The sequence below is a fragment of the Zosterops lateralis genome, assembly GCF_965231275.1.
Source record: "Zosterops lateralis genome assembly, chromosome: 24".
Taxonomy (NCBI): domain Eukaryota; kingdom Metazoa; phylum Chordata; class Aves; order Passeriformes; family Zosteropidae; genus Zosterops; species Zosterops lateralis.
Window position 1 is genome coordinate 5025338 of NC_139784.1, and position 64423 is coordinate 5089760.

Here is a 64423-nt window from a genome sequence, read left to right on the forward strand (position 1 = left end):
CCCTGACCTGCCCTGACCCGCCCTGACCCGCCCTGACCTGCCCTGACCCGCCCTGACCCTGCCCTGACCTGCCCCAACCACCCCCGGCCCGGTATCTGCCCTCCCTGTCCCATAGATCCTGCCCTGTCCCATTGTCCCTGCTTTGTCCCATAGATCCTGCCCTGTCCTATAGATCCCATCCTGTCCCCTTGTCCCTGTCCTGTCCCATTGTCCCTGACCTGTCCCATAGTTCCTACCCCATCCCATTGTCCCTGCCCTGTCCCATAGATCCTGCCCTGTCCTATAGATCCCATCTTGTCCCCTTGTCCCTGCCTTGTCCCATTGTCTCTGTCCTGTCCCATGCATCCTTCCCTGTCCCATAGATCTTACCCTGTCCTACTGTCCCTGACCTATCCCACTGTCCCTGACCTGTCCTATTGTCCCTGCCCTGTCCCATAGACCCCACCCTGTCCCATAAATGCCGCCCCATCCCATGGACCCCTCCCTGTCCCATTGTCCCTGACCTGTCTCACTGTCCCTGCCCTGTCCCATAGACCCCACCCTGCCCTATCCCATGGATCCCTCCCTGTCCCATGGACCCCGCCCTGTCCCGCTGTCCCTGACTCGCCCCGCTGGCTCCACCCTGAGCCCACAGGCTCTGCCCCAGGCCCAGCAGCCCCTCCCTGTCCCGTGGGCTCCGCCCTTGGTCCAGCATTGGCCCCTCTCCACTGGCCTGGGTCCCACTGACCCCTCCCTGTCCCGTTGACCCCACCCTGTCCCTTAGGCTTTGCCCCATGTCCAGCTGTCCCTCCCTGTCCCATTGTCTCCGCCCTGTCCCACAGGCTCTGCCCCATGTCCCCATGTCCAGCTGTCCCTTCCCTATCCTGTTGTCCTGGTCATGTCTGCCCCATGTCCAGGTACCCCTCCCTATCCCACTGACCCCACCCTGTCCCATTGTCCCCACCCCGTCCCACAGGCTCTGCCCCATGTCCCCATGTCCAGCTGTCCCTCCCTGTCCCGTTGTCCCCACCCTTTCCCACAGGCTCTCCCCCATGTCCCACTGACCTCTCCCATTATCCCCACCATTCCCCACCCGTCCCTGCCCTTTCCCCAGGAGATGTTTGACATCGTCCTGGACGAGAACCAGCTGGAGGAGGCCTGCGAGCACCTGGCCGAGTACCTGGAGGCGTACTGGAAGGCCACGCACCCGCCCAGCAGCAACCCCCCGAACCCGCTGCTGAACCGCACCATGGCCACGGCGGCGCTGGCCGCCAGCCCCGCGCCCGTCTCCAACCTCCAGGTACAGGTGCTCACCTCCCTGCGCAGGAACCTCAACCTCTGGGGCCGCGAGGCCACCCCCAGCCCCCCCGGACCCCTGGAGGAGCACGCGCTGTGAGGTGGCACCGGGGACAGCAGGGACACAGGGGGCACAGGGGACAGCCCACCGCCACCGGGCCTTGGGGACAGCGCGAGGAGTCACAGAGCCCCCAGGTGTGGGGTTGTCACCGGGGTCACCTGTCCTTGGATCAGGGTCACTCCATGGGATGGAACCCACCCCCAGGTGTGGGGTTGTCCCTGGGGTCACCTGTCCTGGGATCAGGGTCACCCCATGGGACTGTGCCTCCCTCAGGTGTGGGGTTGTCCATGGGGTCACCTGTCCCAGGATGAGGGTCACTCCATGGGACTGTGACTCTCCTCAGGTGTGGGACTGTCCCTGGGGTCACCTTCCCTGGGAACCTGCTCTCCTCCCTGGGATTGGGCCACCTGTGGGGTCAGGGTCATCCCAGGGGACCGTGGCCCCCCGGTGTGGGGTTGTCCCTGGGGACCCTGGGATTGGGGCAGCCCATGGGATTGGGGTCACCATGGAGAGCCACAGCCCCCCAGGAGTGGGATCATCCCTGGGATTGTTCCCTTGGGAACCTGAGCCCCCCCGCCCCCGGGGGTACTGCAGACCCCTGGTGTGGGACTGTTCTGGGACTGGGGCCACCCCAGGGACCTGCTCCCATTCCTGGATCGGGGCCATCACTGGGATCAGCCCTGGGGATTTATCCCAGCCTGGGCCTGGTGCCAACCCCACATTTGGGATCTCCGGGGAATCTGTGCCTCCTCCAAGACCTGGAGCTGCCCTGGAGATTTGGAACCCCCAGGATCTGCCCCCTTCCAGACCCACCCTGTGCCTTCCTGGGGGCTGCCAGACCCCCATTCCCACACCTCTCTGGGGGAGCCGTGCTGGGGGCCAGGGTCTGGGGGTGTCCTGGCCCAGCCCCATCCCACAGTGCTGAGCCAGGGGTCCTGCAGCCACCCCCGGGGGCTGGGGACAGAGGGGGGACACGTGTCCTGTGTTGTCTGTCGCTAAATCTTCCAGCGAGCCGCTGCTGCTGCTGCTGCTCCACGCCCCTCCCTGCAGCCCCCTCCCATTCCCTGCTGAGCCCCGCTGCCATCGTGCCACCAGGCCAGGCTGGGCAGGAGCGTGTGTGTCCCCTCCCCTTGGTGCCCGGCTGACCCCCACTAACCCTCCACTAACCCCCCAGTGACCCCCAGCTGATCCATCCCTCCATCCATCCATCCATCCCTCCATCCATCCCTCCATCCATCCATCCCTCCATCCATCCATCCATCCATCCATCATCCATCCATCCATCCATCCATCCCTCCATCCATCCATCCATCCATCCATCCATCCATCCATCATCCATCCATCCATCCATCCCTCCATCCATCCATCCCTCCATCCATCCATCCATCCATCCATCCATCCATCCATCCATCCATCCCTCCATCCATCCATCCCTCCATCCATCCATCCATCCATCCCTCCATCCATCCATCCATCCATCCCTCCATCCATCCATCCATCCATCCATCCATCCATCCATCCCTCCATCCATCCATCCATCCATCCATCCATCCATCCATCCATCCATCCATCCATCCATCCATCCATCCATCCATCCACCCATCCACCCATCCCTCCATCCATCCCTCCATCCATCCCTCCATCCATCCATCCCTCCATCCATCCATCCATCCATCCATCCATCCCTCCATCCCTCCCTCCCTCCACCCCTCCATCCCCGCATGGTGTGGTTGCCTCTCGCCCCCAGGGTCCGTACCCGGAGGGGGAGCACGGCCGCCTCCGTCAGGGCGCGGGGGACTCGGGGGGTCGCGGGCAGGGCAGGCCCCCGCCGCCGCCGCCCTCCCGGCCGGGCCCCCGCAGCCTGTCCCGCCAGGACACCTTCGACACGGAGGCGCCGGGCAGCCGGGACTCGGAGCCCGGGGATTCGTGCTGCATGGACATCGAGATGGATCCCGTGGAGGAGGAACCGCCGGGCACCCCCGGGGACGGGCCCCAGCCGCCCCCCGGCTCCTGGGAGGGCGCCGAGCCCGGGCGGGGGCAGCGGGGCCGGGGCAAGGGCCAGGAGGCGCTGGGCCAGGGCGATGCGGAGGGCTGGGCCCGGGACGTTTACACGCGTTAAGGGTGAGGGGCTGCGGGCAGGGGGCTCCCCCCCAGCGCTGCTTTTGGGGTGCGGGACAACCCCGCTGGTTGCCTTGATGCCCCCCCCAGCCCGACCCCTGGGGGGGTCCCCCTGCCCCAATCTCTACTGAGGGGGGGGGTCTCCTCCTGCTACAGCCCCCCCACAGCATCTCGCGGTGCCTCGGGCCCCCCCTGCCCGGCAGGGACAGCAAGTGACCAAAGGGGACCCGGCGTGTCCCCATCCCGCCCCCCCAAAAGGCACAGGGTGGGGGTCGTGCCCCCCTCCCCAGCCCTGCCTGCTGGGTGTCCCCCCCGCTTCTCCATGGTGCTCTCGCCCCCCCCCCCGGCTGCAGGGGGACCCCCCAGAGCTGGCCGTGGTGGTGTTGGGGTGGGGGTCCCTGCCAGCTGCCCCCCAGTGCCTGGCACTGTCCCCAAGCCCCACCCCTGGGGGTGCATGTGTGTGTGCGGGGCTTTGGGGTCCCCAGAGCCCCCCCGGGGGTGCATGTGTGTGTGCGGGGCTTTGGGGTCCCCAGAGCCCCCCCGGGGGTGCATGTGTGTGTGCGGGGCTTTGGGGGTCCCCACAGCCCCCCCGGGGGTGCATGTGTGTGTGCGGGGCTTTGGGGTCCCCAGAGCCCCCCCGGGGGTGCATGTGTGTGTGCGGGGCTTTGGGGGTCCCCACAGCCCCCCCCCGAGGGGGTGGGGGCCCTTTGCATGTGTTTGCCTTGGAGGGGCTCTGCCTGAATTGGGGTGGGGGGTGGGGGGTGACTCTGAGCCAGTTTTGGGGTCTAACCTGTGCTAACAGCTGCCCAGCCCTGGCCTGCCGGGGGGGTCCCGCTGTCCTGGGACCGCCAGGCCCCGGCCCCCCCTCCCTCCCTTCCTGTGCCACCCCCACCGTGCCTGTCCAGCCGTGTCCGTCTGTCCGTCCATTTGTGAGCCTCTGTCTGTCCCCCCTGGGCCACACCCCGGGGCACTGCCTTGTCCTGTGCCCGCCCCGGGGAGTCCCTTGTGCCCCCCTCCCCAAAAAATCTGCGGGGTGACCACACCAGGGTGGGCTGGGGACACCCCACCCCTCACCGGGGGCTTGTCCCACCTTGTCCCCCACCCCTGGGGGCACTGCTGGGGGGTCCCCGGGGTCACTGCCTTACCCAGACCACCAGCCCGGCTCGGGGGGCTTGGGGGGGCTCCCAGCTCTGTCGCTGCCAAGCCGCCACCCACCTGTGCCTCAGTTTCCCCCTTTTTTTGTTGTTGTTATCGGGGGGAGACTCAGTGTCACTGCCTTGCCAAGTGCTTTGAGCCCCCCCTGCCCCAGCGCCCGCCCCCGTGGCGGCCAAAATCCGGGTGGTGGGGACCCCTCCCCAGCCCCCCTCCCCCCCCAGTCCCGTATTTATGTCACCCCACAAAACTTTTAATTTAAAGACCCGACAAAAAATGTATTTTATTTATTTATTCTCCTTGGTGTGTGTGTGTGTGTGTGTTGGGGAGGGAGGGAAGAGGTTGGGGACTGGCCCCGCTCGCTTGGATCTTTGTAATAAACATTTCGGTGACACCTGAGCGCCTGAGCCTGCTGGGGAGGGGGGGACACAGGGGGGTGTCAGGGTCCACAAACATCTGCGGGGAACCTGATGGTTCGTTTTAGGGATCTCAGAGCGCAAAAGACACAACAGGGGACAACTCAGTTTACTTAAACAAAAAATGCGCCTTTATTTAGTGCCAACAAATGTGATAGTGGGGAGAGAAAATAGAGAATAGTGAGACAGAGAGAGAAAGAGGGGAAGGGGATTACAGCTACCAACGTGGAGAGTTGGAGTCCTCGAGGCCTGGAGATGCCCATAGACACAATCTTCTCCAGTGGGGTGATCATAAAAGTGAGCGGGGTCTCCAGAGTCTTTATAGGTTGGTCAAGGTGGGGACCAAAGCAAGGGGCACAGAGCCAAGGCAGGAAACACCTTGCGTCGAGGTTGGATGCTCAGGAACAAACTGCTAACCACACTCTCCTGGTATGGACAGACCAGTTGGGACAAGCAATCTCGGCTCAGTCCACCGTAACCAGTTCCCTTGTTCTTGCACTCCATTCTCGTGGAGGTGCCACACCACTCCTCCAAGACTCGGCAAATGTTCCACCTCAGCCAGGCCAGGGGCTCCTTCAGAGTCCGGGGTCCCAGTCCCCAACCACTGGAGGCAGTTGTGAGGCCCATCACATCCTTGGACAGACTGACAGAGGGGCTGCGACCACCGCGCTGAGACCTGCGGTGACCCCGGCCCAGCCCCGGCTCGGAGGGGTGAGGACAGAGCTGGGACCCGCCCGGCTCCGGGGAAAGGGAGAGAAAACCGAACGCGAGAGGATCGGGGAGGCTCCAGCCCCCCCCGGGGACCGCCGGGCTCAGCGCGGGGCTGGGCCGGGTTTATCGCCGCTGGGCCGGCTCCGGACACGCTATTTACAGACAATAAATACAAACATGGGGGTTCTCAGGGCTGCCGGCACCGCCACTCGCTCTTCTCCGGCCGGTAGTCGAATTCTCTCCTGTGGACAGTGCAAGGTGACATCAGTGACACCCTGTCCCACCCAGGGCTGACCACAGTGTCCCCATCAATCACCCCTGTCCCATCACCCCTGTCCCCCCCAGGGCTGCACTGCAGTGTCCCCATCACCCCTGTCCCCCCCAGGGCTGCACTGCAGTGTCCCCATCAATCACCCCTCTCCCACCCAGGGCTGCACCCCGGTGTCCCCGTCACCCCTGTCCCACCCAGGGCTGCCCTGCAGTGTCCCCATCAATCACCCCTGTCCCATCACCCCTGTCCCACCCAGGGCTGCACCCCACTGTCCCCATCACCCCTGTCCCACCCAGGGCTGCCCCACAGTGTCCCCATCACCCCTGTCCCACCCAGGGCTGCCCTGCAGTGTCCCCATCAATCACCCCTGTCCCACCTGGGGCTGACCCGCAGCATCCCCCACTCCCCACAAACACCCCGTACTCACTCTCTGGAGGGCGCAGAGGGCCGGCAGACCAGGCCCAGCTGGCAGGGGCACACCTGGTTGATGCTGAAGGCGAGACCCCCGGGGGGGACGTGGCAGCTCTGGGCCAGCTCCAGGCGCCGCTGGCAGACGCGCTCCCCGTGCTGCCGAGCGCAGCAGCCGCCGGGCCCGCACTCCTCGTCCCGCTGGCACCGCGCTCCTGGAGACACAGAAATGACCTTTAGGGACGGGGACCCGCTGTCAGAGCCTGTCTGCGGATGTGTTATGCCCCACAACTGTCTCTGATGGTCGGGAACCGGGACCCCGAAGGGAGCCCCTGGCCTGGCTGAGGTGGAACGTTTGTCGAGTCTTGGGAAGACTGAGAACAACAGAGCTCGTTACAGTGGACTGAGCTGACTATAGTGACCATTCCAGGAGTGAGGTACGGCTTGAGCTTGTTCCTGAGCACCCAACTTTGACACAGGTGCCTGCCTTGGCCCTGTGCCCTCTTTGGTGCCACTCGCCTTGGTCTTCCCAACCAACCTATAAAGACCCTGTAGATCCCACACACCCTTTGTGATCACCCCACTGGAGAAGATCCCATCCATGGGCATCTCTACGCCTTGAGGACTCTGACTCTCCACGTTGGTAGCTATAACCCCCTTCCCCTCTTTCTCTTTCTCACTATTCTCTATTTTCTTTCCCTACTATCACATTGTGGGCACTAAATAAAAGTGCATTTTTTTGTTTAAGCAAACTGAGTTGTGTCTTTTGCGCTTTGAGATCTCCAAAACGAACCATCAGGTTCCCCGCAGATGTTTGCAGACCCTGACACCCCCCTGTGTTCCCCCCGCTCACAGAACTTGTCCCCCCGACCCCAGCCCCCCACTCACCTTCCTGCCCGGGGGGCACGGGCTGCTGGCACTTGCCGAAGATGCAGACGAGGCCGTGGGCGCAGTGGGGGTCGTGGCGGCAGTACTGCCCCTCGGGCCGCACGGGCAGGCACAGCCCGAAGTGCTCGTCACAGAAGTGCCCGGGGGCGCAGGGGGTGGCCGGGCTGCAGGGGGTCACCTGTGCAGGAGGGGACATTGTTAGGGGGGGACACACCTCATCATCCCCCATCCCATCCCTGGCCCCCAGACAGGCGCAAAACCCCCATCGAGGTTGGATGTGGGAGTGTTGGGGAGATTTTGGCCAGGGTGGGGAGCTCCATCCGCAGCCCGCAGTGGTTTCAGGATTTTTTTTTTTTCCTCGGGAAAAGAAAACCGGGCAGCGGGATTAGGGGCGGGTGGGGGAGCAATACAGGGAGGGCACCGCGAACCCCTACAAAAGTCCTGCTCCAGGTGAGGCTCGAACTCACAACCTCGGCATCGCTCGTGTACCGCCCTATAAGTACCGCGCGCTGACCGATTGCGCCACTGGAGCGCCCGGCGCCGCCCGCAGCCACCGCGCCCCCTGGCGGCCCCGCCGCCGCCGCACCGGCCCCGGCCCGGGACCCTGAGACCACCCCGGGATGGAGATGGACACCCCGTGTGCACCCCCAGACCCGGCCCGGGACCCCGAGACCACCCCGGGATGGAGATGGATATCCCGTGTGCACCCCCAGACCCGGCCCGGGACCCCGAGACCACCCCGGGATGGAGATGGACACCCCGTGTGCAGCCCCAGACCCGGCCCGGGACCCCGAGACCACCCCCAGACCCGGCCCGGGACCCTGAGACTACCCCCGGCTGGAGATGGACACTCCTATGTCCACTCCTGAATGGAGATGGACACCCCTATGTCCACTCCTGGATGGAGATGGAAACCCCTATGTCCACTCCTGGATGGAGATGGACACCCCTATGTCCACTCCTGGATGCAAAGGGACCCCCGTGTCCACTCCTGGCTGAGATGGACACCCCTATCTTCACCTCCGGTTACAAAAGGACACGCTGTGTCCACCCCCGGCCCGACACCCCGTGTCCACCCCTGGCCGCAAAGGGACATCCCATGTCCACCCCCGGCTGGTGATGGACACTCCTGTGACCCCCCCTGGTTGCACACGGCCCCCCGTGTCCCCCTCCCCGGCAGGACACTGTAGAGTCACCGCGGGTGACATCGCCCCAGCTGAGAATGTCGGGTCTAAGCTCCCCTTCCATCCCTGTGCCCATCCCCGGCTGCAACTCCTGTCCCCGCGCCCCCTCTGTGCCCAAATTCCTGCTGCAAATTCTGAGCCCGTCCTGGCTCTAAACCATCCTTCTCCCACCCCTGTGCCCACCCTGCTCCCACCCGAGCTGCAAACCCAGCTCTGTGCCCACCCTGAGCCCATCCTGAGCCCACCCTGGCTGAAATCCTGGTCCACCCACCCCTGTGCCTACTCTGCTCTCACTCAAACTGCAAACCGCGCTCTGTGCCCACCCTGAGCTCACCCCGACTGGAAATCTTGCCCCCACCCGCCCCTGTGCCCACCCTACTCCCACCCAAGCCACAAACTCTGCTCTGTGCCCACCCTGGGCCCACCCAGGCTGGAAATCCTGGCCCATGCACCCCTGTGCCTACCCTGAGCCCACTCAAACTGCAGACCCCGCTCTGTACCCACCCTGTGCCCACCCCTGAGCCCACCCCAGCTGGAAATCCTGACCCACTCACCCCTCTGCCCATCCTGCTCCCACCCAGGCTGCAAACCCAGCTCTGTGCCCACCCTGGCTGGAAATTCTGCCCCCACACACCCCTGTGCCCATCCTGCTCCTACTGAAACTGCAAACCCCGCTCTGTGCCCACCCTGAGCCCACCCTGGCTGAAAATCCTGGCCCACACACCCCTGTTCCCACCCTGCTCTCACCCAAGCCACAAACTCCACTCTGTACCCACCCTGTGCCCACTCTGAGCCCACCCTGGCTGCAAACCCTGCTCTGTGCCCACCCTGAGCCCACCCCAGCTGGAAATCCTGACCCACTCACCCCTGTGCCCATCCTGCTCCCACCCAGGCTGCAAACCCAGCTCTGTGCCCACCCTGAGCCCACCCTGGCTGAAAATCCTGGCCCATGCACCCCTGTGCCTACCCTGAGCCCACTCAAACTGCAGACCCCGCTCTGTACCCACCCTGTGCCCACCCCTGAGCCCACCCTGGCTGCAAACCCTGCTCTGTGCCCACCCTGAGCCCACCCTGCCCATCTCCCCCCCTCTCCACCTCCCACCCCTCTGTCCCCCAGGCCCCCCCCTCCCTCCTCACCTCCTCCAGGTCGGCCCCGGGTCTCCTGCCCAGCGCGGCGGCGTCGGGCGAGTGCTGTGGCATGGAGAACATCCAGGCCCAGAGGTGGCCGGCGGCGGGCGGCAGGAGCCAGGCGACAAGGCACAGGACAGCCGGGGATGTCACCATGGTGCTGGCGGTGCTGGCTGCTCGCTGGGCCCGCGGGGTTTATGTAGCCCCCGGGGCAATCTCGGCCCCCCGCCGCTAAAACTGTTTGCCCACCTAATGGGGTGGGAGGAGGCAATCAGGGGTTAAGGGATTTCCATAATTGCCAGCCTTCCCCTGGCGGGGGGGCAGCGCCCCACTGCAAACAGCCCCCCCCGGGGCGGTCTGGCTCCGGCGCCAGCCCTGGGACAGCCCGGGGTGTCCCCCCGGAGCTCGGAGTGCTGATTTGGGGTGTCCTGTGTGCTCCCAGAACTCCAAGTGGTGATTTGGGGTGCGGTTTGGGGTGTCCTGTGTGCCCCCATAGCTCAAGGTGGTGATGGATGCAGTTCTGGATGAGGTTTGGGGTGTCCTGTGTCCCCCCAGAGCTCAGGGGGTGGTGGGTGCAGTTTGGGGTGTCCTGTGTGCCCCCATAACTCGGAATGGTGATTCGGGGTGCAGTTTGGGGTGTCCCCCCAGACCTCAGGGGGTGCTGAGTGCAGTTTGGGGTGTCCTGTGTGCCCCCAGAACTCCAAGTGGTGATTTGGGGTGCGGTTTGGGGTGTCCTGTGTCCCCCCATAGCTCAAGGTGGTGATGGATGCAGTTCTGGGTGTGATTTGGGGTGTCCTGTGTGCCCCCATAGCTCAGGGGGGCAGTGAGTGTAGTTTGGGGTGTCCTGTGTCCCCTCATAGCTCAGGGTGGTCATGGATGCAGTTTTGAGTGCGGTTTGGGGTTCCCTGTATCCCCCCATAGCTCAGAGTGGTGATTTGGGGTATGTTTTGGGGTTCCCAGTGTCCCCCCACAGTTCAGGCAGGCCAATGGATGCAGTTTGGGGTGCCCCATGTCCCTCCACAGCTCGGAGTGATTTTGGGTGCAGTTTGGGGTTCCCCACATCACCCCACAGCTCCGGGGGGCGGTGGGTGCAGTTTGGGGTTCCCCACATCACCCCACAGCTCCGGTGGGAGGTGGGTGCAGTTTGGGGTGCCCGTGTCCCCTCCAGCCCCTCAGGTCACCCACCGCATCCCTTGGGACCCCCCAGGTCCCCCCACTGGTGCACTTTCGGGCACCCTGTGCCCCCCAACCCCACTATTCCCTGATTTCCTCCCCTTTTCCCGGAGCAGGGAGAGGGAAAAGCGGGGGGCAGAGGCTGAGCCCCCCAGGACCGGCAGCGGTGGCACAGGGCTGGCACCTGGCCCGTGTCTGTGTGTCCCCTGTGTCCCCTCCCCGGGCCGGGGTGACGGGATTGTCACCTCCCCTAATGTCCCCGCTAATGGGGTGTCAGCCCGGCCCGCCCTTATCGCCCGGCCCTTATCGCGGCCGGGGCCACCCCCGGAGAGGATCCCCCAGGCGGTGTCACCTCCATGTCCCCAAACACGCGGGGGGTGTCCCCGAGCCCCCCCAGACCTCTCCAATACACTTCGGGTCCCTCCAGGCCGGGGTCGTGCCCGGTTCTCGGGAACTGGGGGGATTGGGGGGACTGGGGGGCTGTGGGGTCACTCCGGGGGTTCTGTCCCCAAGGGCAGCGAGGAGGGGACAGGAATGGGGGGATCCCCCTCCCCTAAATCTTCACCCCTGGAAAGGATTCCCCCCATCCCCGCTGCCTCCGTGCCTCAGTTTCCCCAGCTGTGAAACGCCGGGGGTGACACTGGGGTGACACTGGGGTGACACACACAGGGACACTGGGGTGACACTGGGGTGACACAGGGACTCTGGGGTGACACAGGGGTGACACAGAGACACTGGGGTGGCACACACAGGGACACTGGGGTGACACTGGGGTGACACAGGGACTCTGGGGTGACACAGGGGTGACACAGAGACACTGGGGTGGCACACACAGGGACACTGGGGTGACACTGGGGTGACACACATAAGGACACTGCGGTGACACGGGAGTGGCACAGAGACACAGGGGTGACACAGGGACACTGGGGTGACACTGGGGTGACACAGGGACACTGGAGTGTCACAGGGACACTGGGGTGACACTGGGGTGACACAGGGGTGACACAGGAACACTGGGGTGACACACACAGGGACACTGGGGTGACACAGGGGTGACACAGGGGTGACACAGGGACATTGGGGTGACACACACAGGGACACTGGGGTGACACACAGGGACACTGGGGTGACACTGGGGTGACACAGGGACACTGGGGTGACACTGGGGTGACACAGGGTTACTCCGGGGTGACACAGGGACACTGGGGTGGCACAGGGACACTGGGGTGACCCCAAACTTTTCTCTGGCTGTTCCAGGACTGGTCAGCGCCCTGGACTCGCCGCCAGGATCCCTCCCCGCCCCTCCTCTCGTGTTTACCCGCCGGCTTTGGGAGCAAATATTGACCCCGCTCGGGGACACCGGCACGGCCACTGTCCCCATCCGCCCCCCGCTGGGCACCTCCGGGTAATCCCCCCCCACAGCCCCACGGGGGTCCCGGACGGCGGCTCTGCCCCCCCAAACACCCGGTCTGGCAGTTTGGGGGGGGCTCAGGGACCCCCAAAGAGGGGCAGGGGGAGGCACAGCCCGGGTGGACATTGGGGGGCTGCCCCAGGTCCATCTCAGGGGTTTGGGGGGCTGTGTCCCCCCAGGGTTGGAGGGTGAGGGGGGGCTCTGCCCTCCCCTGGGGAGAGTGGGGACATTGGGGGTGTGAGTTTGGGGGTGGCCCTGGGTGGGGGGTGTCTGTGTTTATGGGGTGTCCTTTTGTGTGTATGGGGTGTCTGTGAATGGGGGTGTCCATGTTTGTGGGGTGTCCGTGTTTGTGGGGTGTCCGTGTCTGTGATTTTGGGGTTTTCAGTGTTTGTGGGGTGTTTGTGTGTGCGATTGGGGTTTTCAGTGTTTGTGGGGTGTCCGTGTCTGTGATTTTGGGGTGTCCGTGTTTGTGGGGTGTTTGTGTGTGTGATTGGGGTTTTCAGTGTTTGTGGGGTGGCCGGGGGGGAAGGAGGGGAGTTGTCAGTGTTTGTGGGGTGTTCGTGTCTGTGATTTTTGGGGTGTCTGTGATTTTGGGGTGCCAGTATTTGTGGGGTGCCAGTGTTTGTGGGGTGTCTGGGATGGGAGAGGGGTTGTCAGTGTTTGTGGGGTGTCTGTGTTTGTGGGATGCCAATGTTTGTGGGGTGTTTGTGTGTGTGATTGGGGTTGTCAGTATTTGTGGGATGCTAATGTGAGGTGTCCGTGTGTGTTAGGGGTGTCTGTGATTGGGGTTGTCAGTGTTTGTGGGGTGTCCATGTCTGTGATTTTGGGGTGTCCGTGTTTGTGGGATGCCAGTGCTTGTGAGGTGTCCGTGTTTATGATTGGGCTTGTCAGTGTTTGTGGGGTGTTTGGGATTGGGGTTGTCCGTGTTTGTAGGGTGTCCGTGTTTGGGGGTGTCCCTAGCTGGGGCTGTCCGTGTTTGGGGGTGTCCATAGGTGGGGGTGTCCGTGTTTGGGGGTGTCCATAGGTGGGGGTGTCCGTGTTTGGGGGGTGTCTGTGGGTGTGGGGTGTCCATGGTTGAGGGTCACTTGGATTGAGGGTGTCCGTGTTTGGGGGTGTCAGTGACCGAGGGGTGCCGCTTTTTAGTGGGGTGTCCCTGGGTGTGGGGTGCCCGTGGCTCGGGGGTGTCCGTGGGTGTGTTTGTGTGTCCGTGTGGGGTGTCAGGGGACAGGAGGTGTCCCCGTCCCCAGGTGTCCCCGCAGTGACAGTGCTATTAGCCTCGGCAGGGCTGGTTCCGCAGCGGGGGTATAGCTCAGTGGTAGAGCATTTGACTGCAGATCAAGAGGTCCCCGGTTCAAATCCGGGTGCCCCCTTGTTTTCTTTTTCTCCCTCACCTTTTTTTGGAGTGTCCCCATTCTGTTTTTCTCACCCTTTCCATCCTTCCCTCGACCTCCCCGGCAGCGAGGGGAGGCCACACCACGCCCCCCACGCCCCCCCCACCCTCGGGTGCGGGCGCTGGGGCCGCCGCTTTGTTTTAGATTAGGATGGACCCAAAAATACTCTCGGGGATCTCCAAAAACGTCTCTTTCCCCTTTTCCCTTCCTTATCTCGGAGCAGCCTCGGGGCCGCAGCACCCCCACATTGTCCCCGAGCCCCCCGGCTCTGCCCGTGGGGTGAGGGGCAGGGATTGGGAGGGGGGGGGGTCTGCCGGAGCCCCCCCAAAACTCTGCCCAAATTCTGGGGTGGCCAGAAATCTGTTTGGCTGAGCTGGAGGGTCGGGCTCTGCAGTGCCTGTGGGACCCCCACTCTGTGTCCCCCACCCTGTGCCCCCCACCCTGTGCCCCCCACCCTGTGCTGTGCCCCCCATCCTGTGTCCCCACTCTGTGTCCCCCACTCTGTGTCCCCACCCTGTGCTACCCATTCTGTGCCCCCCACTCTGTGCCCCCCACCCTGTACCCCCCATCCTGAGCCCCCCCAGACCCCAATATCCGCCTCCCCAGAGGGAAAACCAGGGGTGCTGGGAAGGGCACGAACCCTCCGCCTGCAGAGACGCGTCCCCTGCGGGTCTGTGGGTGGGGGTGAAGGGGGGCCGACCCCCCCAAAATAAGGGGGCTGCGGTGGTCCTGTGGTTTGGGGGCGGTGAGCTCAGCCCAGACCCCCCTGGAGCCCAGAGTGGGGACACCCCGGGAGACCCCAAATCTTGCTGCTTTCTCAAACCGACCCCCAAAAACCCTGGAGAGGAGTGAACAGCCGGAGATGTCGCTCCGGGGTGGGGATGGGGGGACATTCCCGAGCCCCCCTGAGCGCACGGGGGTCCTGCTGCCGGCTCCGACTCCGGCTCCATCCCATCCCTTCCCCATCCCCATCCCCATCCCATCCCATCCCATCCCATCCCCATCCCCATCCCCATCCCATCCCATCCCATCCCATCCCATCCCATCCCATCCCATCCCATCCCAGCCCTTCCCAAATCCATCCCCACCCCCGTCCCCGCCCCCGGCCCCGCCCGGCTCCAGCCCCGGCTTCGGTTCGGGCTCGGGCTCCGCTCGGTGCGCGGCTCCCGGGGGTCCCGGCCCATGGCGGGGCGCTGAGCCCCCCGACCCCCACCATGCTCCGGGGGGGTCTCCTCCTGCTCTGCCTGCTCCGAGGGGCGCTGGCCGCAGGTAGGGGGGGCTCTGTGGGGGGAGATCCGGGGGGGATGGAGAGATTTGGGGTGCGGGGGGTCCCTGCCCTGCCTGGCCCTGCCCTGGGGGTCTGTCCGGGGGTGTTTGGGGGGTCTGTGTGTCTCCTCTTTGCTGTGATTTGGGGGTGTCTCGGTGCCCGCAGGTGCGTGTCCCTCTGCTCCCCATCCCCGCCCTGTCCCAGGGGTTCCAGGACCCCCCCCAATGTTCTGGGCAGCGCTGGGACCCCCCGTGTGTCCCCCCCCCCCAGGATTCCCCCACCCCCAGCACCCCCATGGCGCTGTCCTGGCCGGGGCTGCAGCCACACCGGGAGATTTTGGGGAGCGTTTTTTGGGGGGTCTTTACTCTCCAGGCCACCCCAGCCCTGCCCGCAGGGAGGAGGGCTGAGCCCCCCAGCCCTGAGCCCCTCTCTGAGCTCCCCCTGCCTCAGTTTCCCCTGGCGGAGATAGCCCGGGATAACCCGGCAGCTCATTAGGCACCAATTAGCAATTAACTGCAATTAATCCCCGGCGGCCCCCCAGTCCCCGGGGCGGGGGAGCAGCGCGGTGTCCCCGTTTGGGGACACACGTCCCGCCTGTGTCGCCGCCCGTGGGCGAGCGCGTCTTGTCCCCACCGCCCCCGCCCGACTCTCCGCCAGTCGCTCCCAAATGGGTTTTTATCCTCCCCAGCCGCGTTTCCGCCGCCTCCTCGGGGCTGGGGGGGAGGGATGGGGGGGTTTGGGGTCATTGGGACCGGCCCCGACACCCGGACCCATCCCAGCCTGGTGGGGGACCTGCTTGGGGACATGGAGGACACCGGGGTGGCTTCCCCCGGCTGGGGGGGCGCTGGGGGGGCGGGGGCTGGATGTGGGGGGGGCTGGATTTGGGGGGGTTGTTCCCAGCTGTCCCCTCCCTGGCCGGGGCCACTGTCACCAGTGTCACCAGTGTCACCAGTGTCGCCACTGTCACCACTGTCACCTGTCCCTATTGTTCCCAACTGTCCCCCCCTTAGCCGGGACCACTGTCCCCACTGTCCCCACTGTCCCCACTGTCCCGTCACCTGTCCCTGCACCTGCAGCCCCCCCACCTCTCCATCCCCGCGGTGATGAGGCTGAGCCCCCCCAAACTCCTGTCACAGAGCCCTGGGGGGGACAGGAGTGACCCCAGGGGTGCCCCACGCCACTGACCCCTCCCTGTGTGTCCCCCCTGTCCCAGGACGCCCCCCCGGGAGTGACACGTCCGAGGGGACCCGGATCAGCCAGGACCTGGTGGGCGGCAGCCTGGCCATCGACACCCTGCCGGCCAACGGGACCCGTATTGTGGTGAGCTGGGACCTCTCTGTGTCCCGTCTGTGTCCCCTCCGTGTCCCCTCGGTGTCCCCTCTGTGTCCCCTCGGTGTCCCCTCTGTGTCCCCTCTGTGTCCCGTCTGTGTCTCGTCTGTGTCCCGTCTGTGTCTGCTCCGTGTCCCTTCTGTGTCCCCTCCGTGTCCTCTCCGTGTCCCCTCGGTGTCCCCTCTGTGTCCCCTCGGTGTCCCCTCTGTGTCCCCTCTGTGTCCCCTCTGTGTCCCTTCTGTGTCCCCTCCGTGTCCTCTCCGTGTCCCCTCGGTGTCCCCTCTGTGTCCCCTCTGTGTCCCCTCCATGTCCCTTCTGTGTCCCCTCCGTGTCCCCTCCGTGTCTGCTCCGTGTCCCCTCCGCGTCCCCTCCATGTCCCTTCTGTGTCCCCTCCGTGTCCTCTCCGCGTCCCCTCCGTGTCCCCTCCGTGTCCGCTCCGTGTCCCGTCTGTGTCCCGTCTGTGTCCCCTCGGTGTCCCCTCCGTGTCCCCTCCGTGTCCCTTCTGTGTCCCCTCCGTGTCCCCTTTGTGTCCCCTCGGTGTCCCCTCTGTGTCCCCTGAGCTATTCCCAGCCTGGTTCCCTGTGTGGGGCTGGATCCCACATCCCATAAAATCACCACAATCACAGCCCTGGGATCGCTCCTGGACCATCCCAAAACCTCCATCCCAATCCCAAACCTCAAATTTGGGATGTTTTGCTCTCTGGGGTGACTCTACTGCTGGGATCCCATAGTGACAGCCTTGGGATTGCTCCTGGACCGTCCCAAAAGCTCCACCCCAAATCCCAAATTCGGGGTGTTTTGCTCTCTGGGTGACTCTACTGCTGGGATCCCACATCCCACAATCACAGCCCTGGCATTGCTCCTGGACCGTCCCAAAAGCTCCACCCCAAATCCCAAATTTGGGGTGTTTTGCTCTCTGGGTGACTCTGCTGCTGGGATCCCACATCCCACAATCACAGCCCTGGCATTGCTCCTGGACCGTCCCAAAAGCTCCATCCCAAATCCCAAATTCAGGGTGTTTTCCTCTCTGGGGTGACTCTGCTGTCCCCCGGTGTCCTGTGGCAATGGGGGGTGTCCTCCCCTTCACGTGTCACCGCCACGGGCCGCGCTGTCACCTCTTGGGGACAGACACCTCCCTTGGCTGTCCCAGCCCTGCCTGGCCCTAATTAACCGCCCTCAATTAGCTGGTGGTTATTTGTGGCGGGTCCCTGGGCGGCCAGGGGAGTTCCCTGGTTTTTTTGGGTTTTGGGGACTTGTCCCTGGTGTTTTTATTGGTGGCACCCAAGGGGACAAAGTGGCTGCTCCCAACTCATCCTTCGGGGGTGGAGAAGAGCCACGAACCAAAATGTGGAAATGTTTAAAAATAACCCCAAAACCAGCCCCAAAACCACTGGTGTGACCCTTTGGGGAACCGCAGGGAGGGTGTGATGGTGCTTGTGGTTCTCTGCAGGGATAAAACAGCGATTTCCTGGGGGGTTTTGGGATCTGCCCAAATTGTTTGGGGTCACAGGTGGATCTCACCCCATCCCACCTCGGCGGGTACTAGTGCTGGGCCTGGAGGGTTTTTTGGTTGTTTATCCCTCTCTCCTTTAAAAATATCCCAAATTTGGGTTGCAAAGAGGCAGCTCCGACCCCAAAGGTGAAACTCTGCTCCTTTCCGGGCTCTGCCCCGTTTATTCCCCGAGCTCTGCCCCCTGGGCAGCCGGGGGAGTTCCCTGTGCTCTCAGTGTGGGTTTTTTTTGGATTTTGGGGACTTGTCCCTGGTGTTTTTATTGGTGGCCCCCAAGGGGACAAAGTGGCTGCTCCCAGCTCATCCTTCGGGGGTGGAGAAGAGCCACGAACCAAAATGTGGAAATGTTTAAAAATAACCCAAAAGCCAACCCCAAAACTGTCGGTGTGGCTGTTTGGGGAACCACAGGGAGGGTGTGATGGTGCTCGTGGTTCCCTGCAGGGAAAAAAGCAGCAATTTCCTGGGAGTTTTGGGATCTGCCCAAATTGTTTGGGGTCACAGGTGCATCTCACCCCATCCCACCTTGGGGGTGCCAGTGCTGGGCCTGGAGGGTTTTTTTTGGGGTTTTTTTTTTTCCTCTCTCCTCTCAAAATATCCCAAATTTGGGGTGTGAAGAAGCAGCTCCGACCTCAAAAGGTGAAACTCTGCTCTTTCCCCGAGCTCTGCCCCGTTTATTCCCCGAGCTCTGCCCCCTGGGCAGCCGGGGGAGTTCCCTGTGCTCTCAGTGTGGGGTTTTTTTTTGGGTTTTGGGGACTTGTCCCTGGTGTTTTTATTGGTGGCCCCCAAGGGGACAAAGTGGCTGCTCCCAGCTCATCCTTCGGGGGTGGAGAAGAGCCACGAACCAAAATGTGGAAATGTTTAAAAATAACCCAAAAGCCAGCCCCAAAACCACTGGTGTGACCCTTTGGGGAACCGCAGGGAGGGTGTGATGGTGCTTGTGGTTCCCTGCAGGGAAAAAAGCAGCAATTTCCTGGGGGGTTTTGGGATCTGCCCAAATTGTTTGGGGTCACGGACAAGGTCACAGGTGGATCTCACCCCATCCCACCTTGGAGGTGCCAGCCCAGGGCCTGGAGGGTTTTTTTGGTTTTTTTTTTCCCTCTCTCCTCTCAGAATATCCCAAATTTGGGGTATGGAGAGGCAGCTCTGACCCCAGAGGGTGAAACTCTTTTTGTGATGGTGCTCGTGGTTCCCTGCAGGGAAAAAACCAGCAATTTCCTGGGGGGTTTTGGGATCTGCCCAAATTGTTTGGGGTCACAGGTGGATCTCACCCCATCCCACCTCGGCAGGTGCCAGTGCAGGGCCTGGAGGTTTTTGTTTGTTTGTGGTGGTTTTTTTTTTTTTTTTTTTTTTTTTTTTTTTTTTTTTTGGTTTTTTGTTTGTTTGTTTGTTTGTTTTTTCCCCTCTCTCCTTTAAAAATACCCCAAATTTGGGGTGTGGCTCAGGGATCCTTCCCCCCCTGGATTATCTGGGAAAGCACCTGGAGGACCAGAGGACGCGGGAGGTTTTGTCATTTGTCACCCCAGTGTGACACCTTTGTGTGCACAGGCCTGCCCCGTGCCTCAGTTTCCCCATCCTGGTGGGATTTGGGATGCATCAGCCCCTGAGAGCAAAAAAAGGGCCTTTTTTTGGGAATTCCCACAGGGAATCCCAGCTGGGAGAGGCTGAGGAGGGGCGGTGACTCTCCCTGAGCTTTGCTGGAGCAGGGGAATCCTCAAGGCACAGGAATTTTTTTCTGATAGAGTTTTGTTCCAGCCCTTTCCAGGCGCTGGAGTTTGTGTGCTGGGAGGGAGTGGGGCTGGGGCACGGGGGCAGAGAGGGGTTTGGGGGGGCCAGAGAGAAATTTTGGGCGGTCAGAGAGAAATTTTGGGGAGGTCAAAGAGAAATTTGGGGGGTCACAGAGAAATTTAGGGGGTCAGATAGGGGTTTTGGGAGTCAAAGAGGGTTTGGCGAGGTCAGAGGGTGTTCTGGGGGTCAGAGAGAAATTTTGGGGGTCCAAGAGGGGGTTTTGGGTGGTCAGAGAGAAATTTTGGGGGGTCAGAGAGGGGTTTTTGGGGGGTCAGAGGGGGTGTTCTGGGGGTGAGAGAGAGATTTTGGGGGTCAGAGAGGGGTTTTGAGGGGGTCAGAGAGAAATTTTGGGGGTGAGAGAGGGGTTTTGGAGGATCAGAGGGAGTTTTGGGGGATCAGAGGGAGTTTTGGTGGTCAGATAAGGGTTCTGGGGAGAGAAATTTTGGGGGGGTCAGAGAGGGGGTTCTGGGGGTCAGTGAGAAATTTTGTGGGGTCAGAGAGAGGCTTTGGGGGATCAGAGGGAGTTCTGGGGATCAGATAAAGATTCTTGGGGTCAGAGAGGGTTCTGGGAGTCAGAGAAATTTTGGTGGGTCAGAGAGGAGATTTTGGGGGGTCAGAAAGGGAGCACTAGGAGTCAGAGAGAGATTTGAGGGGTCAGAAGAGGGGTTTTGAGGGGTCAGATAAGGGTTCAGGGGGGGGTCAGGGAGGGTTCTGGGGATCAGAGGAGGGTTCTGGGGGGTCAGATAACGGTTCTGGGGGTCAGAGAGGGTTTGGGGCTCAGGAAGGGTTCTGGGGGCTCAGGGAGGGTTCTGGGGGATCAGATAAGAGTTCTGGGCGGGTCAGGGAGGGTTCTGGGGGCTCAGGGAGGGTTCTGGGAGCTCAGGGAGGGTTCTGGGGGCTCAGGGAGGGTTCTGGGGGATCAGATAAGAGTTCTGGGGGGGTCAGGGAGGGTTCTGGGGGATCAGATAAGAGTTCTGGGGGGGTCAGGGAGGGTTCTGGGGGATCAGAGGAGGGTTCTGGGGGCCAGAGGAGGGTTCTGGGGGGTCAGGAAAGGTTCTGGGGGGGTCAGAGGAGGGTTCTGGGAGGCTCAGGGAGGGTTCTGGGGCTCAGAGAGGGTTCTGGGGGGTCAGGAAGGGTTCTGGGTGCTCAGATAAGAGTTCTGGGGCTCAGAGAAGGGTCCCAGGGCCGGAGCAGACAGGGACAAGCCGGAGCCTGGCCCTGTGCCCGGCGCTGGCTCTGAGCTCCCCGGCCGCGCTTTCCCGAGGAAAATTAAAACTCTTCCCATCCCAGCCCCCCCGCCGGGGTGTGAAACAGCCCCCCCTGACAGGAGATGGCTCCCAGCTGTCCGTCCGTCCGTCTGTCCGTCCATCCGGACAGCACAGAGCCCTGGGCAGGTCCTGGGACAGGGGGCTCGGGGGGTCTGGGAGTGCTCAGGGGGGACACTTGGGGTCCCTGTCTGGGTGACAACAAGGGGTGGCTGCTCCCTCCCAGAGCCCCGTCCCACGGCCCGGGGGTGTCACCCTGGAGCACATCCCGATCCCTCAGTCCTCACCCCGCCCGCCCCGAGCTGCTCCTTCCAGGGGTCAGTGATTCCTCCGGCCTTGTTTGCCTGGCCTGGAGTGGTCAGTGCAGCCGGGCCTGCCGGCCCCCGGCTCTGGGGGGGATTGGTCCTTTCCTGGAATGGAGATTGTTCCTTTCCCTGGGGTGGGATTGTTCCTTCTCTGGAGTGGGATTGTTCTATCCCTGGAATTGGGATTGTTCCTTTCCTGGAATTGGAATTGTTCCTTCTCTGGAATTGGGATTGTTTCATCTCTGGAGGGATTGTTCTTTCTCTGGAGTGAGATTGTCCCTTTCCTGGAATTGGGATTGTTCTTTCTCTGGAGGGTTTGTTCCTTGCCCTGGGATTGGGATTGTTGTTTCCCTGGAACTGGGATTGTTCCTTCTCTGGAGTGGGATTGTTCCATCCCTGGAGGAATTGTTCCTTCCCTGAAGAGACTGTTCCTTTCCCTGCAGGGATTGTTCCTTCCCTGGAGGGATTGTTCTTTCCCTGGAATTAGGATTGTTCCTTTCCTGGAGTTGGGATTGTTCCTTCTCTGGAATTGGGATTGTTCCTTTCCCTGGGGTGGGATTGTTCCATCCCTGGAGCAGGATTGTTTCTTTTCCCTGGAGGGATTGTTCCTTCCCTTGGAGTGGGATTGTTCCTTTCTCTGGAGTGGGATTGTTCTTTCCCTGGAATTGAGATTGTTCCTTTCCTTGGAATTAGGATTGTTCCTTCCCTGGGGTGGAATTTTTCCATCCTGGGAGGGATTGTTCCTTCCCTGGAGCAATTATTCCTTCCCTTGGAGTGGGATTGTTCCTTCCCTGGAGCAGGATTGTTTCCTGGGCTGGGATTGTTTCCCAGGAACGCTGCCCGTGCTGTGCCGGGGTCTCTCGTGATTCCCGGGCTCTGCTCAGCCCGGCCCCTGTGCCCTCAGCACCCCCCAGGATTCCCTGCACCTTCCCAGATGCTCAGCATCGCCCCACTGGATTTATCCCAGGTTTATCCCATATTTATCCCAGGTTTATCCCAGATTTATCCCAGATTTATCTCAGGTTTATCCTGGGTTTATCCCTGCTGTGTGCTGGGAACACATCCCAGCTCCCCATCCCTGTCACAATAGGACACGAAATAAAGATGTTTGACTCCAGTCAAGAGGCAGGAGAAATCAGAAAGTTTATTTACAATTCATTCAGCCCTTTTATAACATTCTCTGCTAAAAAAATCACATTATTTTCCATAGGGCTGACACCTCTCCCATTGGCTGAGGAACAGGAACAGCAAACAACTCCTGTTGTCATGGGAAAGGAATAATTGCTCACACGAGGTTGTTTTGGGAAAAAGAAAAAACTGTTGAAAAGTTTCCTTTGGGAAGAGCTCAGCAATTGTCAGGCTCAGAAAAGTCTACACATCCCCACGTGGGTCATGCCCATTCTGATTCCCTGTCCCTGTGTCCCCTCCTGTAGTGGTTTTGAAAGCAAAACCAGTGACAGACTCCAAGTCAGAAATACAATTTAATAGGAAAAAAAAAAAAAAAAAAAAAAAAAAAAAAAGAAGTAAAATAAAATAAATGCAATAATACAAAAGACCACTGACAGAGTCAGAATACAACCTGACAGCCTGCTGGTCAGGGTGTTGGAAACAGTCCAAAAATAAACCCTCCTGGAGTGGCAGAGGTGTCCTGTTGGAAGTGGAGATGATCCTGTGGAGAAAAGGGTCCAGAGATGGGTCAGTGTCCCTTTGGGAATCCCATGGGAACACTGGATGTCTGGGGACACTTGTGGCTCCTTTTGATCTGGGTGGAAACGGTTTGGCTCCTCCTCCCTGGGTGGAGCATCTCACAGTGGGATGATGTAATGTGAGATGTCATTGGTGAGCTTTAATGGCCCATTACCAGGAGATAACAAACACTGGGATGATGTCATGTGTGATGTCACTGGTGAGCCTTGATGGCCCATTAACAGGAGATATTTCCACGGGGGTAGTGGAGGAGTGAACAGAGATAAGGAACACTGCTCCATCTGGTTTTCACAGCTGGTTTGTTATCAGAAAGGCAGTTGCCCCCTCCCTCCTGGAGATACAACAGATAAAGAAAAAACACCTCCCCAACCACATTTCAACAGGTGGAATAGAATAAACATGTTTTTGGTTGCATAACCCAAGACACCTCCCTGTGGCTGCAGGAGGACAACCACAGCTGTCCCTGTCCCTGTGTCCCCTCCCTGTGGCTGCAGGAGGACAATCACAGCTGTCACTGTCCCCGTGTCCCCTCTCTGTGGCTGCAGGAGGACAATCACAGCTGTCACTGTCCCCGTGTCCCCTCCCTGTGGCTGCAGGAGGACAACCACAGCTGTCCCTGTGTCCCCTCCCTGTGGCTGCAGGAGGACAATCACAGCTATCACTGTCCCCATGTCCCCTCCCTGTGGCTGCAGGAGGACAATCAACCACAGCTATCCCTGTCCCCGTGTCCCCTCCCTGTGGCTGCAGGAGGACAACCACAGCTATTACGTGTCGCGGGTGTTCGGCCCGGGGGAGGCGCGGCGCCGCGGGCTCTGGGTGGACCTGGCAGCGGCCAACAGGAGCCAAGTGAAGATCCACGGGATCCTCTCCAACACTCACAGGCAGGCCTCGGTGAGCCCCGGATGGCCCCGTGTCCCCACGCCCAGTGGGGGTGGCCCTGCACGGTCCCTGTGAAAGGATTGGGAGGGTTCAAGGTTTGAGAAGAGTTGGGGGCCACCCTGCCCATTGCAGGGGTGAAGGAAGACGTAGGATCCTTGTGAGATCCCAGTGCCGTCCCCTGTGCCATCCCTCTCCCATCCCCATCCCATCCCTCTCCCTTCCCTTTCCCATCCCATCCCCTTTCCCATCCCATCCCATCCCATCCCATCCCATCCCATCCCATGGATCCCACCCCTCCCCACGTTCCCAGCTGGTTTTTCCCGAGGGCTGAGCTCTGTTCTCACCCCTCTCTGTCCCTCAGAGGATCGTCCTGTCCTTCGACTTCCCCTTCTACGGGCACCCCCTGCGGCAGGTCACCATCGCCACTGGCGGTGAGCGGGATGGGACACGGGACACGGGACATGGGACACGGGACATGGGGCATGGGATGGGATGGGTTGGGATGGGACTGTGTGGGATGGGATAGGATGGGATGGGATGGGATGGACAGATGGAACAGACAGGACTGGGTGGGATGGGATTGGAATGGGTGAAGTGGGATGGGATGGGATGGATGAGATGGATGGGATGGACAGGATGGGATGGGATCCATGAGATGGACAGGATGGGATGGACAGAACTGGATGGAATGGGATGGGTGGGATGGGATGGACGGGATGGGACGGATGCAATGGATGGGATGGGATGGACAGGATGGGATGAGATCCATGGGATGGGTTGGGATGAACAGGACTGGATGGGATCCATGAGATGGATGGGACGGGATGGGATGGGATGGGATGGGATGGGATGGGATGGGATGAGATGAACAGGACTGAATGGGATGGGATCCATGAGATGGACAGGATGGGATGGGACAGGACTGGATGGAATGGGAGGGGTGGGATGGGATGGGATGGGATGGGATGGGATGGGATGGGATGAGATGGATGGGATGGCCCAGACAGGACTGGATGGAATGGGATGGACAGGATGGGATGTCCACAGTGGGGTGCTGGACATGGCTCTGGTGCTCCCTCTAACCTCACCCCACATCCCTGAGTCCCAGCAGGCTCAGAGAAAGGGGTACAGCCCTTCCAACTCCTCCCTGCACCCCAAATCCCCTCGGGGAGTCTGGGGTCTCCTGCAGAGACTGGGGGGACACAGGGGGGTCAGGGAAGCTCAGGGGAAATCCAGAGGTGAAAAAACCAGGATGGGTGAGGCAGGACAGGGTGGTGTGAGGCCGGGAGGGTGCTGGGGTGGGGAGGAGGAGTGTGAACTCCTTCACCCTCTGCCCTGTCAGGATTTGTCTTCGTGGGGGACGTCATCCACCGCATGCTGACGGCCACGCAGTACATCGCCCCCCTCATGGCCAACTTCAACCCCAGCTACTCCCCAAACTCCACCGTGCAGTACCTGGACAATGGTGAGCACAGCTCTGCTCGCCTCCCTCTGCTCCTTCCTCATGTGAAAAATGAGTTCTGCTCTCTTAGAAAATTTTATAAGTTTAATTTTAAAAAAAAAAAAAAAAAAATAGACAATTTAGGAGATAGGAAAGCCTTGGCTGAGGGTGCCTCACCAGAAAAGCACAGTCACTCCTCCAAAATCCTTGTTTTTAAGGATTAACCTTTTACATGTGCATCTTTTTAAACATTTCTTTGAGTCCAGATTGGTCCTTTTGGGTTTTGCCCCCACTTCCTTTGAAAGTTGCCCCATTGTACCAAATTAGCGTTTTATTAGATAAAAAGTCCTTGTTGGCACCTGGTAGTTTTTGTGATACCAGGGGGAGAGGGGAGGACTCAGAGCGGCTCTGGTCACCCCCAGGGACGGTGTTTGTGGTGCAGTGGGACCAGGTTTACCTGCAGGGCAAGGAGGACATGGGCAGCTTCACCTTCCAGGCCGCCCTGCACAGCAGCGGGAGGATCGTCTTCGGGTACAAGGAGGTGAGAGGTGGGGCGGGGTCCCTGTGCCACCCCTGTGACACCCTCTGTGCCACCCTCTGTCCCTTGTGTCACTCCTGTGCCATCTCCTGTGCCACCCCCTGTGCCACCCCCTGTACCACCCTCTGTCCCCTGTGCCACCCCTGTGCCACCCTCTGTCCCTTGTGCCATTCTCTGTCCCCTGTGTCACCCTCTGTCCCCTGTGCCATTCCTGTGCCAACCTCTGTGCCACCCTCTGTCTCCTGTGCCATTCCTGTTCCCTCCAGGAATGTTCAGTCTCCCTCAGAGGTCCCTGTGGGGTCCTGGGAGGGGGGTTGGACATTCCCAGAGAAGCAGAGCCGGGCTCTGTCCCATCCCCTGTCCTCAGAGTCGGGATCTGTCCCAGGCTCTGTCCCACCCCTGTCCCCAGTGCCAGGATCTGTCCTGGACTCTGTCCTGGCTCTGTCCCACCCCTGTCCCACCCCTGTCCCGGTTGCAGATCCCGGTGCCGGTGCTGCAGATCAGCGCCAGCCAACACCCCGTCAAGGCCGGGCTGTCCGACGCCTTCATGGTCCTCAACCCTGCCCCCGACGTGCCCGGTGAGTCCCGGGGGGCTGATCCCACAGGGGATCCCACAGGAGAGGGGCTGATCCCACAGGGGATCCCACAGGAGAGGGGCTGATCCCACAGGAGAGGGGTGGGATCCTCATCTTTGGGATTTTTCAGGATATGAGGATGTCCTGCTTGAATTCCCAGAGAGTTTGAGGTGTGTGGGGTTTGTCTGCCCCTCATGTTCCCTGTGCACCCTTTTTGGGATCCCGTTTTTGGGATGTGTTTTTGGGATCCTTTTTTAGGATCCCTTTTTTGGGGTGCCTTATTGGGACCCCTTTTTTGGGATCTCTTTTGGGGACCCATTTCTGGGACCCCTTTCTGGGGATCCCTTTTTCTACTCCTTTCTGGGATCCCTTTTTTGGGATCCTTTTTTTGACATCCCTTTCTGGGACCCCTTTTTTGGGATCCCTTTTTGGGATCCTTTTCTTGGGATCCCTTTTTTTAGGATCCCTTTTTTTGAGATTCTTTTTGGGATGCATCTCCCCACAGCCAAGACCATCCCTCCATCCCTCTGGCTGGAGCTTTTCCCAGCCCAGACCCTCCATGAGCAGCCGAGCTCCTCCCTGACTCCCACCTGATGAGGACAAGGAGGGAAATCCAGTTTTCCTTTAATTCCAAAGGAAGCTACAGTCAACCAGGAGGCTTGGGGGGTTCAGGGTGCCCCATTCCCACAGAGCAGGGAGGTTTTAGGGTCTCAGTAGGAACAGTCACATCCATGTCCATATTTATCCCCCGTGTGCCCTGAGCTGCAGGACCCCTCCCAAAAAAATCCCTTCCATCCTCTCGAGTCACTCTGATCCCAATCCAGCTCCTCCCTGCTGGATTTTCCCAGTTATTCCCAGAGCCATCTGGCCCCGGTTTATTGCCAGTGGTTTGTGTGGGAGCCCGGCCGGGCTGGGCTGTTCCTCCTCTCCATCCCCGAGGGATTCCTGAGGGCTGGGAAGGGCTGGGAGGGAGGAGGAGATACAGGATTGGGAAAGGGGAAGGCGAGAATCGGGGCTGGGAGGGATGGATGGATGGATGGATGGAGGGATGGATGGATGGATGGATGGATGGATGGATGGATGGAGGGATGGATGGATGGAGAGGGGCAGAGGAGATGTGGGAATGGGAAGGGGGAGAAGCCGAGAATTGGGGCTGGGAAGGATGGATGGAAAAGGGAGGAGGAGATGTGGGAATTGGAAAAGGGGAAGCTGAGAATCGAGAATCGGGGCTGGGATGGATGGAAAAGGATGGAGGAGATGCGGGAACGGGAAGGGGGAAGCTGAAAATCAGGACTGGGATGGATGGATGGATGGATGGATGGATGGATGGATGGATGGATGGATGGAGGGAGGGATGGATGGAGGGAGGGATGGAGGGAGGGATGGATGGAAAGGGGCAGAGGAGATGCAGGAATGGGAAAAGGGAAGCTGAGAATCGGGGCTTGGAGGGAGGGATGGAGAGGGATGGAGGAGATGTGGGAATGGGAAAGGGGGGAAGCTGAGAATCAGGACTGGGAGGGAGGGATGGATGGATGGAGAGGGGAGGAGGAGATGTGGGAACGGGAAGGGGGAGAAGCCGAGAATCGGGGCTGGGAAGGATGGATGGAAAAGGGAGGAGGAGATGCGGGAATGGGAAAGGGGAAGCCGAGAATCGAGAATCGGGACTAGGAGGGATGGAGAGGGGAAGAGGAGATGTGGGAATGGGAAAGGGGGAAAGCCGAGAATCGGGGCTGGGAGGGATGGATGGAGAGGAACAGAGGATGCTCGCCCTCCTCATCCTCACACGAGGGAAGGAGGGCTCGGATTTCCCCGAGATCTGGGCAGTGTCACCGTCCTGAGCAGGGACTCAGCCTGGGGTGGAGGGACACGGCCAGAGGCAGGAGGTTTTTTTGGGGAAGCAGCTGCAGGAGCCCCGGGGAGCTCCGGGGAGGCTCCAGCCCATGAGTCAGAGCCGGGTGATGTTTGTTTGGAGCTTGTTTGGGAGCGGAGCGGCCCCTCCCCGGCTCCTCTGGCCGGACAGAGGGGCAGGGCGAGCTCCAGACTCCTCCGGGCACAGCAGGAGAGCGAATAGTCAAATACAGTATTGAAGTACAGTAAAAGTGAATTTGGGAAGTGGCATCATGGAATGGTTTGGGTTGGAAGGGACCTCAGAGCCCCTCCAGTGCCATCCCTGTCATGGGCAGGGCCACCTCTCACTGTCCCAGGCAGTGTCACCTCCCACTGTCCCCTGGGCAGGGTCACCTCTCACTGTCCTGGACAGGGTCACCTCTGTCCCTGGGCAGGGTCACCCCTCACTGTCCCTGGGCAGAGTCACCTCTCACTGTTCTGGGCAGGGTCACCCCTCACTGTCCCTGGGTCACTGTCCTGGGCAGGGTCACCTCTCACTGTTCTGGGCAGGGTCACCTCCCACTGTCCCTGGGTCACTGTCCCTGGGCAGGGTCACCTCTCACTGTTCTGGGCAGGGTCACCTCCCACTGTCCCTGGGTCACTGTCCCTGGGCAGGGTCACCTCTCACTGTTCTGGGCAGGGTCACCTCCCACTGTCCCCTGGGTCACTGTCCCCTGGGCAGGGTCACCTCTCACTGTCCCCAGGCAGGGTCACCCCTCACTGTCCCTGGGTCACTGTCCATGGGCAGAGTCACCTCCCACTGTCCCTGGGTCACTGTCCCCTGGGCAGGGTCACCTCTCACTGTCCCTTAACAGGGTCACCTCCCTCTGTCCCTGGGCAGGGTCACCTCTCACTGTCCCTGGGTTGCTGTCCCCTGGGCAGTGTCACCTCCCACTGTCCCTGGGCAGGGTCACTTTCCACTGTCCCTGGGCAGGGTCACTTCCCACTGTCCCTGGGCAGGGTCACCTTCCACTATCCTGAGCAGGGTCACCTCTCACTGTCCCTGGGCAGGGTCACCTTCCACTATCCTGAGCAGGGTCACCTCTCACTGTCCCTTAACAGGGTCACCTCCCACTGTCCCCAGGCAGAGTCACCTCCCTCCATCCCTGGGCAGGGTCACCTCTCATTGTCCCCTGAACAGTGCCACCTCTCATTGTCCCCTGAGCAGTGTTACCTCTCACTGTCCCTGGGCAGGGTCACCCCTCACTGTCCCTGGGTCACTGTCCCTGGTCAGGGTCACCTCCCCCTGTCCCCACCTGACCTGGGGCACTTCCAGGTGTCCCTGGCACCCCCCAGCCCCCCAGAGCCCACACCTGGGGCCACTTTTCCCTCCAGAGGCGGGTGTTTCCAGCCCTGCCCAGGGCAGGGTTTAGCCCTCTCTAAAGCCCAGGCTCGGTTGCAGAGTCCCGGCGCAGGACGATCTACGAGTACCACCGTGTGGAGCTGGACACCAGCAGGATCAGCAGCCTGTCGGCCGTGGAGTTCACCCCTCTGCCCAGTGAGTCCCCCAGTGCTTTTCTCACCCAAAATTTTCCCCAAAAACCACAGCAGACCCCGGGTTCCAGCCCAAGGGGCAGCCAAAGGTGGGAGGGTGATGCTGCTCATCTCCTGGGGGTGCCTTGGGAAGGCTGAGCTGGAACAGAGACTGGACAGAGCTGGGAATAAATCAGATTTTGATTGAAAGGCCTTTAAGATATGCCTTGGGCAGGGCAAGAGGCTGGCCAGGGCTACACGCAGGATGGACCAAAATGGACACAAAATGGTCACAGAATGGTCACAAAATGGACCTGAAACGGTCAAAAAATGAACCAAAAATGGTCACAAAATGGTCACAAAATGGACCCAAAATAACACAAAATTAACCCAAAACAGTAAAAAAATGGACCCAAAATGGACCCCAAATGGTCACAAAATTAACCCAAAACAGTAAAAAAATGGACCCAAAATGGTCACAAAATGGTCACAAAATGGACCCAAAATGGGCCTAAAATGGACCCAAAATGTCACAAAATGGACCCCAAATGGTCACAAAATAGACCCAAAATGGGCCCCAAATGGTCACAAAATGGACCCAAAATGGACCTAAAATGGTCACAAAATGGGCCCAAAATAGACCCCAAATGGTCACTAAATGGTCACTAAATGGCTGACCGGTCACCAGGTCTCACACTTTTATCAGTTTTGGTCCATTTGCATATCGGGGTTAATTGTCCAATTCCAGCTCCAGGCTGTGAGGTCCCAACCTTCTTGTCCCTCCCTCCAGCCCACCCTTGTTTGTGCTTTTGGGCCTGAGAGTTGTCCTTGGTGTGCAGCAGGAAAAGGGTTTGTTTTGTGTCCCTGCTGTGTGCAGAGCTGAGTGACACTGACTGTGAGCTCAGAGCTGCACCCCTGGCCACCACAGACACATCAAATACATAAAAATTAAAACTTGAGGCATCACTGGGGTTTGGGGTCTGTGGAGTTGGGGAGGGAGGGGGTGATGTCAGCAGGGAGCAGCTCAGCCCCACCCTGGGGTCCCCAAGGAGCAGCTCAGCCCCACCCTGGGGTCCCCAAGGAGCAGCTCAGCCCATTCTGGGGTCCCCAAGGAGCAGTTCAGTCTGTCCTGGGGTCCCCAGCTGTCCCTGAACCTCTCCCACCTCCAGCCCTGCCTGGATGGATCCGGGATGATCTCAGCATCACCCTGAGCCAGCAGAAATCCCAAACCCCAGTGTTTGCTCAGCCTGAGCCAGCAGAAATCCCAAACCCCCGTGTTTGGTGAGGTCTGAGCCAGCAGAAATCCCAAACCCCCGTGTTTGGTGAGGTCTGAGCCAGCAGAAATCCCAAACCCCAGTGTTTGGTGAGGCCTGAGCCAGCAGAAATCCCAAACCCCAATGTTTGCCAGCCCAGCTCGGGATGAAGCCCAGGAAAGGATCTGCAGGAAATTCCCTCTGCTCAGAGGTGCCCAGAAAGGGACAAGGACGGTGGTGGCAGCCACAATGTGACCCTGGGGGACACACGCAGTCCTTGGCTCCGTCCCTCCCTCCCTCCCTGCACTCACAGCTCCAACCCCAAATCCCTTCTCCTCCATCTCTCCAGCTGATGTTGCTGGACACCGCCTCACTCCAGGCTCTCCAAGACATTTCCAACTCCTCCACACCCATTTGGGATTTCTGGGAGGTGCCTCCAGTGGGTTTTTGGCAGCTCCATCCAAGGACAGGCGGGCACAGCCGCCTCAAATCTGGGGTGAGAGCGAATCTGCTGCAGAGACAACCGGGGGCTGCAGCAAACGCCCTCCCCGGGGTGTCCTGGTGACAATTTTAGCAGCAGGCAGAACATAAATAACCATTTCTCAAGAACTCTCTGGTTTTTGTTTTTTTTTTTACTGTTGGAGGTTGGTTTGGGTTTTTTTTTCTGTTTTTTTCCTCCAGCAGCTCAGGGAGGTGGAGGACACACAGAGAACCAGCCTCTGATGGTCCTTTTAGGGGGTTCAATTTTTAGCCTTATTTTTTTTGGGTGGGTCAGAAGAGAGGGATTTAAGCTCTGCCTGGCCTCTGCCATTCAGGGCCTGGTTAAAATTCCTCCTTTCCTCAAATTTTTTTGGCATCTAAGCCCTTCCTGGCCACCTTTTCCAGACCCAATGTTGGTGCTGTTTGAGCAGCAGAGTCCCTGCACAGCCCTGGGGGGGTTCAGCTCCTTCCCCCTGAGATAAAAACAAGAAATGGCAAAAATTCCTGGCTGTGCTTTTGTTGCTATAGGACACGAAAATGAACAACACTGAGATAGTTTATTTTTGACCTTGATTTATATAAATTTTGGATAGTGACCACAGATTGGACACCTCTCCAACCACACTGCCCAAACTAGAAGTCTGTCAATTGTCCCTCCATCACTTTGTTTGCTTGAAAATCTGTGAGAAACTCCACGACAAAAACACAAACATCAGGAGGCTGAAAAAGATCAGGATGACACATTTTAATTCCCAGTGAAACGAAACAGGAAGAGTTGGGAGCCCGAAGAGTTGGGAGCCCAAATTGTTGGGAAGGAGCTGCTCCCTTTGTTTCCCATTCAGGTTGGGTTGGACACTCAGGGCTTGGTGCTGCCTGTGGGAGTCCAGGGGATCCCTCTGGGCACCCTGGATGGTCACAGACCTCAGCAGAGGGGTCTGGGACACAAGAAAAAGGGTCTGGGGTCTGTCCTGGGGGGTTTGAGACCCTGGCACAGAGCCCAGGAGGACACAGGCTTTGACTTCAGTCTGTGGAAAAAAGGCTTCTCACATTGAGAGAAGAATTACAAGTCACAAAGGTGTGCAAACAGCAGTTTAGCACAGCACAGAGTGGAAAATTCTTGTAGTTTTGGGGATTCTTGGAATGGAGGTGAATGGGGAACAAGGTGGAGGATTTAGGGTGATGCCCTGGGTTCTTCTTGTTCTCCTTTGTCCATCTCCTGCAGTGACAGGAGTACAAAGTAGTTTAAGGCGATTGAGTCAGAGTAGAAATGACCCCTTTAGTGTAGGTAATAAGCATTGGTATGAAATTGTAAATAATAAACACGTAATTATCTGTATAAGAGGTACAACCTCCCATCACAGGGGGAGTCACATCGTGTCCGAGCTGCTGTGACCATCTCAGCTGGACACAAAGAAAATTGTAAGATAAGAATTAAAAAACACACGAGAAACCCAAAAAAACCCCAAGAGCTTGAAGACTCAGAGCCCTCAGAGGGCAAAAAAGACTCTCTCGAAGCACCAACCTGAATCTTGGGTGAAAAGAGAAACCAAACCCGGGACTGCCCAAAGCTCCAGCTCCCTGCAGCTGCTCCCTGTGCCCTGCAAATGCTGGCAGATGTTGGCAGAGGTTGGCAGACATTGGCAGATGCTGACAGATGTTGGCAGACGTTGGCAGATGTTGGCAGATGCTGGCAGACGTTGGCAGATGCTGGCAGATGCTGACAGATGTTGGCAGATGCTGACAGATGTTGGCAGACGCTGGCAGATGTTGGCAGATGCTGGCAGACGTTGGCAGATGTTGGCAGATGCTGGCAGACATTGGCAGATGCTGACAAATGCTGACAGATGTTGGCAGACGCTGGCAGATGTTGGCAGATGCTGACAGATGTTGGCAGACGCTGGCAGATGTTGGCAGATGCTGACAGATGTTGGCAGACATTGGCAGACATTGGCAGATGCTGACAGATGCTGACAGATGCTGACAGATGTTTGCAGATGTTGGCAGATGCTGACAGATGTTGACACCTGCCCCGAGCTGTCTCCTCTCTGTTTTGCAGCCTGCCTGCAGCACCAGAGCTGTGAAATGTGTGTGAGCTCCGAGCTGACCTTCAACTGCAGCTGGTGCCACGTCCTGCAGAGGTACCGGCCCTGGGGCTGGGGTGGTGTTTCTATCATTGTTCCTGGTTTATTTTTATTATTTGTTATAAATGTTTTAATTGTTTTTATGTAAAAATAGAATATCTTTTATTATTTTGAATGGTTAATATTAAAGAAAAATATTTAATAATACAAATATGACAATATATACTATGTATTGTTATATTTAATGTGTATAAGATATATTTATATATAATATATATTATATATTTTTATATATTATATTTATATATAATATATATAAATATATAATATTAAAATATTTGTATATTATATAAAAGAATTTTTATATAATATATATAATATATATTTATATATAACATAAAAATATTTGGATATAATATATATGAGTATTTTTATATAATGTATGAAATATATATTATATATAAGTATATGTAATATGCATGACAAATATATAATAATGTATTTTTATATAATACATATTATGTTTTAATATACAATTTAATATTTATTTTTATATGTAATATATTTTTAAATATATATTATATACATTATATAGATAATATTAGATAATATAATATATCTATATATAGAGATATATAATATTTATCTATATTATATATATAATATATATCTTTATTATATATAGATATATCATATATCTATATAATAATATAGATATCTCTATATAATATAGATAATATAATATATATAGATATCTCTATATAATATAGATGATATAATATATATAGGTATATATTATATTACATTATATAGATAATAGATAATATATAATTCAAAAAATAATTATATATTTAAATATTTAATATTTGTATTTTACTATTAATATTTTAAAATTATAAGCATCTTAATATTTTATTATTATATTACATACTTTTATTTTTATAAAAATACATTTAATTATTTTATTTTAAAATTTTATATTATTTATTTTTATTATTTCTCCCATTTTTGCTGCTTATTTTGGGGTTGCTGTGGTGCTGCCCTTGGCCCCACAGTCACAGCGAAACCACGAGCTGCTCTCCAGTTCCAAGCCACTCCAAGGCTGCATTTCCTGGGGTTGTTTTACCCTGGAACAAGCTGGGACCTGAGGCAGGACTCAGATTTTTATCAATGAGCTTCAAACAGGGGAAAACTCATCCTGGGCTCAGTGGGGGTGCAGGGCTGGGAGGGCTCCAGGGAGGTGACAACGTTGGGGACACTCCTCTGTGTGGGGAGTGAAAATTCCTGATTTTTTTTAGAGGATTTGGAGCTGTCCCTGCTCTCCTCCAGCTCGGGCAGGGCTTTATCAGGAGGTTTTTAATGAGATTGAGCTGGAGGGTTTATTGAGAGCTGGTGGCAGGGGAGGGGACCCAGTGACACAAAAACTGTGCCGTGGAAACCCCGCCCGGCTGGGGACACCTCCCTGTCCCCTGGGCCACCCCAGGGTGACACCGCGTCCCTGGGACGCCCCTGAGGCAGGGAGGGGACAATTGGAGGTGCCCTGAGCCACCCCAAAGTGACACCCAGTCCCTGGGACACCCCTGAGGCAGGGAGGGGACATTTGGAGGTGACATTTGGAGGTGACAGTGGCTCTGTGGGGAGGTGACAGAGTCATTCTGGTGAGCCCAGGAGTGGCTTTGGGGACAAAAGTCCAGCCTGGGGACAGCAGGTTTGTCTGGATCTGTTTTGGGCTGAGCCCCGTTCAGACTATTCCCTGTCCCATAAGGTGACAGGGAGGTGACATTTGGAGGTGACATTTGGAGGTGACATTTGGAGGTGACAGTGGCCAGGTGGGAAGGTGACATTGTCATTCTGGTGAGCCCAGGAGTGCCTTTGGGAACAAAACTCCAGCCTGGGCTGGGTTTGTCTGGGTCTGGTTTAGGCTGAGCCCCATTCAGACCCTTCCCTGTCCCATAAGGTGACAGGGAGGTGACATTTGGAGGTGACATTTGGAGGTGACATTTGGAGGTGACAGTGTCATTCTGGTGAGCCCAGGAGTGGCTTTGAGGACAAAACTCCAGCCTGGGTTGGGTTTTTCTGGGCTTGGTTTGGGCTGAGCCCCGTTCAGACCCTTCCCTGCCTCATAAAATGGGATTTTATCAGAGTGTGGGAATGGTTGGGGTTGGAAACGGACCTTAAATCCCCTCCAGTGCCAGCCCTGCCATGGCAGGGACCCCTCCCACTGCCCCAGGGACCCCTCCCACTGCCCCAGGGACCCCTCCCACTGCCCCAGGGACCCCGCCCACTGCCCCTGGGACCCCTCCCACTGTCCCTGGGTGCTCCAAACTGTCCTGGGACACTTCCAGAGATCCAGGGGCAGCCACAGCTCCTCTGGACACCCCTTTATTCCCTTAAGTATCTCCTTATATCCCTTTAGCTCACCCTTTGAATATCCCTTTATTCCCTTGGGATAACCCTTTATTTCCTTGGGATATCCCCTTATTACCTTTAGCTATCCCTTTAGGTAACCCTTTATTTATTATAAACCCATTATTTATTATAAACCCTTTATTATTATTTAGATATCCCTTTGGATATCCTTTATTCCTTTTTTTTCCCTTTAACTATCCCTTTAGGTGATCCTTTATTATTTATAAACCCTTTATTTATTATAAATGCATTATTTATTATAAACCCATTATTTATTATTTAGATATCCCTTTGGATATCCCTTTATTTCCTTGGAATATCCCTTGAGATATTCCTTTATTTCCTTTGGCTATCCCTTTATTCCCTTTAGGTAACCCTTTATTCCTTTCTGATATCCCTTTATTCCCTTTGGACACCCTTTCCCCTCTCCCTTTATTCCCATTTTTCCCTTTCCCCAGGGAGGAATTCCTTCCCCAAATCCCAATCCCAACCCTCTTGTAGTTTTAACCCTTTTTATTCACCCTTTAACCCTTTTATTCACCCTCCAAAGCTCCAGCTGTTGCTGTTGTTTGCTCAGAGCCCTCCCAGCTCTCTCCCAAACACTGAAATCTTTAATTTTTGCCTCTCCCAAACCCATAATTGTGTTAAATTGGACTCCAACCAACTCTCAGCTGACGTTCCTCTGTGGTTTCTCCTTTCCCCAGGGGGTAACTCAGGATTTTCAGGGTCAGGTTTGGGGTTTTGGCCCTGGCTGAGCCTTCCCGGGGTCAGAGCAGGGAATTCTCGCCCTGGGCTGGTTTTCCCTGCTGTCATCCAGAATCTTCCTGTGCAGATGTTGTTGGAGGGAGCCCAGATGTTGGAGTTTTGTGGTTTTGTTTCTCCAAATCAGCCCAGCCTGATTTCCAAACCCATCATCATTTGGGAACTCGTTTCCAGTTCCATTTCTGTCCCGTCCAGTGGCGTTGCCAAGTCTCTGTCATGGGTTGAAACTGTATTTTTTTTTTTTTTTTTTTTTTTTTTGCTTTAGAATTTTTTAGAAAGGACAGAATATTTTAGAAAGGACATTTTTTTAGAAAAAAAAGAGGGGGACAGGTTTTGGGTTGACATGCAGTTCTGACTGCTCAGAAAACAGAAAATTACTTTTGGTCGTAATTATATAAAAATTGAAGTTGAGTTGGAGACTTTTTGTTTGTTTGTTTTAAGTTGAGTTAAAGTGAGTTTAAAAAAAATTCCTTGGAGTTGTTTTGTTGTTGTTGTTGTTGTTGTTGTTGTTTTTAAACAATTAATTTTTAAAAAGTACCACCCCAAATCTGTAAAATCCACAGCTCGTAATTGTAATTAGTCATAGAAATAATTGTAATTAAATAGTCACAGCCCATAATTGTAATTAAATAGTCAAAGCTACTATATAGAAAATATATATATAAATATATATCTATAATATAGGTATATAGATATAAAAATTTCATAACTACAAAAGTCCCTTTTGTATGAAAGTTACCAAACAATGAGAGTAACTTCTCTCTCTCAAATAAAAAACTGAATAAAAAAACTGTTTTATGAGTGGAACTGACCTAAAGTTCTGAGTTTTGCCTCTTTATTTTATTTGTAGAAAATTAACAGTTTGTAGTGAGAGAAAGGGTTGGGTTTAGAAATTAATTTGTGGGTAATTTTTATTTTCTAATTTTCTTCTCTTAGTTTAGTATGTTACTAAAATCTATATAATATATATTATATATTCTATAATATATATTATATATTATATAATATATAATATATAATATAGAATATAGAATATAGAATATGTAATATATATTTATAATTTTTTATTATATTTATATCTACTAGATAGATAGATAGATAGACATAGATAGAATATATATATTTTTATATATATTTTATATATATATATATTTTATATTTTTTTTTTTTGGGTTTTTCCCTTCTCCTTTTCCCTTGCTCCTGATCCTTTTCCTTCTCTGGAAAAAGGGGAATATTTGGGTTTATTTCTGATCCTTTTATTTTGGTAGTTGGATTTATTTGTTTATTGTTTTGGTGGTTTTTATTAGTTTTATTTTTTTTGGGCACATGGGGATTATATGGTGGATTTTTACAGGTAGCTTTATTTATTATTTGGCAATTTTTTTTAGTTTTTAGTAGTTTAAATTTATTTTTTTACTTTGCTAATTAGGTTTTTTTACTTTTAAAATTATTTTTATAGAGTATTGGTCACTATGAATTATTTGGTCACTAATTATTGAATATTTATTGTATTGGTCACTATAATGAATTAGAGCTTTGGTTACTTTACTTATTTTTAGAAATATTTAGGGTTAATTGAACAATTTTGAGTTTAGCGAATTGATTTGATTTATTTATTTTATTTTATTTTATTTTGATTTTATTTTTTAGTAATTTGTGCAATTTGTTGTGTGGGACTTTATATGGCCATTCTTGACTTTTGTTTTATTTTCATAAGGCGACAAAAACAATTTGTAAATATTTTAAAAATTGTAAAAAATTTTTTAAAAATAATTTTAACCTTTTTTTGTGTGTTTTTTTTGTTTGTTTGTTTTTTGTTTGGTTGGGGTTTTTTTTGTTTGTTTTGGTTTTTTGGTTTTTTTGGGGTTTTTCTGGGGTTTTTCTGGGGGTTTTTTTGTGGGTTTTTTTTTTGTTTGTTTGTTTGGTTTTGTTTTTTTTTTTTTTTTTTTTTTTTTTTTTTTTTTTGTGTGTGGTTTTTTTTTTGGCTGGCAGTTCATTACACAGTGGAGCTTTTTTAGGCTGTGTTATTTGTTTTAGGGGGATTTTTTTAGGTTTTGTTTTAGTTTTTTTTTTAATCCACCCTCATTACCTGGCCCTGGATAATCCTGATTTTCCCTTTCCCCCACAGGTGCTCCAGTGGCTTTGACCGGTACAGGCAGGAGTGGCTGAGCTACGGCTGTGGCCAGGTGAGCCCAGAAATCCCCAACCCCAGTCCCAATCCTAATCCCAACCCCAATCCCAACCCCAATCCCAATCCTAATCCCAATCCCAATCCCAATCCCAACCCCAATCCCAATCCCAATCCCAATCCCAACCCCAACCCCAATCCCAATCCCAACCCCAACCCCAATCCCATCCCCAACCCCAATCCCAACCCCAACCCCAATCCCAACCCCAACCCCAATCCCATCCCCAACCCCATCCCCAACCCCAACCCCAACCCCAACCCCAACCCCAATCCCAACCCCAATCCCAACCCCAACCCCAATCCCATCCCCAACCCCAATCCCAACCCCAACCCCAATCCCAACCCCAATCCCAATCCCAACCCCAATCCCAATCCAATTCCAACCCCATCCCCAACCCCAACCCCAACCCCAACCCCAATCCCAATCCCAATCCCAACCCCAACCCCAATCCCTGGGGCTGGAATGGGGCTGGGCCACGGGAAAATCCATAACCCAGGTCAGAAAAGGGAATGTTGGACTCTGTGTGAGCCGCTCTGTGTGTTCTGGGGCAGACTGAGCATCCCTTGGGATTTCTCTTTGGATATTCTTGGGATTTCTCTTTGTTCCTTTTAAATATTCCTTGGGATTTCCCTTTGTTCCCTTAGATATCCCTTGGGATTTCCTTGTGTTCCCTTTATATATTCCTTGGGATTTCCCTCTGCTCCTTTTAAGTATTCCTTGGGATTTCCCTTGGATCTCTTTAGATATTCTTTTATTCCTCTTGGATTTCCATTTGTTCCCTTTAGATATTCCTTTATACCCTTTGGATTTACCTTTATTCCCTTTAGATATTCCTTAGGATTTCCCTTTGCTCCCTGTAGATATCCCTTTGGATATTCCTTTATTCCCCCTGGGATTTCTCTTTATTCCCTTTGGATTTCCCTTTGGATTTCCTTTATTGTCTTTGGATTTCCCTTTATTTCCTCTAGATAACCTTTGGGATATCCCTTTGTTCCTTTTATATATCCCTTTATTCCCTTGGGATTTCCCTTTGGATTTCCTTTATTCCCTTTGGATAACCCTTGGGATTTCCCTTTAGATATTCCTTTATTCCCTTTGGATTTCCCTCTGTATCCCTTTTTTCCCTTTAGATACCCCTGTATTCCCTTTAGATACCCCTTTGGATTTCCCTTTATTCCCTTAAGTATCTCTTTATATCCCTTTATTCCCTTGGGATAACCCTTTGGGATATTCCTTTATTCCCTTTAGATAACCCTTGGGATTTCCCTTTAGATATTCTGTTATTACCTCTGGATTTCCCTTTAAATATTCCTTTATTCCCTTTGGATTCCCCTTTGTATCCCTTTTTTTTCCCCTTGGGATATCCCTTTATTCCCTTTATTCCCTTTATTCCCTTTGGATATTCCTTTATTCCTTTTGGATATTCATTTATTCCCTTGGATTAATTCTTTATTCCCTTGGATATCCCTTTATTCCCTTTATTCCCTTTATTCCCTTTGGATATCCCTATATTTCCTTGGGATAATTCTTTATTCCCTTGGGATATCCCCTTTATCCCTTTAGATATCCCTTTATCCCAATTGGAAATCCTTTATTCCCTTTGGACACCGTTCCCCTCTCCCCCCATTCCATTTCCCCCTTTATTCCGTTATTCCTCCTGCCTCCCGGAGCGTGACTCTTACTCACTGCAGGCAGGAAGGAACGAGCCCTGTTTGTGTCCCTGGGAGCAAAAATTATCCCACAACCAAACATCTGCTTCTGCTTTGCCCTTTGCTCTTTTTTTTTTTTCCTTTTTTTTTTTTTTCCTTGTTTCTGTGGTTTGTTTTGTTTTTGTTTGCTTCGATTTTGATGGGGTTTTGTTGGTTTGTTTGGGTTTTTGTTTATTTGGGGTTTTGTTTGGGGATTTTTTATTTTTTATTTTGGTTTTGTGTGTTTTTTAATGGTTTGGTTTGTGGGGGTTTGGGGTTTTTTTGGTTGGTTTTTTTGTTTGTTTGTTTTGTTTTATTTGTGGGGTTTTTGTTTTGTTTCTTTTCTTCTTTTCTTGGGTTTTGGGGTTTTTGGGGGTTCCTTTCCTTTCCTTTCCTTTCCTTTCTTTCCTTTCCTTTCCTTTCCTTTCTTTCCTTTCCCTTTCCTTTCCTTTCCTTTCCTTTCCTTTCCTTTCCTTTCCTTTCCTTTCCTTTCTTTCCTTTCCTTTCCTTTCCTTTCCTTTCCTTTCCTTTCCTTTCCTTTCCTTTCCTTTCCTTTCCTTTCCTTTCCTTTCCTTTCCTTTCCTTTCCTTTCCTTTCCTTTTCCTTTCCTTTCCTTTCCTTCCTTTCCTTTCCTTTCCTTTCCTTTCCTTTCCTTTCCTTTCCTTTCCTTTCCTTTCCTTTCCTTTCCTTTCCTTTCCTTTCCTTTCCTTTCCTTTCCTTTCCTTGGGTTTTGGGTTTGTTGGTGGTATTTTTTACTGATTTTATTCCACTTTCCTCCTGAAAACTCATCTTTATTTCCTATCAACCACATGAACAGCAAATTTTCCTCTGGAATATTTCCACATGGAGCTCACCAGACCCTTCTGAGCTCACCCCGAGCTGCACAAAGCTCAGATTTGTCCCAAATTTCCCTCCTCCGGGTCACTCCTGGCCTCTGTGGGAGGCAGAGCCCTGCTGGAATTCCTGCTGGAGGGGAAAAAACAGCTCCAAATTCTCCTTTTTTCCTTTTTTTCCAGTCGGATGAACAGACCTGTGAGGATTTAGCGGAGGGCGGTCACTACTCGGCGTCCCCAGACAGCTCCGTGTCCCCTCCAGGCCGGGATGTCACCGAGGTCATCGATGTCACCTCCCCCTCGGGCTCGTCCTTCCTCGACAGCCTCACCACGGAGGGTGGGTCACCCTGGGGTGCCACTGGGTGGGTGACCCTGAGCCCTGGACAGGTGACATCCCATCCCTGAGCCCTGGACAGGTGATGTCCCATCCCTGAGCCCTGGACAGGTGATCCTGAGCCCTGGACAGGTGATGTCCCATCCCTGAGCCCTGGACAGGTGATCCTGAGCCCTGGACAGGTGATGTCCCCATTCCTGAGCCCTGGACAGGTGATCCTGAGCCCTGGACAGGTGATGTCCCCATCCCTCGTCCCTGGACAGGTGATGTCCCCATCCTTGAGCCCTGGACAAGTTATCCCTGGTCCCTGGGAAGGTGACCCTGCACCCCTGAGCCCTGGGACAGGTGATGTCCCCATCCCTGGTCCCTGGACAGGTGATCCTGAGCCCTGGACAGGTGATGTCCCCATCCCTGGTCCCTGGACAGGTGATCCTGAGCCCTGGACAGGTGATGTCCCCATCCCTGAGCCTGGACAGGTGATCCTGAGCCTGGACAGGTGATGTCCCCATCCCTGGTCCCTGGACAGGTGATCCTGAGCCCTGGACAGGTGATGTCCCCATCCCTGAGCCCTGGACAGGTGATGTCCCCATCCCTGAGCCCTGGGACAGGTGATCCTGAGCCCTGGACAGGTGATGTCCCCATCCCTGAGCCCTGGATAGGTGACATCCCATCCCTGAGCCCTGGACAGGTGACCCTGCACCACTGAGCCCTGGACAGGGGATCCCTGATCCCTGAGAAGGTGACCCCATCCCTGATCCCAATCCCTGGGACGATGATTCCTCATCTCTGGGACAAGTGATCCCCCCCCCCATCCCTGATCCCTGGAAAAGTGATTCCCCCCATCCCTGATCCTGATCCCTGGGCAGGTTTTTCACTGCCTCCAAAAGCAAATTCAAATGAAAACCAGGAGCAGATGGGTTTGGAGCAGAGTCCTGGAATGGTTTGGGTTGGAAAGGAGCTCAAATCCCTCCCAGGGACAGCCCCACTGTCCCAGGCTGCTCCAAACCCCAATGTCCAGCCTGGCCTGGGGCACTCCAGGGATCCAGGGGCAGCCACAGCTGCTCTGGGAATCCCAGCCCAGCCCCTCCTCACCCTCCCGGGCAGGAATTCCTGCCCCAAATCCCCTCCTGAGCCCATTTCTCCACCTGCCACACCTGGATCTGTAAAGCTCTGGGATCCAGAAGGATTTGGGGTTGGGAGGGAGCTCAGAGCTGATCCCATCCCCAGGGCAGGGACAGTCCCAGTCCCCAGGGCGCCCCAAGGCCGTCCCTGGGCAGGGATGGGAACGGGGGATGATGGAAAGGGGAGAGAAGGGCAGCCAGGAGGGGACCCCTGGGGGGCTGAGGAAGAGCTTTGGGGTTTTCCAGCTTTTTTACCCTTTTGTGGAGGTCAGCAAAGCCACCAGGGCCTGGGGGGCAGAATTTAGGGTCCTAAAGGGGTCAGTCCTGGAGAGAGTTTGGGATCTCACTGGGCTGGAATTTCTCCGGGCTGGGATTTCTCTGGGCTCAGGATTTCACTGGGTTTGGGATTTCCCTGCATTTGGGATTTCTCTGGGCTGGGATTTCTCTGGTTTGGGATTTCTCTGAGCTGGGATTTCTCTGGGCTCGAGATTTCACTGGGTTTGGGATCTCACTGAGTTTAGGATTTCATTGGGCTGGGATCTCACTGGGTTTAGGATTTCTCTGTGTTTAGGATTTTCCCTGGTGTCTCAAGGCTTCCAGCACTCCCAGCCTGGAATTCCCGTGCTGCTCCCCCTCCTCTCGGGAATTCTGCTCCACCAAAATCCTCCCCGGAGACCCCCCCGAGTCCCAAAGCTCCACAATCCCATTAACGGGGTCCGGCTCCGCCGATCCTGGCGCAGGGAGCGCCTCAATTCAGCCGCTTAATTGTCCCTAACGAGAAGTGTTAATTAGGATCAATAGAAAGGGGCGTTAATTATTGTCCTTCAGCGCCCGGATGGGGGAACGGAGCTCCAGGCAGGGCTGGCTCTGAGAGGAGCAATTAAAGGGAAGGGCTGGAGGGGCTGGAACTCCACCACCGGGATTGTTTTCCAGCCCTTCGCCGGTTCTTGGAAAACAAAAAAAAACAAGGATGAGAGGCTGAGTGTGACACAGCCAGGCGTGGAGTTGATTTGGGATCCTGGAAGGGAGAGGAGTGCAGCTGGAGGGAGGAGAGAGGGGGGACAGCAGGGGGGCAGCTGCACCAAGGGGGGGATCTGGCCCTCGGTGTCCTCTGGGTGTCCTCTTCCACCAGCCCAGATCCCTGGATGTGTGTCCTGTCCAACCAGCCCCAATCCCTGGTCCACATCCTTCCCACCAGCCCAGATTGCTGGATCCAACCCGGATCTCTGGATGTGTCCTGTCCAACCAGCCCAGATCCCTGGATCCAGCCCAGATCCCTGGATCCATGTCCTTCCCACCAGCCCAGATCCCTGGATCCAACCTGGATCTCTGGATGTGTCCTCTTCAACCAGCCCAAATCCCAGGATCCACATCCTTCCCACCAGCACAGATTTCTGGATCTGTGTCCTTCCCTGCCAGCCCAGATCCCTGGATCCAGCCCAGATCCCTGGATGTGCCCTGTCCAACCAGCCCAGATCCCTGGATCCAGCCCAGATTCCTGGGTCTGTGTCCTGTCCAACCAACCCAGCTCTCTGGATCCACATCCTCCCCACAAGCTCAGCAAGATGGATCCGTGTCCTTCCCTGCCAGCCCAGCTCCCTGGATCCACATTCTCCCACCATCCCAGATCCTGGATCCGTGTCCTCCTCACCGTCCCAGATCCTGGATCCGTGTCCTCCTCACCGTCCCAGATCCTGGATCCGTGTCCTTCCCATGCAGTCCAGTTCTGTGGATCCACCATCCTCCTCACCAGCCCAGATCCCTGGATCTGCCTCCACCCCACCAGCCCGGCCCTGTGGGTCTGTGTCTCCTCCAGCCAGCCCAGATCCTGGATCCTCATCCTTCCCACCAGCTCAGCAGAATGGATCTGCATCATCTCCTGCCAACCCACCTCCCTGGATCTGTGTCCTGTCCAACCATCCCAGCTTCTCTGGGAATCCCATCCCAGCCCCTCCCCACCCTCCCAGGCAGGAATTCCTTCCCAAAAATCCCCTCCTGAGCCCATTGCTCCATCTGCAACACCAGGATCTGTAAAAGTTCTGGGATCCCAGAAGGATTTGGGTTGGGAGGGACCTCAAGAGATCCCACCTCCCAGGATCCGTGTCCTCCCCACCATCTCCAATCCCTGGATCCATGTCCTCCCCATCCAGCCCTGTTTTTTGGCTCCACATCCTGCCCAGCCTTTCCAGCTCCTGGATCTGCTCCTGGAGCTCTGGAGCCCAGCCTGACTCATCAGCCTCGTGCTGGAGCTGCAGCCAGAGCAGGATTTGGGAGCCAAGCCCTGGGAATTGTGGATCAGGATTCCACCCCCGTGAGGACACTCATGTGGAGCCTATTGAGAGACAAACCTTGTCCAGTAGGTCTGGGTCCTTCCAGAACGAGCCAAGGAAAGGGGGTGGATTTTGAGCATCCCATGGATTTATTTGGGATGTTCTGGCTGCAAATTCCATGGGCTGGATGTGGACACTCAGTTCTGGATCCAAACTCTGACTGACCCCTTTTCTTCCCTTCCCTTCCCTTCCCTTCCCTTCCCTTCCCTTCCCTTCCCTTCCCTTCCCTTCCCTTCCCTTCCCTTCCCTTCCCTTCCCTTCCCTTCCCTTCCCTTCCCTTCCCTTCCCTTCCCTTCCCTTCCCTTCCCTTCCCTTCCCTTCCCTTCCCTTCCCTTCCCTTCCCTTCCCTTCCCTTCCCTTCCCTTCCCTTCCCTTCCCTTCCCTTCCCTTCCCTTCCCTTCCCTTCCCTGGGATTTTTGTGCCTCCTCAGTGAAGGAAAACCTCAATCCATGCCCTGGTTCTGTCCCTGAGGTGTTTTGGTTTATTCTGAAATCCTTTTCCCAGGGAATTTTCTGCAAACAGGAGAAATATTTTTGAAACTGTACCTTTGTCATTCATTCCTTTCCCCAGGAGGGATTTCTTGCTGTTCCTCTGCTCTGACCAATGGGAGTGAAGAGGTTTTGATTTTGTTTTCACCAGTCAAATTGTTCTGTGTGAAATGGGATAAAAGGGAGACACAGCCCAAAAATAAAAAAAGTCATTTTCAGCCTCCTGAAATCAGAGTTTGTGTCGTTGTGGTGTAAAACAGCATCAATACCTCCCTCAGTCACTGGGGTTTTCCAGGTTCCAGAGATTCCAAACTGCCCCAGATCCCGTCCCAGGGGAGGGAATTGGGAAGGATTTCACAGGAAATTCCCGATTTATTGGTTTTTTCCATGTTTTCTCCTTTCAGACGACACGAAGCTGAACCAGTTCACAGGAGGAGAAGGTAAGGCCTCCATCCCTCCACATAATTCCCATTATTCGCAATATTTTTATGGACACAAAACTATTTTTTTTTCTTTGAATTTCTCTGGTTGTGACATTAAAAAAACCCTATAAAATCCAACTATAAATAGAATAGGCTAAAAACAAAAATCTCAAAAAAAAAAAAAAAAAAAAATTCCCAAAAAAATTCTTTACTTCAATTAACTAAACTAACTGAAAACAAAACAATACAAAAAAAACTAAAAAAAAAAAAAAAATTGCCCAAAACCTTCTTTACTTTAATTAACTAAACTAACTAAAAATGACAAAAAAATCTCAAAAAAAATTCCAAAAAACTTCTTTACTTCAACTAATTAAACTAACTAAAGACAAAGAAAAAATTAAAAAAAAATCCAGAAAACTTTAACTAACTAAACCAACTATAACCAAAAAAACCTCAAAAAAATTCCCAAAAAACTTCTTTTCTTCAACTAACTAAACTAACTAAAAACAAACAAAAAAAATCTCAATAAAACTAAAAAAAAAAAGAAATTCCAAAAAACTTCTTTAGTTCAACTACCTAAGCTAACTAAAACCAAAACAAACAAAAAAAATCTCAAAAAAATCCAAAAAATTACTTTACTTCAAGAAAGTAAACTAAACTAACTAAAAATAAAAACAAAAAAATTTTCAAAAAAAAAATCCAAAAAATCTTATTTACTTAACTAACTAAACTAACTAAAAGCAAACAAAAATATCTTAAAAAAAACCAAAAAAAACCACACCACAAAACCAAAAAAAAAACCCCAAACGAAACCAAGCAAAACAAAAAAAAAAAACCCAAAAAACCCCAAAAACTCCTTTAGGAGGGACTTTTCCTCAATGTCCCCCCTGCTCTGATCAATGTGATTGAAGAGGTTTTACCTTTGTTTTCACCCATCAAATCGATCTGTGTGAAATAATATAAAAAAGAAACACATCCCAAAAATAAAAACCTCATTTTCACCCTCCTGAAATCAGAGTCTGCGTCATCATGGTATAAAACAGCATCAACAGCATGAAAAAATTGAATTAATTTTACACTTAGTTGACAATTAAACCCACAAACATGATAAAATTAATAATTAAAATCACGAATATTGATGAAATAATATTTTTTATTATTTTCCAGGCGCGGGGAGCAGCCTGAGCTGGCGGGGCTCCCCCGTCCCCACGGGCACCCTGGTGACCATCGTGGTGGCCGCGGTGCTGCTGGCCGGGCTGGGCCTGGCCGGGCTCTACATCGGCGTCCACCCCACGTCCGCGCCCGCGCTCTTCTTCCTGGAGGTCAGTGCGGGCTCGGCTCTGCCCGGGGGGTCAGAGGGCTGCCCGTGCTCCCCTGGGTCTGGCTCCTTCCCTGCAGCCCCTTTCCATGGATCCGTGTCCTTCCTTCCAGCCCACTTCCATGGATCTGTGTCCTTCCCTCCAGCCCCTTTCCATGGATCTGTGTCCTTCCCTCCAGCCCCTTTCCATGGATCCGTGTCCTTCCCTGCAGCCCCTTTCCATGGATCCGTGTCCTTCCCTCCAGCCCCTTTCCATGGATCCATGTCCTTCCCTCCAGCCCCTTTCCATGGATCCATGTCCTTCCCTCCAGCCCCTTTCCATGGATCTGTGTCCTTCCCTCCAGCCCAGATCCTGGATCCATGTCCTTCCCATCATCCCAAATCCCTGGATCTGTGTCCTTCCCTCCAGCCCAAATCCCTGGATCTGTGTCCTTCCCTCCAGCCCAGATCCTGGATCCATGTCCTTCCCAGCCATTCTAGTTCTATGGATCCACATTGTCTCAGCCATCCCAGATCCTGGGTCTGTGTCCTTCCCTCCAGCCCCTTTCCATGGATCCATGTCCTTCCCTCAACCCCACATCCCTGGATCCATGTCCTTCCCTCCATCCCAAATTCTGGATCTGTGTCCTTACCTCCATCCCAGATCCTGGATCTGTGTCCTTCCCTCCAGCCCAGATCCTGGATCCATGTTCTCCCCACAATCTCCAATCCCTGGATCCATGACCTTCATCACCATCCCAGATTTTGCATCTTTGTCCTTCCCACCATATCAAATCCCTGGATCTGTGTCCTTCCCATCCTCTCAGATCTCTATATCTGTGTCCTTCCCTCCATTCCAGATCCCTGGATCCATGTCCTTCCCAGCCAATCCAGATCCTTGTATCCATGTTCTCCTCACCATCCCAAATCCCTGGAACTGTGTCCTTCCCACCATCCCAGATCCTGGATCCGTGTCCTTCCCATCCTCCCACATCCCTGGATCTGTGTCCTTCCCACCATCTCAAATCCCTGGATCCGTGCCCTTCCCTCCATCTCAGATCCATGTCCTCCCCACCATCTCAAATCCCTGGATTCACGTCCTTCCCACCATCCCAGCCCCTGGATCCATGTCCTTCATCACCATCTCAAATCCTCGATCCATGACCTTCCCTCCATCCCAGATCCTGGATCCACATCCTTCCCACCATCCCAGATCCTGGATCCATGTCCTTCCCAGCCATTCCAGTTCTGTCGATCCACGTTGTCCTCAGTCAACCCAGATCCTGGATCCGTGTCCTTCCCTCCATCCCAAATCCCTGGATCAATGTCCTTCCCTCCAACCAGATCCTGGATCCATGTCCTTCCCTCCAGCCCAGATCTCTGGATCTGTGTCTTTCCCACCATCCCAGACCCTGGATCCTTGTCCTTCATCGCCATCTCCAATCCCTGGATCCATGTTGTTCTCACCATCCCAGATCCTGGATTTTTGTTCTTCCCACCATCCCAAATCCTGTATCCATGTCCTCCCCACCATCCCAGCCCCTGTATCTGTGTCCTGCCCATCCCTGTCCCACCCGACACTCCGGTGTGTCCCATCCCACCCGACACTCCGGTGTGTGTCCCATCCCACCCGACACTCCTGTGTGTCCCATCCCACCCGACACTCCGGTGTGTCCCATCCCACCCGACACTCCTGTGTGTCCCCCATCCCACCTGACACTCCGGTGTGTCCCATCCCACCCGACACTCCGGTGTGTGTCCCATCCCACCCGACACTCCGGTGTGTCCCATCCCACCCGACACTCCTGTGTGTCCCCCATCCCACCCGACACTCCGGTGTGTCCCATCCCACTCCACACTCTGGTGTGTCCCATCCCACCCGACACTCCGGTGTGTGTCCCATCCCACCCGACACTCTGGTGTGTCCATCCCACCCGACACTCCTGTGTGTCCCATCCCACCCGACACTCCTGTGTGTCCCATCCCACCCCACACTCCGGTGTGTCCCATCCCACCCGACACTCCAGTGTGTCCCATCCCACCCGACACTCCGGTGTGTGTCCCATCCCACCCGACACTCCGGTGTGTCCATCCCACCCGACACTCCAGTGTGTCCCATCCCACCCGACACTCCGGTGTGTCCCATCCCACCCGACACTCCGGTGTGTGTCCCATCCCACCCGACATTCCAATGTGTCCCGTCCCACCCGACACTCCGGTGTGTCCCATCCCACCCGACACTCCGGTGTGTCCTGTCCCATCCCACCCGACACTCCTGTGTGTCCCATCCCACCCGACACTCCTGTGTGTCCCATCCCACCCGACACTCCGGTGTGTGTCCCATCCCACCCGACACTCCGGTGTGTCCCATCCCACCCGACACTCCGGTGTGTGTCCCATCCCACCCCACACTCTGGTGTGTCCCATCCCACCCGACACTCCGGTGTGTCCCATCCCACCCGACACTCCGGTGTGTGTCCTGTCCCATCCCACCCCACACTCCGGTGTGTCCCATCCCACCCCACACTCCGGTGTGTCCCATCCCACCCGACACTCCGGTGTGTGTCCTGTCCCATCCCACCCCACACTCCGGTGTGTCCCATCCCAACATTCCGGTCTCGTCCCGTCCCCAGCGCCGGCGGCACCGCTGGCCCGCCATGAAATTCCGCCACGACCGCGCCTCCTACGCCGAGGTGGAGGCGGCCAGCCAGGAGAAGGAGGGGTTTGTGGAGGCCGAGCAGTGCTGAGGCTCCTCTGGGGATGACCAGGAATTCCAAGGAATCTCCAGGAATCCCCCAGGAATTCCCAGGAAACCAAGGAATCATCAGGAATCTTGAAGAATCTGAGGAATTTCCAGGAATCCCCAAGGAATCCCAAAGAATCCCAAGAAATCCTCCAGGAATTCCAAGGAATGACCAGGAATGCGCAGGAATCACCAGAAATCTCCAGGAAACCACAGGAAACTGAGGAATCCCGAGGAATGATCAGGAATCCTCAAGAATCCTCAGGAATCTCCAGGAATCATCCAGGAATCCCAAGAAATCCTCCAGGAATCCAAGGAATGACCAGGAATCATCAGGAATCCCAAGGAATCTCCAGGAATCCCACAGGAATCTCAAGGAATCCCCAGGAATCCCAGGAATCCCCAGGAATCTCCAAGGAATCCCCCAGGGTTGCCCAGGAATCCCAAGGAATCCCTCAGGAATCCCTCAGGAATCCCAAGGAATCCCCAAGAATCCCAAGGAATCTCAAGGAATGCTCAGGAATGTCCAGGAATCCCCCAGAATTCCCAATTTTTTTAAGGAATCCCAAGGAATCCCCAAGGAATCCCCAGGAATCCCAAAGAATCCCCAGGAATCCCAACTTTTGGAAGGATTTCAGTGCCTGGATCCCCGTGGGCAGCAGCTGGGGCCGGGCTGGATGTGGAGGGGAACAAACCTCGGCTGATTTTCCATTTTTATGGGAATTTCTGTTTTTTTTTTTTTTTTAATTATTTTTCCTCTCCCCTCCTTTGCTGGAGCCTGAGCCGGGGCAGGGACGGTGGGGGAATCTCCCCGTGGGTTTGCTGGAGCAGCAAAGAGGATTTTTTGGGAATTTTGGGGGTTTTGAGGTGTCCCAGGAAGGGCTCCCAGGGCTCCTCTCCCACCTCCTCGTCCCTGTCTCTGCTCTCCCTTTATCCTCCTTTAATTGACATTTTAATTTTGTCTTCATTTGAATTTGGCCTGGGTCTTCCCATCCCACCTCTGTTTTGTCCATCCTCCCCAATTCCAACTCTCCTTCCTCCTCAAATTCCAGTTCTCCTTCCCTCCCCAAATTCCAACTCCTCTTTCCTTCCCAGATTCCAATTATTCTTTCCTTCCCTTCTTTCCTTCCCGAATTCCAACTCTCTCCTTTCCTCCCCAAATTCCAAATTCCAACTCTCCTTTCCTTCCCAAATTCCAACTCTCCTCCCCAAATTCCAACTCTCCTTTCCTTCTCAAATTCCAAATTCCAACTCTCCTTTTCCCCCCAAATTCCAATTTTCCTTCCCAAATTCCAACTCTCTTTTCCTTCCCAAATTCCAACTTTCCTCCCCAAATTCCAACTCCTCTTTCCTTCCCAAACTCCAATTATTCTTTCTTTCCCAAATTCCAATTCTCCTTCCCAAATTCCAACTTCCCTTTCCTTCCCAAATTGTAACTCTCCTCCCCAAATTCCAACTCTTCTTTCCTCCCGAAATTCCAACTTTCCTTCCCAAATTCCAACTCTCATTCCTTCCCAAATTCCACCTCTTCTCCCCAAATTCCACCTCTCCTTTCCTCCCCAAATTCCATCTCTCCTGCTCCCAGAAAATTGGGATTTGATTTATTTTTTTGAGAACAAAACCCCTGCAGAGGATTCACCTCCAGGATCTCTGGGGCTTTGCTGCATTAATTAAAAAAATTAATGTTTAATTAACTCATTAAATTGCTAATTGTGACCCTTGGCCCTGCAGGGGACAGAGAAAAGGGGGGAAATAAATCTGAGATTTGGGTGGATTGGGACAGAAAAACAATTGGATTTGGGTGGATTGGGATCAGTAAAACACCTGGATTGGGATCAGTAAAACACCTGGGTTGGGATCAATAAAACACCTGGATTGGGATCAATAAAACACCTGAATTTGGACAGACTGGGACAGTTTTGGGGGGCAGAAATCTGATTTTTTTGACATTAAAAATTAATTTCTCCATAATTAAATGCCTATTTTCCACATACTTGAATTCCCAGCAGAGCTCTGAGGGACTCCAGGCACTTTATTCAGCTTTTCCTGCACTTTTTTTTTGGGATTTTTGGGGTTTTTTTGTGGATTCTCTGCACGGGGATAGAGGCTGGAAATGGAATAATAATAATAAAAAAATCTCTTTTTCCAAATAAAAGATTCTTGTCGATGGCCTGGGCTGCCGGGAGGGCTGGGAGTGGATTTCTGCCCGAATTATTTTTGTGGATGTTTCAGGAATAAAGGGAATTATTTCTCTTAAGGCTTTTTTTTTTTTTTTTTTTTCTTTTTTCCCTCTCATCGTTACCAGTTGTTGTTCTCAGGATAAATAATCGAGGTTTAAACCAAAATTCTCATTTTCTTCTCATTTGTTCTGTTTGGATTATTTAAAAATATTTTGGATTATTTATATATATTTTTTTGCAACACTCAGGGTCAATATCTTTTGAATATTCTCATTTGTTCTGCTTGGATTATTTAAGAATATTTTGGATTATTTATATTTTTTTACAACACTCAGGGTCAATATTTTTTGATCTCTGCATCAATCCCAAATAATTTCAAATATAAAATAAATCCCTTTAAAGTCATTCACAACCTGGGCATAATTCCACATTTAAATCTTCCTTTTTTTCTTCTTTTATCTGTTTATTCCCCATTAGAAAAATAAAAAATAAATTCATTTTTAAAATTATTTTTTCCCATTTTACCCCGTTCATCCTTCTTTTCCTTCAGGAGTTTTTTTTTTTAGGCTGGGAGAAGCTGTGCTAACAATGCAAACAGGTAGGAGGAGTTGATTTAATTTAATTTAATTTAATTTGATTTAATTTAATCAGGATTAAAGAATTCTCCCATCCTGGTGCCTCCTTCTCTTTCTCCAAGTGGAGAAGCAGCAGATTTATAATTAGAGATATAAATACTCCATTTTTATATCAATATTTTATTTTTTTTTTAAATATATCCCATTAATAAACACGCCAATTTTAACAAAAAAATTAAACAAATTATTTTCACACCAAAAATAGGAGAAAAAAATCACCCCAGCCCTGCAAACAAACCCTGAAAATTCAATTCCAGGCCCAGAGCAGCATTTTGAGCCATAATTTTGAGCTCTGGGAGCAAAGAAGGAGCAGATTTCTCCAGCAGGGCTCGTGGGTGGAGAAAAAAAAACCTCAATTTGAGGCTCCAAATCTGCATTTTCCAGGCAGATTCAGCTCTGGGTGCGAGTGGGAGGGGAGGATTTGGGTATTAAATTGATTTATTGTGCCTTGGGTTCCTTTGCTCGGCAGGGAGGGCGGGAATGGTTTCATTTCTGCAAAGAAAATGGAATTTTTGGGGGTTTTTTTTGGGATATTTGTAGGGAAAAGGTGTTTTTAAGGCAGGGTGGGATCACCTGGAAATGGGAATTTTTTTTCACCTTGTTTTTTTTTTTTTTTACCTTATAAATATCAGGAATGGGATGAGGAGAGGGAGGGATAATTATCAGCAAAATTATCAGCAAAATCCCAAAAATAAAGTGGATTTAAAGGAGCAGGAAACGCCTTCAGCTGAGAGGAGCCTGAAATCACTTTTATTTCCCCCCAAAAGATGAAGAAAACCCCAAATTCTGAACATTTCCCATTTATTTTCCCTTCCCTTTCCCATTTTTCCCAATTATTTCACAGGCAGCGCAGGCCAGGCAGAATTTTCCCCCCATTTTCAGGGAAACTGAGCTAAATTTTCTAATTTTCTCTCCTCGATTTGAGTCAGCAAACACTGACAGGTGGTTTTGCTAATTTTTTTAATTTTAATTTTTTTTTTTTTTAAGCTGATAAAAATTTCCAGCCTGTGCTGGCAGAACTCATGTAAACCCTTTTTTATTTTATTTTTTTTTTTTTTTTTAATTTTATCCCCTGGGGGGGAAAAAAAAAAAAATACATCACTGAGGGAAAAAAAAAAAAAAAAAAAAAAAAAAAAAAAAAAAAAAAAGCCTTTTAAATTTGCTTTTTTATTATTTTTGGAGGGCTGCAAGGAGCAGGTTTGGAAGGATAAATTGTGGGTTTGTTGCTCCGTGAGGAGCTGCAGGCAGGTGGGATTTTTTTTGGGGAAAAAAAACTCCCCTTGACGTTTTTTTGGGGAAAAAAAACTCCCCTTGAGGGTTTTTTTGGGGGAAAAAACTCCCCTTGAGGGTTTTTTTTTGGGGAAAAACTCCCCTTGAGGATTTTTTTTTTTGGGGGGGGGAAAAACCTCTCCTTGAGGTTTTTTTCCCATGATTCCCTTATTTCTGTGATTCCTCTTGGCTGCTGGAGGATTTTTGAACTCCTGGGAATGGAACTGGGAAGGGTTTGGAGCAGTGGGAATGGTTTGGAGCTCCAGGAATGGAGTTGGGAATGGTTTGGAGTGGCAGGAATGGAACTGGGAGGGGTTTGGAGAACTGGGAATGGAGCTGGGGATGGTTTGGGCACTGGGAATGGGATTGGGAATGGTTTGGAATATCAGGAATGGAGCTGGGAATGGTTTGGAGTGGCAGGAATGGAACTGGGAATGGTTTGGAGCACTGGGAATGGAGTTGGGATGGTTTGGAGCACCAGGAATGGTTTGGAGCATCAGGAATGGAGCTGGGAATGGTTTGGAGCAGTGGGAGTGGAGCTGGGAATGGAGTTGGGAAGGGCTGGAAATATCAGGAATGGAGCTGGGAATGGTTTGGAGTGCTGGGAATGGAGCTGGGAATGGTTTGGAGCATCAGGAATGGAGCTGGGAATGGTTTGGAGCACCGGGAATTGAGCTGGGAATGGTTTGGAGTGCTGGGAATTGAGCTGGGAGTGGAGTTGGAGTGCTGGGAATGGAACTGGGAAGTATTTGGAGCACTGGGAATGGAGTTAGGAATGGTTTGGAGTATCAGGAATGGAAATTGGAATGGTTTGGAGTGGCAGGAATGGAACTGGGAAGGGTTTGGAGCAGTGGGAATGGAGTTGGGAAGGGTTTGGAATATCAGGAATGGAGCTGGGAATAGTTTGGAGTGGTGGGAATGGATTTGGGAAGGGTTTGGGGCACTGGGAATGGGATTGGGAATGGTTTGGAGTATCAGGAATGGAGCTGGGAATGGTTTGGAGTGCTGGGAATGGAATTGGGAAGGGCTTGGAGCAACTTCCCGATTCCAGATACAGGAATGGAACTGGGAAGGGTCGGGAAAATCAGGAATGGAGCTGGGAATGGTTTGGAGTGCTGGGAGTGGAACTGAGAAGGGTTTGGAACACTGGAAATGGAATTGGGAATGGTTTGGAGTGGCAGGAATGGGGCTGGGAATGGTTTGGAGCACCGGGAATGGAGGTGTGAATAGTTTGGAGCATCAGGAATGGGATTGGGAAGTATTTGGAGCACTGGGAATGGAGTTGGGAATGGTTTGGAGCACCAGGAATGGAACTGGGAAGTATTTGGAGCACTGGGAATGGAGTTGGGAATGGTTTGGAGCATCAGGAATGGAGTTGGGAATGGTTTGGAGCACTGGGAATGGGATTGGGAATGGTTTGGAGTATCAGAAATGGAGCTGGGAATGGTTTGGAGTGCTGGGAATTGAGCTGGGAGTGGAGTTGGAGTGCTGGGAATGGAACTGGGAAGTATTTGGAGCACTGGGAATGGAGTTAGGAATGGTTTGGAGTATCAGGAATGGAAATTGGAATGGTTTGGAGTGGCAGGAATGGAACTGGGAAGGGTTTGGAGCAGTGGGAATGGAGTTGGGAAGGGTTTGGAATATCAGGAATGGAGCTGGGAATAGTTTGGAGTGGTGGGAATGGATTTGGGAAGGGTTTGGGGCACTGGGAATGGGATTGGGAATGGTTTGGAGTATCAGGAATGGAGCTGGGAATGGTTTGGAGTATCAGGAATGGAGCTGGGAATGGTTTGGAGTGGCAGGAATGGAATTGGGAATGGTTTGGAGTGCTGGGAATGGAGTTGGGAATGGTTTGGAGCACCAGGAATGGAAATTGGAATGATTTGGAGTGGCAGGAATGGAGCTGGGAATGGTTTGGAGCACTGGGAATGGAACTGGGAAGGGTTTGGAGTGGCAGGAATGGAGCTGGGAATGGTTTGGAGCACCAGGAATGGAGCTGGGAATGGTTTGGAGCACCAGGAATGGAGCTGGGAAGGGTTTGGAGTGCTGGGAATGGAACTGGGAAGTGCTCACACACCTGGGGACATGGATTGGTGCTGCCCACCAGCTCTGCTTTGACTCTCTTTAAAGCTCTTTTCCAGCCTGAACAATTCCATGACCCCAAACCAAAAGCTCGCAGCAATTATCAAATTAATTAAGATTTTTTTTTCTTCTTGTGGCATCTCCACAATGCAGGCCGGGCCATGTTCCCTCCTTGCCCAGGGACAGCAATTTCAGGAAGGATTTTATCCCTACCCAAACCTCCTTTTCCTGGGTGTTTCTCCTGAAACGGCAGGAGAAGGGAAAAGCAGCAATTCCAGCAGGAGGAGCTGCCTTTGGGATGCTCAGAGATTCTCAGGAAATCACTGACTTTTTGGGGGTTGATCCCTGTTTGTGTGCAGAGCTGGAATTCTCAGCTGATTTTTGGGGGAGTTGATGTCTGTGTGCAAAGCTGGAATTTTCAGGAACTCACCAATTTTTTTGGGAGGCTGATCTCTGTTTGTGTGCAGAGCTGCAATTCTCAGGAAATCACTGATTTTTTGGAGCTGGTCCCTGCTTGAGTGCAGAGTTGGAATTCCCAGAAAATCACTGATTTTTTTGGGGGGTTGATCTCTGTTTATATGCAGAGCTGGAATTCTCAGCTGATTTTTTTGAGGCTGATCTCTGTGTGCAGAACTGCAATTCTCAGAAATTCACTTATTTTTTGGGGGGCGGGGGGGGCTGATCTCTCTGTGCAGAGCTGCAATTCTCAGGAGCACACTGATTTTTTGAGAGCTGGTCTCTCTCTGCAGAGCTGGGACTCTCAGCTGATTTTTTGGGGGCTGATCTCTGTTTGTGTGCAGAGCTGGAATTCCCAGGAAATCACCGATTTTTGGGGGGCTGATCTGTGTGCTCAGAGCTGGAATTCTCAGCTGATTTTTGGGGGGAGCTGATCTCTCTGTGCAGAACTAGAATTTTCAGGAACTCTCTGATTTTATGGGGAGCTGATCCATGTTTGTGTGCAGAGCTGCAATTCTCAGGAACTCACTGATATTTTTGTGGGCTGATTTATGTTTGTGTGCAGAGCTGGAATTCTCAGGAATTCGCTGTTCTTTGGGGGGGCTGGTCTCTTTGCAGAGCTGCAATTCTCAGCTGATTTTTTGGGGTTGATCTCTCTGTGCAGAGCTGGAATTCCCAGAAAATCACTGATTTTTGGGGGGCTGGTCTCTCTCTGCAGAGCTGGAATTCTCAGATGATTTTTTAGGGCTGGTCTCTGTGCACAGCTGGAACTCTCAGGAACTCACTGATTTTTTTGGGAGCTGATTTCTATGTGCAGAGCTGGGACTCTCAGCTGATTTTTTTTTTTGGGGGGGGGGGCTGATCCATGTTTGTGTGCAGAGCTGGAATTCTCAGGAAATCACTGATTTTTGGGGGGCTGGTCTCTTTGCAGAGCTGGAACTCTCAGGAACTCACTGATATTTTTGTGGGCTGATTTCTGTGTGCAGAGCTGGAATTCCCAGGAAATCACTGATTTTTGGGGGCTGGTCTGTGTGCAGAGCTGAAATTCTCAGCTGATTTTTTGGGGAGCTGATCTCTGTGTGCAGAGCTGCAATTCTCAGAAACTTGCTGATTTTTTGGGGGCTGGTCTCTCTTTGCAGAGCTGGAATTCTCAGGAACACTCTGATTTTTTGGGGCTGATCTCTTTGCAGAGCTGGAATTGTCAGGAACTCACTGATTTTTTGGGGCTGATCTCTGTTTTCCTGCAGAGCTGGAAGCTGGGGAAGAGCTGGGGGCGGGCAAAATCAGGAGGAACATTTAGAAGGAAGGAGGAGCAGCCTGGAAAACACAGAGGGAAAATCCCCAAATCCCAAATCCTGCGGTGGGGCGAAGGGGGAGACACAAACTCTGCTCCCACCTCACCCCTGTCCTGCCTCTCCCACTCCAATTTTTAACTCCTCCAGCTGAGGAAATAATGAGAAATAATAAAAAAAAAATAATAAAAATAATTTTCGAGGTGAGAATTTCTCCTTCACCTTTCCCAGCTGCTGGAGGTGGGGAGAACTCAATTCCCTCCATCCAGAGCTGGGATTTTGGATTTTGCCTCTGGAATTTTCCAAACCACCTTGGAGAGGTCCCTGAGCTCCTCCTGCCTTGGGGCCAACACCTCCTTCCTCCAGCTCGGGGGTTTAATTGAAATTTAATTTAATTTAATTTAAAATTGAGGATTTTATGTGGAAGGTGGAAGGGCAGAGTGGGGTTGATTCTGCTCAGCCCCAAAATTGGGTGGGAAAAGCAAGAAAATGGCAAATCCTGACCGTGAAATCCACTCCTGCCCCCACACAGAGCTCTGATCCCAGGGGGAACAGCTGGAAAATCTGATTATTGGGGAGGATCCTGCCAGGGTTTCCTGCAGCCCAACAGGAGGTTTGGTCCTCAGTCCTTCCAAGGATTCAATTCCTAATTTTTCCTCCTTTTTTTTTCTATTTCCTGTTAAATTTTCCTTTTTTCCCCCTTATTTTTTTCTTGTGTTTAACCCCTGTCACTGCCCAGCCCCATAAAACAACAAAATGGGATTTGGAGTCAAATCCTTCTCAGTTTCCCCATGAATCCAACAACTCTGGGAATATATTGGGAATACAAATCCCTGCCTCATCCCATCCCGAAAAAAAAAAAAAAAAAAAAAAAAAAAAACCACAAAAAAACCACAAAAAAAACCCACAAAAAAAAAAAAACAAAACAAAAACAAAACAAAACAAAACAAACAAACAAACAAACAAACAAAAAAAACAACAGCTGGGAGGGAATAGGAGGATTTTATCCCGAGATAAAATGATTAAAAAAAAAAAAAAAAAAGAGAAAAAGATAAAAATCTTCATCATCCTTCAGCAGGATGTGCTGGATGAGTCAACAATTCCCAGTGATGGTTTCCTTTCCTCGCTCTGTGACCAGCCCCAGGCTGCTGGAGGGGTTTTTTAAGGATAAATTAAAGGCTGAAGTTCCTTAATAAAGAGCCAGAGAGGAGGAATGTTTGGGCAAAGGAGGAAAAATTGGATTTGGGGAGATGAAGGAGGAAAAATTCAGTGTAAGATGGCAGATGGAGGGGCAGGAAACTTGGAGTGTTGTGTCTTTCTTGTGCAGATTATTATTATTAATAATAATAACAACGATAACAACAATAATTATAGATTACATATCATATGTTATATATTATATATTATATATTATATATTATATTAATCATACATATCATATAATGTATATTTTATAATATATTTTTATCTTAATTTTAATTATTATTAAAGATATATACTATATGTTATATGTTATATATGTTATGTTATATATTATATTATATTATATTATATTATATTATATTAATTTTTTATTTTATTATATTTTCCATTTCCATTTCTGTTTTCCCTTTATTTATAGCACTGTAGATGTTTCTCTTTGGGCGCAGTTGTGCCATTTTTTCCTTTATTTTCCCTTTTAGCCCCCACCACTTTTTGGTGTTTCCTTTTAATGCCTCAAGAACCCACAAAAACCCCATAATTTTTTCTGCTTGGGCACTTCAACAATTTTCCATCCCTGGAGGTGGTGGGGAACATCTGAGTGTGTGAAAAAATTAATATCCCAAAATAAAGGTGAAAAGGGCAAATTTTATGTCACAAATAAGGGAAAATTGGGGAGATAATTCATCTCCCCCAAAGCAGAGCCCCTTCCCAATCCAGGAATTGTCCTGAAGGAGCTTCCAAGGATTTTTTTTTTCCCCCATCCTGCAGCACTGAAGGTTTTTATGGAAATTTGGGATGGTTTGGGTTGGAAAGGAGCTCAAATCCCTCCCAGGGACAGCCCCACTGCCCCAGGCTGCTCCAAACCCCAATGTCCAGCCTGGCCTGGGGCACCCCAGGGATCCAGGGGCAGCCACAGCTGCTCTGGGAATCCCAGCCCAGCCCCTCCTCACCCTCCCAGGCAGCAATTCCTGCCCCAAATCCCTCCTGAGCCCATTTCTCCACCTGCCACACCTGGATCTGTAAAGCTCTGGGATCCAGAAGGATTTGGGGTTGGGAGGGAGCTCAGAGCTGATCCCATCCCCAGGGCAGGGACAGTCCCAGTCCCCAGGGAGCTCCAAACCCCAATGTCCATCCTGACCTGGGACATTTCCAGGGATCCAGGGGCAGCCACAGCTGCTCTGGGAATTCCATCCCACCCTCCCAGCCAGGAATGATGAGGATAAACCCAGCTCAGCTTCACATGGAGTGTTGGAGCTCTTTGGAAAATTCACTTTGCTCTCTAAACCCTGAATATTTGGGAATGAGCTGCTCTTTAAGGCCTTTTCCAACCCCAAAGCTTCAAAAAGCTGATCCCATCTCCTGTTCCTGCCCAGGGAAGCTCTGGCTGCCCCTGGACTCCTGGAAGTGTCCCAGGCCAGGCTGGACATTGGGGTTTGGAGCAGCCTGGGACAGTGGGAGGTGTCCAGGGAAATCCTAAATCCAGTGAAATCCTGAGCCCAGGGAAATCCCAAACCCAGAGAAATCCCAACTGAGAGAAACCCTAAACCCAGTGAAATCCGAAGCCCAGGGAAATTCCAAACCCAGTGAAATTCCAAGCCCAGGGAAATCCCAGCCCAGTGAGATCCCAAAATCTCTCCAGGACTGACCCCTTTAGGACCCTAAATTCTGCCCCCCAGGCCCTGGTGGCTTTGCTGACCTCCACAAAAGGGTAAAAAAGCTGGAAAACCCCAAAGCTCTTCCTCAGCCCCCCAGGGGTCCCCTCCTGGCTGCCCTTCCCTCCCCTTTCCATCATCCCCCGTTCCCATCCCTGCCCAGGGACGGCCTTGGGGCGCCCTGGGGACTGGGACTGTCCCTGCCCTGGGGATGGGATCAGCTCTGAGCTCCCTCCCAACCCCAAATCCTTCTGGATCCCAGAGCTTTACAGATCCAGGTGTGGCAGGTGGAGAAATGGGCTCAGGAGGGGTTTGGGGCAGGAATTGCTGCCCGGGAGGGTGAGGAGGGGCTGGGCTGGGATTCCCAGAGCAGCTGTGGCTGCCCCTGGACCCCAGGCTGCTCCAAACCCCAATGTCCACCCTGTCCTCGGACACTTCCAGGGGTCCAGGGGCAGCCAGAGCTTCCCTGGGCAGGAACAGGAGATGGGATCAGCTTTTTGAAGGCTTTGGGGTTGGAAACGGCCTTAGAGAGCAGCTCATTCCCAAATATTCAGGGTTTGGAGTGCAAAGTGAGTTTTCCAAGGAGCCCCAGCACTCACATTCATGTGCAGGGAGGAAGGAGCTGTGGGCTGAGCTGGTTTATCCTCATCATTCCTGGCTGGGAGGGTGGGAGGGAATTCCCAGAGCAGCTGGGGCTGGCCCTGAATCCCTGGAAATGTCCCAGGTCAGGATGGACATTGGGGTCTGGAGCTCCCTGGGGCTCTGGGACTGTCCCTGCCCTGGGGATGGGATCAGCTCTGAGCTCCCTCCCAACCCCAAATCCTTCTGGATCCCAGAGCTTTACAGATCCAGGTGTGGCAGGTGGAGAAATGGGCTCAGGAGGGATTTGGGGCAGGAATTGCTGCCCGAGAGGGTGAGGAGGGGCTGGGCTGGGATTCCCAGAGCAGCTGTGGCTGCCCCTGGATCCCTGGAGTGCCCCAGGCCAGGCTGGACATTGGGGTTTGGAGCAGCCTGGGGCAGTGGGGCTGTCCCTGGGAGGGATTTGAGCTCCTTTCCAACCCAAACCATTCCAGGATTTTATGATTTTATGAATTAACTCCTCTCGCCCCTCCTGGAGCAGTGGGAACTGCACCAAAAATGGGAATTTTCAGCAGAATCCTGAGCTGCTCCTGGGGCTGGTGTTGGCAAAGATGAGATAAACGAGGCTCCAGCCCTGGGGAGTTTGACAAAAATCACTTTTTGGTGCCTTTTCCCCTTCCCTCATCCCAGCTCACAAACCCTGACTGGATTAAAAAAAACAAGGAGGAAAAGCAAACCCCAGCAGTGACTCACTCAAACAAACACCGGGTTAATGGTGTTACCCCTGCCAGGACTCAATTAACCCCTCATTGTTAATTACCCCAATCAGCAGGTCCAGCTCTGTGTGTTAAAAACCTCAGGAAATCCTTAAAATACTCTCAGGCTCCAAAAAAAAAAAAAAAAAAAACCAAAAAAACACTAAAAAGGTGCCCCAGGGTACTCCAGGACACCTCTGTTTATTTGATTATTTTTTCCCCCCTTGGTGGAATCTGGTAATTTCTAGAAATGTTGAAGTAAATGTGGAATCTGGAATTTTTGGGGTTTTATTTTGGGGTGGGATGGAGGAGTGTGATGCCCCCAATGGGATTTGGATGCAATTCCAGGGAAAGATTCAATCCAATCCTGGATCCCCAGGAGGAAAAATAAAAAGGAACAGCCTCACTCTGCCTGCCCTGTGCTGCTCAGTTCCAATAAATGTTATTTTTGTGCGTTTATCTAATTTAACTTTTCAGTTCAAATGTTGCAGTCGCCGTGGCGTCATCATCTCGTTAATTTAAACTCTCAGACTTTGCCATTTCCTTCCATTTGAGGGTGATTTTTTTTGGTTTTTTTCTTTGTTTCTATTTCAGCTTCTCAGAGGAGAGTTCCTTCAACTGAGTTACAAAAGGAAAAGAAAAAAAAACCAAAAACAACAAAACCCAAACAAACCAAGAAGGAAAACAAACCAAACAACTGCCTTTAGGGAGGAAAAAAATAAAAAATACTGGCCAAAAATTCCTTCAAAGCAGCTGCAGGCCTCTGCTGCCATCGTATGGGAAAATCGAGGGAAAATCTCCCGGGAGCTGCAGCTGCTGTCCTGGAGAGCCCTGTGGTTACTCACAGCCAGCTCTTTCTGAAGCAGAATTTATATTAAAAAAAAAAAAAGCGATTTTAAAGTTGTTTTAAAGGCAGTTTGAACAGGAATGTGCTGCTCTGGTAAAGGCACCTCGATGTGGTTTTGCTGAGATTGGAGCTCATGGAGTGATGAAATTCCAGCTGTGCAGGGATTGGTGGCTCCTCCGGCTCAGCTGGAGAATTCCAGGATCCTGGAATGGTTTGGGTGGGAAGGGACCTTAAAGAGCCTCCCATCCCACCCCTGCCATGGGCAGGGACAGCTCCCACTGCCCTGGGAGCTCCAAACCCCAACATCCAACCTGGCCTTGGACATTCCAGGGATCCGGGACAGCCACAGCTGCTCTGGGAAGGATGAGGTGGAGGATGAAGGTTGGAGATAAAAGTTGGAGATTAGGGCTGAAGATGAAGATGGAGATGAAGGTTGGAGATGAAGGCTGGAGATGAGGATGGAGCTGGGTGTGGTGGCTCTGGGCTCAGGCAGAAGTGCTGTGCAGGGTGTGGGGTTTTAGCTCCACAGGCCCCAGTCCAGGGCAGGTTCCTACAGGGAAACCCAGAGCTCTGCAGGTGCCCTGTGCTCCCATCGCAGAGTGATGGTCCTGTGGGATCACAGCTGTGACACCCCAAACCCAGTGCTGCCCCACACACACACCTGTGACACCCTAAACCCAGTGCTGCCCCACACTCCTGTGACACCCCAAACCCCAGTGCTGCCCCATCCCAAACCCAGTGCTACCCCACACTCCTGTGATACCCCACACACCTGTGACACCCCAAACCCAGTGCTGCCCCACACACACACCTGTGACACCCCAAACCCAGTGCTGCCCCACACACACACCTGTGACACCCCAAACCCCAGTGCTGCCCCATCCCAAACCCAGTGCTACCCCACACTCCTGTGATACCCCAAACCCAGTGCTGCCCCACACTCCTGTGATACCCCACACACACACCTGTGACACCCCAAACCCAGTGCTGCCCCATCCCAAACCCAGTGCTGCCCCACACTCCTGTGATACCCCACACTCCTGTGACACCCCAAACACCAGTGCTTCCCCACACAAGAGTGACAGCCCAAAGCCCAGTGCTACCCTACACACCTGTGATACCCCAAACCTCAATGCTACCCCACCCCACACTCCTGTGACACCCCAAACTCCAGTGATACCCCCCACACACCTGTGATACCCCAAACCCCAGTGCTACCTCACCCCACATACCTGTGACACCCCAAACCCCAGTGTTACCCCACACACCTGTGATACCCCACACCTGTGGAACTCCACATCTATGGTACCCATACCCATGGTACTCCACACCTGTGACATCTCACACACCTGTGACATCTCACACACCTGTGACACCTCACACACCTGTGATACTCCAAAAGCCAGTGCTACCCCACACCTGTGACACCCCACACCTAGAGCATCCCACACACCTGCAACACCCCACATCCATGGTACCCACACCTGTGACACCC

At 53.4% G+C, this 64423-nt stretch overlaps 2 protein-coding genes and 1 long non-coding RNA gene across 3 annotated transcripts in view; 2 read left to right on the forward strand and 1 right to left on the reverse strand.

Annotated features, from left to right (window-relative positions):
- Positions 1 to 1375, forward strand: part of CACNB1 (calcium voltage-gated channel auxiliary subunit beta 1) — a gene marked incomplete at both ends in the record, with an annotated part of 13069 nt that extends 11694 nt beyond the window's left edge. The window contains one exon of the mRNA XM_083877580.1: positions 1094 to 1375. Coding sequence (XP_083733706.1) covers positions 1094 to 1375 — 282 coding nt within the window. The remainder of the gene's footprint in view (positions 1 to 1093) is intronic.
- A 13426-nt stretch (positions 1376 to 14801) lies between these two features.
- PLXDC1 (plexin domain containing 1) lies at positions 14802 to 50336 on the forward strand (the record flags this gene model as incomplete). Its single annotated transcript, XM_083877819.1, has 14 exons — positions 14802 to 14856; positions 16068 to 16174; positions 23503 to 23646; positions 23996 to 24065; positions 24977 to 25099; positions 25498 to 25616; positions 26092 to 26191; positions 29478 to 29573; positions 33338 to 33419; positions 38662 to 38719; positions 41427 to 41580; positions 45921 to 45956; positions 47106 to 47260; positions 49869 to 50336. The coding sequence occupies 14 exons, from the start codon at positions 14802 to 14804 to the stop codon at positions 49980 to 49982; spliced, it is 1413 nt and encodes a 470-aa protein (XP_083733945.1). The 3' UTR covers positions 49983 to 50336.
- Positions 50337 to 50585: 249 nt separating this feature from the next.
- LOC310918657 lies at positions 50586 to 51460 on the reverse strand. Its single transcript, XR_014591707.1, has 3 exons — positions 51391 to 51460; positions 51301 to 51319; positions 50586 to 51202 (listed from the first exon to the last, which is right to left on the reverse strand). It is a non-coding gene; the product is annotated as an uncharacterized lncRNA (long non-coding RNA).
- Positions 51461 to 64423: the final 12963 nt, after the last annotated feature.